Below are 72,089 nucleotides of genomic sequence, written 5' to 3' on the forward strand. Positions count from 1 at the left end.
CCTTTTTACATTATTATTAATAATAATAATAATTATTATTATTACTATTGCTGTTATTTAGGGGGACTGTCAAGGCACACATGTGAAGGTCATAGCACAACTTGGTGGATGAATCTGTTCTTTCCTTCTGCTACATAGGTGGGTTCCTAGGACTGAACTCAGGTTGTCTGTCAGGTTTGGCAACAGCTTTACTCAGAGATTCATCTCTCTGCCCACCTTCTTTATCTTATCTGGGGCACAGTGGAGCCCTCATACACAGTGACTAACAGCTGGACAACCTGTGTTTCCAGCTTCCTGCACACACACCATTTCTTTGATCTGGAGGTTTTGAATTCCTCTCTCCCAGTTCTTCAGAAGATATATAACAAATCACTGTAAACTGTTGTCACTTCAGCATGTCGCAGAACACTAGAACCTGCTTCTTTCTAGCTGCATTTTGGTGCTAAGCCCCTCCACCTCCAGCACCATCCTCCTCCACTCTGTCCTTGGATCACTCTGTTGATGTGATAAAACCTCTGGCAAAAAGCAACTTGGGGAGCAAAGGGTTTATATGGATTACACCCCTCAGTTATAAATATTCATGAGGCAAATAAAATATTTATCTCCCCTTGACCTAACTATAGTCCAACATAAAAATATTTTCCATTCAGTGTTTTTTAAAATATAAACTTTATACACATTTATGTAGAGCCTGTGTTGTTTTAATACACATAGTCATTATGAATGTCCAAGTCCACCTACACAAACCTGTCTGTCTACGTGTTTATCTTTCCCTTGTGGTAAAAACGCTCAGATTCTTTTTTGTAGATTCTTTTAAATACTCCATAGAGTATTATTAACCACAGTCATACTAGTGTGCATACCACGGCCACAGTAACACTAGTGTGCACACCACAGTCACACTCACACTAGTGTGCACACTACAGCCATACTAGTGTGCACACTATAGTCATACTATGTGCACACAATAGTCATTCCACTGTGCAGACCAGTCACACTACTGTGCATAACACAGTCACTCTACTGTGCACACCATAATCACACTACTGTGCATCCCATAGTCACACTAGTGTGCATTCAACAATCACTCCACTGTGCACACCACTATAAAGATCATAATCACTATACTGTGCACACCACAGTCACACTGCTGTGCACAGCATAGTCACACTATGTGCATACCAGTCACTCCACTGTGTGCACACCACAGTCACACACTGTGCCCACCATATCATACTATGTGCACACTACATGTGCTCAGTACCATGCAGCAGCCTTTGTCCATGCCAGCTCCGCCCCATTCCAGCTTCTGATAACTGTCACTCTACCCTTATCCTTGAGCACGAGCGAGTGTCAAATTCCACACATGAAGTGATTGAGGTCATATGGAGAAATAGTTCCTATATAAGCTCATAACCATGGCAGGAGAAACATGTTTGACTGTCCACAGTGTGAGTTTTCTGTTGTTTTCTGTTGTACAGTGTGTAGAATGGAAAGTTCAACAAAGTCCATAATAGTGGGAAGCTATGTGTATCATATTTAATTTATTTCCTAGAACAAGTGCATAAGTGCATGTGGCCAAGTCTGAGAGCTTCCAGGAACCCTAGGCATTGCCTCTGTGTCTCTATGAGGAATAAAAATCTCCAAACAGATGCATAGTGGAGAAGAAACTCAGGGAGAGAAATAACAACCCATGAGCATCCCAAGTCAGAATGAGCCCTACATTGGCCCAGACGGGGAGCTGTGGGCAAGAGCCTTGACTTCCCAGAAGTGCGGCTTTTGATGTCCGTCCACATGCCTATGTTTGCACTTACTGTTCTCCTACAGGGCAAAGATGCACCAATTTCAAGATATAAGGAGTCCAACTCAAAGCAAAAAGAGAACAACCACAAATATCCTATTGCCTACAGGCCAGGCTCATGGCAACCTTTCTCATAGGAAAGTGTCTTTAATATGTCTCCATACATCACTGGAGATGATGTATGCATGGGTGCATATTTTCCAAGATTATTGATAGAAACCAGAAGAATCAATCTCATGATTCATTGCAGAAATATTTTTGGTGTAAAAGAAAGTGTTGGGCTGGCGAGATGGCTCAGCAGGTAAGATTACCGACTGCTCATCCAAAGGTCCTGAGTTCGAATCTCCGCAACCACATGGTGGCTCACAACCACCCATAATGAGATCTGAGACCCTCTTCTGGTGCATCTGAAGACAGCTACAGTGTACTTAGATATAATAATAAATAAATTTTTAAAAAAAGAAAGTGTTAAGTGCTCGATGGTTGGATACAGAGAAGAAGGCATGGTGTGTGTGGTATTGCAAGAAGTGAGTGCTGTCCTGGCTGTCCTGAGTCCTGGAATGACAAGGAAGCGTGGATGGAAGGGACATGAGGCCCATGGGTTTATAGGTCAGACTGTGATAGGTGATCTTACTAGCCTTTAGAACATCGAAAGTTGAAATGTCAAGGGGAATGGGCTTTCAATTGGACATGTTGTTCGTAGGACTCACCACAGGTCTTACAGTCCTCAATGGAAGCACAAAAGAATTAATTATGGTATGCAATCTGACCGTGGGCTGCAAACATTAATTTGGGTCATTCCTAAGGATGTGACCCACTATGGAGGTGGCTACACAAGCCACTGTTAATTACCAAACAAAGTCGTAAGCCAAGGCATTTATAAACCAAGGCATATGCCACATGCAGGCAGGGACCACGGGTGGCAGAGCAGCTACAAAGAGGGGGAAGTGCTGTAGGTTTCAGATGCTGTCTGACATATCCTTAGCTTGTTGCTGGTGGAAGTCCGTACTCTTCAATGAATGCATATTTAAGGTTTTAGTAGTCACAAAAGGTTTGGTCAGACATGAGAGTGAGCAATGAGTTTTTCTCTGTGACCGAAATAGCTGAAGATAATTTGGCCCTGGTCTACACAGTGTTAAACGTCAACACTCACAATGTTTAGTCTCTTAGCCTTATAGACTCTTCAGCAAAACAGAGTGGCTTTTGTTTCTGGAAGCTTTAGCTAGACTTCTTTGGCACTGGGGGCTATGGTTGTGCAAGGTCTTGTTGTTGTAAGTGGTTTGATATGGAACTTCACGCAAAGATGGACAGTAGATGTGGCGACATCTTGGATTTACAGTGCCCGGGGAATATACCTTAAGGGAACATTCATGGCGTATGTCTGGTAGCTTATTGTTCCTTTTCATAGTCTTACAATTTTTACCATTTGCTTAATTGTCGTTAATAAAGCAGACGGTTTCATTAGCTGTTCGCGTGCTTCCCTCTAGTGGTTGCATGTGTGAGCAACAGGACAAAGGAAGGCACTTGTATGACATGGCTACACTAATTACACACACATACAGGAATGCACGTGCATACACACATTCACTCATACACACACACAGAGGAAAAGAAAAAAAATACCAGATTCACCTCACCCACTCTACAAAACATCCGAGCATCCCTCCTTAGCATTGTCAAGCTGCAAAAACTAAAGAGAAACAGAAGTACTGTTATTATCTTCCTCTCCAATCATACCTATCCTGGACTCTCAAGTTCTGAGTATTTTACAGCAATTATATGACACTACAAGTAACACTGTATCTATATTAAAATTACATATAAAATTAAGATGTACCAAATGTAATGGGATTTCTATCATATCCCAACAAATAGTCTAAAAAGAAAAGAAGAAGAAAAATCCAAAAGGTCTGCCTTCTCCTGCTAATTGTACATTCAATCCTATTTCGCTCTTTAAATACTGAAAATGCTGTTTCTTGCTCCCGTCCTCTCTCCTCCCATCTTCTCTTTTGATGTCTTTATCTGGACATGAGTACTGTGATGAGAGTATAAAGTGCCTTTAGTCTCATGTTTTGAACACTGGCCACAGCTTGCAATACTATTTTGAACTATATTAAAGGGACTTCAGGAAGTTCAACATGGCTGACCGGACCAGATCACTAGGGAAATGTTTACAGGCTACATGTCACGGCTGTGACCAGGCTCTCTGCTCCCAGACCTGTGCTATGTGAGCACCAGTCGCCTTTCTCAGTCTCCTCCTGCAACACAGTTAGCAGGATGGGCTGAACTCTCTCCTCAACCAGGAGTCAAGATGAAACCTCGGTCATACATCTTGCCACAATGATAACACAAGTAACTAATACAGACGATTAATAAAAAGAAAATTGAGGTTATTGATAAATTAAGCCTGACCAAGAGATGTTTGAACGCTGGGAGATGATTTTTAGGAGGGATTTGAAAGAGGTTGGAGCTGAGGACTACAGATGTCCTAGGATACACTAGTCTTCACTTAGTGGGGGGATTCTGCTGGGAGTCTGGAATCCCAGAATGCCTGAAGAATGGTGGGCCACAAAGACAGCACCTGTGAGGTTTCAATGGGAACCGAACTCTGTTGAAGACTGGACTCTAGACTGTGTAAGTCACATTTGTGCAGAGAACCAAGCTACGTTTTCCCCTGTGTCCTCAAAGCTGAGTGAGGGTGAACTCTATGGCATTGTTTTGTAGAGGAAGTTTTGACACAGCATAGCATGTAGGCTTCAGTATTGTCACTTCCCGGAGCTTTAAGCCAAACTGACACCAAGACTCAGGACTAAAGATCAGAAAAAGATTTGAGCGCACGCCTTTAATCCCAGCTCTCGGGAGGCAGAGGCAGGCGGATTTCTGAGTTCGAGGACAGCCTGGTCTACAAAGTGAGTTCCAGGATAGCCAGGACTGTCCCATACAGAGAAATCCTGTCTCGAAAAACCAAAAGAAAAAAAAAAAAAGAAAGAAAAAAGATTTGAAAATGTACAGTGTGAAAGGAGAGTGTCATTGTGGACAAAGCAGATGCAGATTAAATGGCTTTAACTGGCAAAGAGATCAGCACCATTAAACAGAAGATACACAAGGTACTCAGAGACCGATACAGCCATGGTCCAAGGGACCAGTCACATCTTGGGGTGGCTGCGGAGGCTGGCATTTTCTGTGCGCTGACACCATAGAAGTACTGGGTCAAGATAAAGGCCAGTGTGGATGGAGCACAAGTGGAGTCTGCATATCAGGGGTCCCTTGCAGCATATTCATGGGGCTCTGCATAAAATCTATGTTTGCAATATGGATAGGAGGATGTTGAAAACTGGAATACCTGCCATGGAAAGCTGCAGATACCATGTAGAGCTAGCCCAAGGCATGGAGTGTACTGAACAAAGCAAGGCTCCTCAAGCCTGTGGTGGATCGCATTGTGGTAACTTGTGCCACAGAACCACACCCAGGGCTACAAGATTTAACATTTGTCCTGTTTTGACTTTGTGTGGTCCAATATTTCCTTGCTACCTCCAAGCCCTCCCTTTGGGAATGATACCACCTGCTCTGTGCTACTGTATACTAGAAGATCATTTTATGAAGCCAAGTAGCTCAGGTATTGTCTTGAGACTCAGTAGAGACTTTGAACATTGGATATTTGGGTGAGCTGGAGTTTTTATTAATATAATGGGAACTCTCAGATTTGGATTAGTGAAACTTCTCATTATTAGACAATCATGAGCCTTCAGGGACAAGAGACAGAAGACTGATTTGAGTCTGAAATGTGCCCTACCAAACTCATATTTGGAATGCTAAATTCCCAGCTCCCAGTGCCATTTTTGAAAGCTGTGAAATCACTAAGTGGAGCCTTCAGGATCAGCAGAAGTCATCAGAGCCTTTGATGATTCTGGATGAGACCAGTTCTTTGTTCCTGCTGGACCACACATCAATAGGGAGTAGAACCTACCTGTCCTGCTCGCCATGATAAACGCAAATCCCTCTGAAACCAAGAGCCCGATTCAAGTTAAAGTCTTTGCTTGTACACACTAGAAAGGGATGTGCCCTTCTGAAGTTTCTGCCACCCTACCTCCCCTGCCATATGGGATGAAAGTTCTCTGACGCTGTCCCCAGAATAAACTTGACCTGTCTTGTTTTTCTCTTGTATTTCACCACAGCAACGTGAAAGCAACGCCAGCACAAGTGGTGGCCCAAGGTCCTCCTCCTCTCTCTCTCTCTCCACACACTGGCTTTCCAGGCACTCTCTATTCTGTCACTGGACATTTACAAGTTTTTCACTGTCACATAATTATCTCTTAGACAACTCTGAGAACTTGATAAAACTCTGCATCCCAGAGCTGAAGCCCTTTCATTTCTAATAATATGAAAGGAAGCCATGGCTGCCTCTTGATAAGGAATGGCTGTAATATGATAGGGAAGCTGACCTTAAACTTGGGACACAGAATCCAAACATGTACTTGTTATGTGATTTTGCATTTCTGCCTGTCTGGCATCTTGGGTTGGGACTTTTCAGAACACTCCCTTAGCATGAGGGAGAGCCTGGGTTTGATCTTCAGCAGCTTTCACCACTGCCAAGGGACTTCTCACCTGGCTTGCCTCCTTTCTGGCCTTAGTCTCAACTCTGTTTCTGGCTGGACCATCCACTTTCTCAGAAGAAATGTAGGGTCAGCAAATGTCTTTCCAATCATCAAGACAAGTTACACATTTGAGATTTTTCAGTAAAAGTTGCCCTGTCCTCGGTGTGAGGTGTCTGTAACTCCACTGTGTACACTCAGCATGTACACACACATGCACATACATGTACAACACACTCACGTGTGTGTGTGTATATATATATATATATATATATATATATATATAGTAAGAAGCACATAGACACAGCAGGATCTGGGATGTGGTGAGATGAAACTCCAAAGATGCCAATCATGATTGAGTTCCCACCAGAAGATAAGGGTTTCCCTTGCTGCGTGAACAGATTGACTTCTATGGGTCTCCACTCTCACCCTTGACTTCTGTGCCTGGCCAAGCAGATTCCTTGATTGATTCATTTTAGAAATGCTTTGTTTGTTTTTGCTGTGACATTTGGAAATGAGTCTGGAAGCCCTCTTAAGTTTGCGGCTTATACTTGGCAAAAAAACCGATCCACTTCTCTTTAATTTCCAGGGTCACACTGAACACGTTGTGCAATAACTTTATTGGAAATGAGAAATTTATGTGGATGAGCTGACTTTCCCACCCTCTTTGCTGTGTTGCTCACACTGAGTGTGTCCCCCACTCCACTGGTGAGCTGGGCCCCAACACCGACTCCCTCCCTAGGGAGAGTCCACAGGAAGACTCAAGGGATTCCTCTTATCGGCCGAAAAGACTGGAGAGGGGTTACACACAGTCACCCAGGGCCTGTCCATACTCACATGGTGATCTAATATAGACATTCTTTAGTCTCCAGAAGACCCTTTATCTGGATGCTTGGTCCCCATCCAGCCCCTGATATATAGAACCTACTTGTGCTGTCTCATAATACCAAAATCCTGGATCCTTTCTCATAGACTATGTTAAATGCCAAGCAACCTTTGACCTACACATGAAGTTTTTGACACATCTGGACAATCACAGGAAGTGAAGTGTCTTCAGGTGACTAGTTGTACATTTATTTGGAACCATAAGGATACTTTACTTCAGTTCCTTCCTTTCTGCCATCGTTCCCTCCTTCTCCCATCATTCCCTCCTTCTCCCATCATTCTCTCCTTCTCCCCATGATTCCCTCCTCCCCACATTCCCTCCTTCTCCCATCATTCCCTGCTTCTCTCATCACTCCCTCTTTCTCCCATCATTCTCTTTCTCCCCCCATCTTTCTCTTCTCCTCCCATCATTCTCTCCTTCTCCCCATCCTTCCTTCCTTCTCCCCATCCTTCCTTCTCCCCATGATTCCCTCATCATCATCATTCCCTCCTCCCATCATTGTCTTCTTCTCCCCCATCATAACTTCCTTCCTTCTACCCCCATATTTCCCTCCTCCCCAGACCCCTTTCTTACTCAAGGTGCCTAAGGACAATATATTTATTTATTGCTTACTTTTCTGGTATCTATAACTGAATTCCTGACAGGAGCTATTAGGGGAGGGAGCGAGGACACAGTTAGACTCATGTTTGAGAGGGTACAGTCCATAACTGACATGTGGAAGAGTTCTTAGAAGCTAGAGTGACTACAGATCCTCACATCTCAGCAGAGGATATTCAGGCCAGAATCAGTGTAGGACCAGACACCATGACCCACTTCCTATAACTAAACTCTACGTTAGTGATCTCACAATTTCCCCAAAGAGCACTACCAGTTGAGACCAAGTATCCAGACACAGGGTCTTGGGAGGGATCAGCTCACAGTCAAACCATAAGCTTCTAATTTCTGCAAATTTTACTTCCAGATCTCTTACTAACATAAAACCAGACAATTCATTTCTTTGGCATTATAGTTTAATTTTTTCTGTGTTCATGAGTATAGATATGAACATGCTGTCTTTTTGATTATGTATACAGCATGCAAGGCATTATTCCAATAATTTGTACATACTCATTAAGTTTTCCAAAAAAATGATAAGCTTTGGTAGTACTGAAATCTGAGAACCCCTGTTATAGGTTACTTAATAAGAAACTAGAATTAGAACAAAAACAAATCATTTTTTCTCTACAACAAAAAGCCTTTGTGGAGGAGAGGAAGAAGGGATGAGAGAGAGGATTCCCTACTCCCACCATTTAAAAAGGTGTGTTTGTATCCATGTGCCCCATGCACACACATTCCATGTGGGTGGATTTATACATTGTCACATGTGGAAATTTTCACCTCTGACATCCTTGTGTTAATTTTTTTTTACTTTAAAACATTTTAGATTTTAAAGGTTTCAACTTTTATATTGAGGTCTTTGATCCATTTAATGGATTTGCTGTATAAGGTGGACAACGGATGTCTGGTTCATTCTTTTATATGTGGATATCTAGTTCTAATTAAGAGGCTATATTTCTTCCTATGTATACTTTGGAACCTTTGTAAAAAATTAAGATGCTATTACTGTGGATTTGTATCTGTGCTCTCTTTCTGTTCCACTGAATACCATGTGATACCATGGTTCATTTCGCTCTGGCTTGGTTTGTTTATCTAGGGTCGTTTGTGTTTCCATATGATTTGTGTTTTACTTTATTTCTGTGAATAAGATCATTGTCTATGAACCTGTAGCTAGAAGGATCAAAGGCTCTAGGAGGGAACCTACAACTGTTACTCTGCTCCATGGATGTCATTAGGAGTTAGACCCATTCTCAATGACTTGTCATGGCATCCATAGATTAAGGCACCTCTCTAGGCCCTTGCCAGAAAAGCCTCTATCTGCAGTGAATGGTGATTAGCCTAGAGGCCCATACTGGCCAAGGTGAGGGAAATAAGAGACTAAGGAAGGCTCAGACATAAAATGAATTTAAGAAAACACTGGATTCTGAATAGGTTGGCATCATATCTGTAGACTGCTTTGAGTGGGTTAACCATTTCTCAACACCAGTTCATTCAATCCATAACTGGGGGATCTTCTCCTGTCTCTGTTTCTACAGTGTTTCACAGGTATTCTTGCAGAGCTCTCCTCTGCTTGGCTGTGCATATTCTTGGGCTTTGATTGTTCTTGTTCTTTTTGTTTGTTTTTGTTTTTTTTGGGTTTTTTTTTTTTTTTTTTTTTTGGCAGTTGAGAATAGAATCGTTTTTCTGATGTTGTTGTTGTTCTCAGTGTGTTTGCCATTGGTCTACAGGAAGTCTACTGAGTTTTTGCCTGATAATTCTGTTTCCTGACCCTTTCCTGAAGGAATGCATGAGCCCCAGAAATGGTTGAAAATTTATGGCTTTGTGTAGAGAAGCATGCCATCTGCAAACAGGTATACTCTGCCTTCTTCCTTTCCTATGTGAATCCCCTTTATTCACTGTTCTGGTTCAGAATTCAAGTACAATATTAAGTAGGTGTGGATGAAGTGAGCCTACTTTTTTAACCCTGATTTTAGTGGAAATGCTTTTAGTTTTTTTCCCATTTAGCTTGGTGTTAACCGTAGGCTTATTAAGTACAGTCTTTATTATGTTGAGACCTAAAATTCAAGCTGATAGAGGAAAATTGGAAGAAACACCTCAAAATACCAGCACGGGCAAGCACTTTCTGAACAGGACTCCAGTTGCTCAGGAAATAGCCCACCAGCTGAAAACAGGATTATGTGAAATTAAATGATTTCTTCATAGCAATGAAATCAATGTATCTAGTGAATGAACAGCCTACAGAATAGGAGAAAAAACTGCTAACTAAATATCTGACAGAGGTTTATACCCACAATATATAAGAACTCATGTGTCAATATCGCTAGTAGTTAAAGGCATCACACTTAGAATACACTATAAGAACTCAAACAAAATAAATGCATAAGTACTGATAAACCAAACAGTCCAATAAATAAATGGGCTAATGAAATGAACAGGCCCTTCTCAAAAGATGAAGCTGGCTCGGCCAATAAACACATGAAACATATTCAACATTCCCAGTCACCAGAGAAATGCAAATAGAACCACAGTGAGATTCCATTTCACTCTAGTCAAATTAATCTGTCATCAAAACAAGGGGTAACAGCCAGTGGTATCAGGGCTGTGGGCAGAGGGGAACTCTTACTGCCGGTGGCGGAAGTGGTCTACAAACTGATCTAGAGACTATGGAAATCAGTGTGCAGGTTACAGAGAAAACTAAAGATGGGTCTTACATCTCACACTATTGCTGGGTAATTTCCCCAAAACACTCCTGTTCAAACCCAGTGGTCTTAGTTGACCTTTACTCTCTGAGTAGTAGTGATAACTCGTAGACATTAAAAGATTCCTTGGAGATGTACAAAATATCCAGACTTTACAATTAGTGCCCCAACACTTGTTATTTCATCTGAAATGCTTCTCAAAGTTAGAGTTGTATAGAGAAATATCAAAAGTGGATGTTGGCAGACCAAACGGTGTTGGCAATGGTCAGAAGGCATGGTGCTTTTGTTTGGCAATCAACCTTAGCAGTAGAGCTAGGGAGGTCACTAGCCACTCTTCTGAGGCAATGCTTCCCCTCCCCCCCAGCCCTACTGATTCTGAGACAGGATCCTCACGTGGGGCACACATTTGCTTCATCTCGATGTCAGATGCTACGAAGCTTGCTTAAACCTCACCTGTTATGGAGCAAATAGGGCAGATGCTTCCTTCTGGAATCTAACCCCTAATCTGCAATGGCGGCAGCAGCCACATACTGAACAGGGAGGAAATCTCTGCTCTGCCACAAACACACGCTCAAAGCAGAGCTTATGTGAGTGGTGGGACTACAGCTTCTCGTTAGGGACCTCTGTGCAGATCAGCTGTATCTACAATACTGTTTTATAAAACCACCGGAAGTTACCACAAAATACACCTTTGATCCAAAAAAATGAGTGAATTCTTTCCTTCTGTGAAAAATACCTTGACATCAGAATCAATTGCCAGCTCGACCTAAATCAAGAAAACTTCAACAGTCAGCTCTTTTATCCAATTATTTAACACTTAAACCTTTTTAATTAAGTTTATTTTACACTTGAATTTATAAGGATTTTTGTCTATTGCCAGTTCAAGACTTCTAGATTTAAAAACAACCGTTCCATAGTATCCCATAGTATTACCTGGAAAAGAGGAGTGTGTGTAGTTAGCATGAGAAGGGAGAGTAAATCCTGAGACTTAGCGTGAATGCTTCAGTGATCTGCAGTTGTGGGCCCTCTTCTCATGGCAAATCACAAAACAAGGAAATCTCCCTGCATTCTGAACATGTATCACCCAAGGCAAAAAGCAAGGTTGCAGTGCGTGTTGGCAAAGGACTGGAGAAAACGGCCTCCCTCATCCTGTCTTTCTGAGTGTGGGCTCCGTTTCTCATAACTCACATGGCACACTTTGGTTGTGGCTGTCTGTTATATTTCCTGTTTTGGATCAGATTCAACAGGTCACGAGAAAACTTTCGGTGACGGCTTTCCCCATCTTTTAGTATTTCCAGTCGTCTGTTTCTCCCTCGGAGGTACAGAGAAGACGAGGGAAGGGGGGTCATGCACTCCAGCGCACGTGAGTTACAGCAGTTTTAGGGCACCAAAGAAGGTGTCGTCTCCGTTGCGTGAAATCTGGGCATTCTCCCGAGGTATTGCAAGCTGAATCTCATCTCCTTCTTCCAGCCTCGCGATGCCTGGGAGAGAGGGGGCAACAAGAGTTTTCCATAGTTGCTGTTCCCCAGGGAGCCCATCAGAAGAAGCTACTGTATCACGTCAACACAGCATTCACGCTTCACTCAATAACTGCTCATAACCCTGTTAGCTTTAAAAGTAGATGGGTACATTAAGAGCAGAACCGACAGGGTTCAGCAGATGTGTGTCTGCTGTACATAGACTGGGATCCCAGTGGCAAATATCACCGTCAGGTAGATCAAACCTTGTTCTTTGAGAGGATATTGTAGAGTCACTGAGAGAAGCCCAGCATTATGGTAATCTTTTTTATTTATTTATTGGTATTTGTGTGTGTGTGTGTGTGTGTGTGTGTGCGCGCGCGCGATATGTATGGGCACACATCACAGCACATGTGTGGAAGTCTGTGGTGGTTTGAATATGCTTGGCCAAGGGAGTGGCGCTATGAGGAGGTGTGACCTTCTTGGATTAGGTATGACCTTGCTGGCAGAAGTGTGTCACTGTGGGGGGTGGGCAACAGAACCCTCCTCCTAACTAGGTGGAAGCCAGTCTTCTCCTAGCAGCCTTCAGATAAAGATGTAGAACTGCCAGCTCCTCCTGCACCATGCCTGCCTGGATGCTACCATGTTCTTGCCTTGATGATAATAGACTGAAACTCTGAACCTGTAAGCCATTCTAATGAAATGTTATCCTTGCTAGAGTTGGTCATAGTATCTGTTCATGGCAGTAAAACCCTAACTAAGACAAGGTCAGAGGACAACGTTGTAGAGTTGGTTTTCCTTCCCTCCTCTATACAGGTTCTGTGATCAAACTCAGATTGCCCAGCTTGCATGGCAAGTACCTCCACTCAGTGAGTCATCTCACCAGTCCGTGCTCATACCTTAAAATATGCATTTAGCCTGTAAATAGTTCTGAAGGTTTAAAAGATAAGCTCAGCACGGTGGCCACATGCCAATATTCCCAACCTCGGAATTCAAGTCCAGCCTGGGCTATACATGCAATGAAAATTCAGCCCAGGCTACAGAATAAGATCCTGTCTCAAAAAAGCCAAAAATAGATATCTAAAAATAAAAGGCTTTTTTATCGACAAGCCACACTGTTTAGCAGATTTTCTTTGAGTCCAGGCTCCTGTTTTTCATCATTTGGGGTTCTTCTCCCAGTTGTCTATATTATGGGCTTCAAACAAAGTAATAAACTCCATGAAATGCTAGTTTGTGCCTAATTTATAATGATATATCTCATGGCTTAGGAGCATGAAGTTCTGTTCAGGAGCCACATTCAATCTATGAGGTTAGCAATGCAGACAAGCAATGCTGACAAGCAATGCTCCAGACGTGCTGTGCAGCTGCGCCTTGAAGTTGACAAAGCATTAAGGATTAGTTACCTTATGTAGTTAAAGAAGAGATGCCACAGCATATGTGCTGAACAGATTTGTGGCGGCCCCGGACACTAAGCATGATGTAATAGCAAGGCCAGCACTGTGGTGAACACTTCAAGCTCAAGAAATGGGTGGGAACCACTGTCGCAGAGGCTCTCGACCTTCCTAAGGCGGAAACCCTCCAATACATCAGCTCCTCGTGTTGTGCGGACCTTGGTACCATGCTCCTTCGTGTTTCAAGCTAACCATGTGGGTTTGGATGGATTAGTGTGGGGTCATAAAACAAATTCAAATTGAAAGTAGCAAGCCTGACATTTCTTAGAGCTGGTTCTCTGTCCAGTCCTGACCTACTGATCCTGAAACATACCTTGAACATCAAAGGAGTCAACCTTTAAAAAGAACGGCTTTAAAAAGATGTGGGAATCTACCCTCGGGAGGGAGTGGTGGGAAAACCCAGTGAGTGGAAATGTCTAAGGAGTAACAGCTGTGACGCTGTGACATCCTATACCAAATGTGAGCTGTGGAGTGGAGAGGCTTTGCCATAGATAAATATTTCACAATATCAAAATGCTGATCAGCACTGGGTACAGAGGCAGACTCCTTTATGAAAATTAGGGACTTTCAACACAACAGAATTTCTCCTGGCTACGGAAGTAACTTGCACTGCAGACCCAGTGTGTCATGGCCTCTGCAGTGGAACTGTGTTCTTCCCTGAGCATTTGTGTATAATGAATGGCCTTTGAAATGCTGAAGGGGTGATTCACAGACCTGGGGTACACGTCACTGTTGGTGACAGCTGTAGCTGAGACTAGGACAGTTATTTGGGTTCTGAATAGATCTGTCAAAGGCACCAGAGATACACATACATGTGTAAAGGAAATAGTTTTTTTTTTTTTAAACCAGTGCTGATAAATTTGAAATGAAATGAGGAAAATGTTGGGGATTCCAGTGTGGACAGGCTGGAACAGATGCAGTGTCTTCTCTTATGTTTCTGTGTCTTCGTGCTTGATACTGCTGCTGCCATTCTGAGCTCCCAATTAGTCAGGTATCTGAGGCTACCTGTTTAACCATGAGACCTAACCCAGCCATTCTGCAGTATGCCCTTCCTTGCACTCAGGACCAACAGGAGCTAATTTTTCCCATCACATGCTCATATTGTGGGGCCAGGCATGCTATAGCTTGAGGCTGAGGAGCTGAGGAACTTCTGTGTTGTGTTGTATTGTGTTACACTATGATGTCGTGTCCTGTCATGTCATTTCTGTAGCTCAGATTCTCCGGAGATGAGGAGGTCACAAGAGTAAGGAATCATGACTGCTAGACGGTGAAGCTGACAGAGAATGGATAAGAGAAGAAACCCCAGAAGACTCTCAGGTTTCTGCATCTGGCAGCGAGCAGACATTGTTCCTGCTGCTGTTCTTAAAATGGGTGGAAGGGCATCTACCTTAGACTTGGCCTTTTCTTGGACATTCCCAGCTGTGGTTACAAGCACAGGTCCAGCACAAGATTGGGACCCTCAGCTTTCCTTCATGGATCATAAAGCCACCTCCCTCCATGAAACACTACTGATGGTTAATGGCTTCTGGGAGGAGTGCCATTTTCTCGAGTGGTGTAACCACTAACACTTGTCCAGGCTCCAGCAAATAACCTTCCTCCCATGCTCTTGAAGCAACCCAAATTAAACTCAGTGAGGCTAACAGAGAAAATGACAGGAAAGCAGGAGGGGCCATGTTCAGATGAAGAAGGGATACGGCAGAAGCGGAAGTTAGTTAAAGAGTGCAGCTGCAGTAGAAAGCACTATAATCAGTTATGGATGTGTCCGAGAAAGAGTAGGAGATCAAAATCACTACAATCACCTATGAATGTGTCCGAGAAAGAGTAGGAGAGAAATAAGGTATGCTCCAATGTCAAATTCTGTGACCCTCATTCTTAACTTTTATTAAAAGCACATTTATTTAATGTAATTATTTTTATGTGTATTGGTATTATTCCTGCGTGTCTTTATGTGCACTATGTATGTGCAGAGCCCAAGGAGGCCATAAGAGAATGCCAGGTCTCCTGGGACTAGAGGTACAGAGAGTTGTGCGCTGCCATGTGGGTGCTGGAAATGAAGCTGAGGTTCTCTGGAAGAGCAGCCAGTGTTCTTCATTATGAAACTGCCTCTCCTTCCCCATCTCTGTCTTAATTTTTATAAAAATGGTATGACCATTAGTAATGATATCAGTTTTCTCCGTCAACACAAATTATTGCAAAATAAACAGCACAGTCTATGGCAGAAGGTCTTTCCATTAAGATCCCAAAGCAGAACTTTTGGGGGGAATCAGATTCCCCAGCACACCTTGCTAAGCAGGTCTTAGGACAGCTACATACCGGCCGAGTAGCAGGAATTGTTGGGCAGTGTTTTGGGCATATTCTGAATACATCGGAACAGGGTCACCAGGCTCAGCTCGTCCCCAAAGACGTGTACTTTCTTCCTCTGGATGACATGACCCATAGCAAAGATGGGGTCCGTGTATAGAACCTGAGAAACAAGCCGGGATATGTGACCAGACGTGAAGGACAGTGAAAAGGTTGGACCAGGGGTAGGGGAGAGTCTGACGCTACCTGGCTGTAGATGAAGAAATAGCCTGTTTGCCTCACCACTATTTTGTTCTCTTTCTCCTCCAAGGCATTTCCTCTTTTAAAGCTGAGAAGCCATGGAACAAATGTGTAAGTTCCTGTAGCAGAGAGAGAGAAAATTACTCATGAGACAGTAAACCGTGAAAAGCACTTTTCTTCCCACTAAATTTAAAAGAGCACATTGTATATTCTAAAATGCAAAAGGAGGGAGAGGAGGAGGAGGAGGACTATCCTCCATTGGACTATCTGCCAAACACGTTTTAGCATGGGGAACCTGGGTGCAGGTGCTAAGAGACCTCATTCCACAGGTCTGCTTACATTTTCTTTTCTTGTTCTGCACACTGGCTATTTCCTGATAAAGGCTGGGTTTGGGGGAGGATCTAAAGAGAGAATACCTGTTCCTCTGCACAGCACACTGGGAGATTGTCTTCTTCCATCTCCTGGGGGATTCAGTGAAGAACTTAACAAAATGTATCTGGAGGAAGTAAGGCCACCACCAACTTGGCCGTAAAACACAACCAGGAAATGACAGACAGCAACGAGGATATGCCCTGCACTGAAAACTGCTCAGAACCTGTGTGCTAAGACCACAGTGTTCAGAAGCTGAAAGGGCTTTCAGTACAGTGACATTTCCTTAATTCTATGCTGAGTGACAGGAAGACACTGTGCTCAGGGTTGACAGGAAGAGCAGAAAGGGTGACAGGCAAGGGAATCAAGCCACCAGACCAGACTGGAGCAAGGTGCTTCCTAGAGCTCGCACCCAGGAAAAGAGAAAAACATGGATTTCATGGGAGTGGGCACAGATGCTGTCTGCAAACAGTGGCATCAGGCTGAGCCTCAAGGCTAGACAATGAGGGGAGCCACACACTAAATGAAGGGAAGCAGCTGGCAGAAGATTAGGGCCCCTGCACAGTGAGCACAGAATAGCAACCAATGGTGTGGAAAGTCTAAATACACCAGACCATTCTTGTACAGTGGGAAACACTAAGCCAGTCTAAAAATGTCACCTCAATAAGCAAAAAGGGGGTATGGGTTCCAAGACCAATCAAATGAGTCCAAAAGCAATACTGTAGTGACATTTATATTTCTGTGTCTGTCTCACAGGTTCATCCAGTGCCCAGTGCCGCATGCCACTATTACCCATTCCTCTGGCGACAGACACCAGTTGATTTTTTTGGCTGTTGTGATCTTGGATACACTGAACTTGGGAGTCTAGGTGTCTCTATTTGTTATTGATTTGTTATTGATTTAGTTTTCTTTATAAACTCAGAAGTGCACCATTGCATACACTAGCAAGATTTTGCTGAAAGGACCCTGATATAGCTGTCTCTAGTGAGACTACGCCGGGGCCTAGCAAACTCATAAGTGGAAGCTCACAGTCAGCTATTGGATGGATCACAGGGCCCCCAATGGAGAAGCTAGAGAAAATACCCAAGGAGCTAAAGGGATCTGCAACCCTATAGGTGGAACAACCATATGAACTAACCAGTACCCCGGAGCTCTTGACTCTAGCTGCATATGTATCAAAAGATGGCCTAGTTGGCCATCACTGGAAAGAGAGGCCCATTGGACTTGCAAACTTTATATGCCCCAGTACAGGGGAACACCAGGGTCAAAAAGTGGGAATGGGTGGGTAGGGGAGTTGGGGGGAGGGTATGGGGGACTTTTGGGATAGCATTGGAAATGTAATTGAGGAAAATACGTAATAAAAAATATTAAAAAAAATAAACTCAGAAGTGGAATTGCTAAATCATACTGCAGTTCTACTTTTAATTTCTTGGTTGTGGGAGGGGCTTTATATTTTTCTACAATGTAGAATTTATTAGAAATGTACTAATTTATATTCCGGAATCTAATAAGGTTCTTACCAGAACACTAATTAAGAAGCTCATGTTTTCTGAAAATTTGAAGGAGTTAAAAATGTCCACAGTAAGCCGGGCATGGTGGCACATGCCTTTGATCCCAGCACTTGGGAGGCAGAGGCAGGCGAATTTCTGAGTTCAAGGCCAGCCTGGTCTACAGAGTGAATTCCAGGGCAGCCAGGGCAACACAGAGAAACCCTGTCTCAAGAAACAAACAAAAAAAAAAAGAGAAAGAGAGAAAGAAAGAAAGAAAGAAAGAAAGAAAGAAAGAAAGAAAGAAAGAAAGAAAGAAAGAAAGAAAGAAAGAGAAAGAAAGGAAGGAAGGAAGGAAGGAAGGAAGGAAGGAAGAAAGGAAGGAAGGAAGGAAGGAAGGAAGGAAGGAAGGAAGGAAGGAAGGAAGGAAGGAAGGAAGGGGGAGAGAGAGAGAGAGAGAGAGAGAGAGAGAGAAAGAAAGAAAGAAAGAAAGAAAGAAAGAAAGAAAGAAAGAAAGAAAGAAAGAAAAAATGTCCATAGTAAAACAAAGCAAAGACCACTGTGAATTCAGGTCATAGTAAGGATCGTTAAGCTGGCTCCTCAAGGAAGCATTATCATAGATGGATGGGGGTTGGGAGAGATCCTGGGGGAAAGGGCATGTGAGCTGGCAGTGCTGGAGATGGGCAGACAGACACAGAAGCATCATGGAATCATGGGTGATCTTTCTCTTCAGCCTATACCTTGTGCGAATTCATTTCCTGGAGCTACTTCCATTGCATGTGTTCCAGAGCGGAGTGGCCCTGAGGTGCCACGTGGATGGTCACCACACTTTTCTTCTCAAGTAGGAAGTCAAAGCATTTTCTTAAATAAAAATTCCCCTATTGCTCATCAGGATAACAGGCTCAGAGAAGCAGGTCACATCAAACACGAATATCAAAACCAAGCCCTCTTTACTCTCTAGCGAGACGTCTCCAACAAGCCAGTGTTTATTTTGTTTAAATGGAATTTTGTGCCCAAGGTGTGTTAGATCATTGAGTACTGAACAACCTGAGAAAGAACTAATGTAAAGACTGTAACAACTCGGGCATTGTAAAATAAAGATTGTTACAAGTCTAGACCCCAAGTTGGGAGTTCAAGGCCAGCCTGGTCTACAGAGTGAAGCAAGTTCCAGAACAGTCAGTCAGGGTTACATAGAGTCAGGGTTACATGTTTTGTTTGTCAAGTTAAAAACAATGATTAAATCAAAGTTTGATTATGCTTATGGTTTATTAAAAATGAGTTGATAGTTTGAACATAGAGGACATCTTCCCCCACCTTGGGGTTCTAATTCCTCTGGGGTCAGGCCAGCTTATTTGTCTACCTGCCATTTCCCTGGCCTTTTTATCCCACATTTTTCCCCCAGCATTTTTTATCCCACAGCAGATATGCATCTAATAATCACTGAATTAGTAAGTTCTACATTAAGTAAAACATAATTCAAACGGATGATTGCTGTGGTAATCAGCCACAGGCAATTTCCTGTCTTTGTAAAACATTTGGCAAAACATGTTATTGAAATTCTGGAAAATGAAACACCACCCATTACGGAATTGGCAGAGATACCAAAGTGAAGTAAAACATAGATTTCTAAAAGTACTTTTTAAATATTCTAGGCCAAAGTATTTACTTACTGAATTTTGTTCTGCAGTAATTTAAATTTATTTACTGGCTCTTTACATTGTAGCTACTTTTTTGTCAAATGCTCTTATTAAGAAGGTAGAGCTAATGCATGTTTGTTTTCATTCGCTCTACATGTTCTTCTTCTATTGTGTACATGAGCACAGGTGCACACAACATGGGTACACATAGCACAGTACACACAACACAGGTGCACACAATACTGAACACAACACAGGTGCACACAACACAGGTGCACACAACATAATGCATACAACACTGAACACAACACAGGTGCGCATGACACAGGTACACACAACACAGGTGTATACAACACAGGTGCACACAACACAGTGCACACAACACAGGTGCATGCAACACAGGTGTACACAACACAGGTGCACACAACACAGTGCACACAACACAGGTGCACACAACACAGGTGCATGCAACACAGGTGTACACAACACAGGTGCACACAACACAGTGCACACAACACAGGTGCACACAACACTGTTCATACAACACAGTGTACACAACACAGGTGCACACAACACAGGTATACACAAAACTTAATACAATACATAGGCACACACAATCACAGGTTATACATAACCTCCCATATTATAATTGATTAAAGTTAACTGTGCTTTCAAATGCCACCAGAAAATCCTCTACGAGAGCAAACCAAGTGACATGTTAACAGCTCCGGGAATTGAAAACTTAAGTATAAATATCATGGCCCACTTAAAATGTTCTTAGAACTTCAGGATATTAGTTAAACTACAGATAAACAAAAGTACTACCTTTTGGGTTTTATTGATGTCCCCCTGTTGAGAGACATTCTAAGATGACATGCCTCACTCTGTGTGTGAACTAGGTTTTAGGTCACTGATACATTGAAGTGTCTGAAAATATTTTTTTTAACATGTAGTAATGTGAATGGAATAAAGACTTTGGTATTGATATGTAAAGATAATTCACATGCATTGTGTAAGCACATGCCCTAAAGTATACATATGCACTCTTTAGAGTCTCACAAAAAGCAATTTAAGGGAGAAAGTGTTTATGTTAGCTTATAATTCCAAGTCCATCACTGGCAGGATCTTGAAGCAACTAGTCACATTATATTCCCAGGCAAGAGAAGAGGGCAAAACATACATTCACAGTTGGATGCTTCAGTTTCTTCATTCTTATTCAGTTCAAAACCCCTTGTTTAGGGAATGGTGCTGCCCACACTGGACTGTGTCTTTCCATATCAGTTAAGCTAACCTCCCACAGACATGCTGTCCTTCAAAGGTAGGCAATACCTCACTGACTCTGTTCCCAAGTGATTCTAAGTGTTTCAAGTTGACAATTAAAGCTAATTACCCCACACCTCTAGCTGACCTTTGGGTTCTGTGCCAGCAGGAGGTGACAGCTAAGGCCAAATGATTAGCATACAAGGAACGCACAGAGCTAACTGGTAAAGATCTGAGGGAATAGGCTTCTACTTTACCTTAGGCTTCTGGTGTTTATGATTAATAACTATGGAGGTTAGGACTACAAAGAGGGAGGAACTTACCAGGCTGACTGCAGAGACAGCAGAGCAGACTCCATGGATGTAATGTGTATAAAGATGTGTAGGTAGATGCATAGATAGATACATGGATGAAAGGGAGGGAGGGACGGATGGATGGATAAATGAAAGGATGGATGGATGATGGATGGATAAATGGATACATGGATAGATGGATGAAAAGCAATGGAATAAGTAAATAACTATGCTGACGATATCATAGCAACCCACAGAAGACTCTGGGATAGGTGGGGTACCTGATTTCCAAACTGTCTAATTGTCAAGAAAAGGTTAAAAGCCAAACAAAACTATAAGCAAATCATGGACCAACCTCAAGAGAAAATAAAACCTTAACAGGAAACATCCCCCCAAAATGCCAGACATGGAACTATTAAACATGTTTATGCAACTGAAGGGAACCAGGATGGTGACATATAAACAAGACACTTCCAATAACTTTCTCAAATTCTTCTAGAAACCAGAATAGTTATTAACTCATGACGTGAAGCTAGAATCACCCTGGTCCTGAAGCCAGAAACCACAAGAAACTCCATAACAAACATTAATCATGTAAGTAGATGCAATGCTGCTTGATGGGTGCAGGACAGGATTTTTTATTACTGCTGCCCAGTACTGCAATGGAATTCCAGCTACAGCAGCCAGCATACAAAGTGAACCAGAGGAAAGGCAGCCAACTGAAATTAGTAAAGTAGAACCATTTGTTGTCACACAAAGCAGTCATCTACAGAACAGGTATTCAACCCAGCAAAACTAACAAAAGGATGCAGCTAAGCGGCTTCACAAAGGGTCAACTCCCCAAACTCATTTTCATTTCAGCCAAGAAGGAAAAATGTAGAACTGACGTAGACAACTCCATCTTTGGATATCATTTGTTATGCAACAAGCTTATGTCTTCCTAGAACCTATACGCTAAGTTCTATGTCCCAGTGATGCTCTTCAGAGGTAGAGCCTCCAGAAAGAATTATGACACATACATACATACATACATACATACATACATACATACATACTATTTATTTAGGTTTTTAGAGACAGGGTTTTCTTGTGATGCCCTGGCTGTCCTAGAACTCACTCTGTAGACCAGGATAGCCTAAAACTCACAAAAATCCCCTGCCTCTGCCTCCTGAGTGCTGGAATTAAAGGAATGTGCCACCACTGCCTTGCTTGGTACGAGTATCTTTTAAAGAAGAGATGTGAGATACTCTTGGCACTGTTATCCATTGTTCAAGGTAATAATGAAAAGAAAACCACCACAAAATACAAATGTATGCTTAACAGACCTCCTGTCAACTGGCCTTGGACTTTTCTAGACTTCACTATTGTAGCTTAAAGCTTATAGCTTAAACAATCCAGTCTACAGTAATTTATTATAGCTACCTAAACTAAGACTGAATTCAAATGAACAAAATGGCTAGGAATAAATTTATTCAATGTATTGAAAGATGCACATGACAGAAGTTGTAATATATTGCGAAAATTAACACAGGAGAGATATGTACTTGTGAAGATGCCTCATCTATTAAGATGGCAATATTACTTGATGCTATCTACAGTCAGTACAGCTTCTTTACAAATGCACTGGATCTTTTCCTAAATGGAAAAGACAACCTTAAGTTCATTTATTATTGACAAGGATACTTGAGGCTCCAAAACAGTCTTTGCAATGAACAACACACAATGATGAAGAGTTAACTCTCCCGACTTTAAACGTTTACCAAGCTACACTTGAAGTATTCCTGTGTCACAAATGCCTATAACCCAACAGAACACTGAGCACAGAAATAAAGCCATGCTTCTCATGCTAACTGGGTCTTCACAAGTGTCCCAGGACCATGCAATCCTCCCCAACAAATGATGTTAGAATAACAAGGTATCTACATGTTATGGGTGATGGCATGCCACCTTACAGAAAACTGGCAAAGATGACCCAGTGACTTATATATAGATACAAATGGCTTGAATAAAAAATGCAATCATTGGGAAAAAGCATAGGCATCAATTTGCTCCTGAGCTTGTTGATATGTTTGTCAACAGTTGTAACTGAAGTGTGAGGAACAAAAGGGAATCAATAAAGAAATTTGATGTCCTTAAATTAAATACTTGTGAACAACAAGGTAATACCATGGCTGTAATCCCAGCACTCAGGAGTTAGCTTGAGGCTTCATGAGTAGACCCTATCTATAAAATAACATAAAATAAAATAAAATGCAGACAATCCTTGAAGTAAGGGAAAATATTTACAAATCAAGCATTTTTGTAAGGGTTTTGTCATCTACGCTATAGTTTCATATCTCAACAGAAAAGAGAGAAATAGCTCAATTAAGAAGTATAGAGTAGTCAAGGGTTATAATAGAAAAATGTCCCTAAAAAGACACCCCCAAATTCAATAAAATTTGGAGTGATGCTTAAGATCACTCCTAAGAGGGGAATGTAAATCAGTAGCCAGTGAGGCCGTTCACACTGGACAGGAAAACAACAGCAACAAGCAAACTGCACTTTACTTAGCTTCCTTTTATCTATTCATTGCCCCACTTCTGTGTTTAAACTCCATCCTTGTGGCTATCCAGCAAAACCTTTAGAATGTGTTAGCAAATGACTCTTTGCACCAACCCAAAAGTTAAAAATGTCAACAGCTAATTCTCCCCTTTTTGCCACCTGATACTCATAGCAAGGCATCTGAAAAATGCTTTGATGTACTACTGACTGTCTTTTGTTCTGCTGCTATAAAAACGTCATGGAGCTTTCTGCATTAGAATGTTTCCCGGGGCAACCTGGGCCTGTGGTCCAGAACCATCACCACCCATATTTGAGATAAGAATAAATGTGAGCTCCTTTTGAGGTGTTTGGATCAGCAGGAAGTGGTCATCACTGAGTGAGCATATTGCATACCAAATGACAGTCATCCCTGTCTTTGTGCTCTGGAGAACGTAGGACACTTCCCTAGGACTCCAGGTAATAGGCAAAGCAGTAAGATGAAAGCATAAAAACATGTTATCTGTTTGGGAAAGGCTCTGTCTTTTGCAAGGGGCAGTGGTTCCTGGCACGTAAACTTTCTTCACATGTAGGTCTGCTCAACTCCTCCTAGAATAGCAATGCATGTATGTCACAGTTAGATACTGTTCAAGCATGTGTTCCTGTCCTCGGCTGGCCCAAACTAGCCCATACAGGCAAATCGCCATGGAGTTCTGACCTTTTGTAGCCCAGGCCCAGAAGCCTACACAGAAACAAAGAGGATGCCGTGTTTTGTGTGGATCTAGGCTTGCTTTCCCTTTTAACAAATGTAACTAGTGAATCTTTCCCAAGCATCGTTTCAAATGTTGTCTTCAGTCCTTAGGCAGTTCTTCTGGCTTGAGTTCTACTCTTAGAAAATCAGTTGCTGATGTCTAAATACTGCAAATGTGGTTTTTGGAAACAGAAAGCTATAAGCAATCATGGCTTTTCAGATGGCCTGGTACTTGTTTGGCATTTAACACCATTAAAATTACCTATAAAAGTATAAATGCAAAATAGAACCCGAGACTCACTGCAAAGGCCAGCCTGCACATGTTATCTATCCTAACGTGCTTCTCCATCCCTGGCCACCAAGTGTGGTCTAAACTCCAGCTGGGGGCCAAGGACTCAGAAATCCCTGTGCCCTGGCTAACTCTGCTTCCACGCAGTCCCAGTTGTCCTTGTACAGTGCTTGCTTGTCAATCCATGGGCTTTCTTCTTTTTTCTTTTCTTCCCATTAGTCATTAGTGGTCAAACTCCATCGAAATAAAACCCACATACATTTTCTTCAATACAAACACTCCAATATTCTCAGTGATTCAGTCACTGTATGTAAACTGAATAAATATGTCAACAGATAAGTGGGCAGTGTAGTATGTATACAGTTTGATTGTGATCCAGCTGTAAGATGAAGGAAATTATTTACACTCACAAGAAAGAAAGGACTGGAGGTCCTTGTTTTGAATGAGACACAGACCTAGAAAGACAAATATGGCATGATTCTGGTGTGTGTGTGTGTGTGTATTCACAAGTATGTGTGTGTGCATGCATGCCAAATGTAGCAGACTATGAATAATGAGGGGGTCTGTAGGAAGTGAGATGAAAACCTGTGGAAACACGTGTGGTTCTGTGGTAAGAAAATCGAAGGAAGGAAACAGATCCTTAAGCAGGAGATGGAGGGTTGGCATGGCAGGCTGTCCTGACAGGAGAGTGAAAACAACAAAGTACAATGATACACTCATAAGAAAAAGTCACTGTGATACAGCAACATACAGTGTTACACTCATGAAAAAGTCACAGCAATGCTGCTCATGTCTGTGTGCCCCAGGGAAAACACAACTGCAGAGAAAATATGCAGATCAGCTGGATCATTCCTTCCTTGAACATTTTTGTTCAACAACTATTTTATCTTGTCAGGGACTGCAGTGCATCGATGTTTCCCAAATATTTATTTTTTCAGGGTGCCGCTGCGTGCAAGAGTGGTGTGCACAGATCTATGAGAAACTGGACTAAATTAGGGGGAGAAGAGGTTGTTCTGGAGTAGGACATCAAGGGTAGCAAGGTGATAAAGAGCCCCAGGAGAGACCCTGCAGGAGCAGCAAACTGCTCAGGGGTCTGTCAACAGAGCCCCTGTGCTCTGTCCTTCCTCTGGCTCAAAATTGTGGGTGGTGTTATTTGGGAAATGGGGTGAAAAGTGTATTTTTGTGTCTGGCTACTATTAGAGAAACGACTCTTTTTTTCTTTCTAAAATTAAAACTAGCAAAGCTTCAAGAAAGCAAAATCAAATTGAAAGCATCCCACTCTGACAAAGAGGAAATGATCCATCATTAAGCTCTCACGGCACATTAAAAACTGATAAAATTACAACTTTTAGGACAAGGCAGCCTCACTTCCATTCCCCGAGGAGATCTCCAGCCAAGGAGTAGAGGCAGACACATGAAGACAGCCACGTGTCTCTGTAGTAGCCAACACTTCCCCGAACAATAAAAGCTAAACTCAACGTGTTCTGATTATCTAAAATTTAATCTGAGGTCATATGTTGACTGTGTTATTATACTAGTCTGTGTGCTTGCTCCCTAGTCAGTTTGAAAAGGCTCATGTTATAAGAACTCTGGAGGGTGGCTGATGGGAGCTACAGTTCAAACTCTACCTTAGATTTGAGACTTACAAGCATCAGCCACGCTGGACTGAATCCTAATCAGACACAGAGGATGGCCGGTCATTACCTTTTCGTATAGTCGGCGTGTCGCTGTCTGCAATCAGCTGCAGACAGTCTTGAATGACTGAAAAGTAAACAAACAAAAAACAAAAAACCACAGTGTTTTAGTTATTGGCAGAAGCAAGAAGGCCACGAAGAAGAGAGAAGCTATAGCTAACCCTGTGTCCCTAGGAGCTCTAACAGCTTCACACTACTTGCAGAATGGTGTCTTCACGGGGTCTTTGTGAAATTGCCCCCTTTAAACACACAGAGTTCTTGACACCCAAGGCTGGGCTTCAGTGTTTTGGAAACACAGTGAGAGGCTATCTGTACCATCCAGTCTCAGCTCCAAATATTTTTAAAGCAGATTTATTCGTTTTTATTTTTTATATTATTATTATTTAAAATAAAACAATTAATAAATTTAAATACATGTTGATAATATTCATTCCCTCCCCTAAATCCTTCTCTCCCTCCCTCCCCACCAAACTTTAATATCTTTCTGAAGAGAAAAACAAAACAAAACAAAACAAAAACCCAAACCAAAAACCAAGAAATGCAAACTCGATATAATAAAACCCTCTAAAAACCAATAAAAATAGAACACTGAAGAGAAAACAACAAAAAACAAACAAAAAAGCAAAAACCCCAGCAAGCTGTAACCAAACAAAAAAACACAGAAAAGCTGTGGTGTTCACGATGTGTTCATCAACTACTCCTGAACTTGAAGCCTACACTGAGTGTTGATATACCCAGTGTCACTTCTTTGGAGAAAACGGACCTTCCCTCTCCCAGCAGGTAGGAATGACAGCTCAGTTGTTAACCTTTACCCTAGTGCCTAGGCTTTCTTTCTTTCTTTCTTTCTTTCTTTCTTTCTTTCTTTCTTTCTTTCTTTCTTTCTTTCTTCCCTTCTTTCTTTCTTTCAAATAACAAAATAAAATATAATAATATGAAACAAAATCTATAACATTGAACTTGGACAGGATAAATCAACAGAAGTAAAAGAGCCCAAGAGAGGGCACAGGAATCAGACCCACTCATTTACACACTCAGAAATCCCATGGAAACGATAAACTGGAAACCATAACATACACTGGAGAGCTGGTGTAGACCCAGGCAGGTCCTTTGGTTTTTACATACACCATATATTTGAAGAGTTACGTTTATAAGGATTTTCTAAAATAATTTTCCTTTAATTAAAATCTAACATAAATCGTGACTTGCAACAAAAAAGTATGATTTTGCCACGTCTAGAAATGAAAGTTACTGCCATGATTTACTGACAGACAGAAGTGATAAATACCACCCCAAGGCTTGCTGTGAATTCTGTCTTGATATTGACGAGAACTCTAAAAATCAGGTGCTGGAAGGCTGGCTTTAGGGAGTATAGATAGCTTTTTCAGAGCCTGAGATGCCAGGATAAGACCAGAGTTCTAATTCTATTTTGCTCTACAGCCAAAGTCAAGCTTTTTCAGTAGAATAATTTTGGATGAAAGAGAAAACAAGCCCCCCAAAGGAACAAACAAACAAACAAACAAAACATTTAAAATATGACGTAAGGTTTTCTGAGGCTGCACAGTCAACAAGACCTCCTGGAATCATCAGATCAAAGCACACATATCGAGGGAACCAAGAACAACTGTTAATGAGAGAAAACGGCCCAACACAAATGCAGGGCCTCTCTGCTGATGTGTAAGGAGAAGCACAAGAAGCAGTAAATGCCTTTGCAAATGCAAATCATAAATCTAAGCATGCATGGAAAAAATAAAAGTTAAAAAGTAGTCAGGAAGCAGAGGATCTCTACGCACTCAAGGGCAGTCTGGCCTACACCGTGCACTCCAGACCATCCAAGTCTACACCCCCTCCTCCCATCTACCTTTGTAAAAAAACTAATAATCAAGCTTTGAATTAGTATATATTCATTGTACAAAGTAATGACTGTCATAAAGTAATTTTTCAATATACTATGTGTTCTGACTCTGACCACATTCACTCGCTACCCTCTTCTGCCCTCTTTTATGGGACCATCTCCTCTTTGAAATTAATCCCCCTTCTTCTTGTGTGTGTGCCTGATGATTAAGTGTAATCTTAGAATCTATCCCCCTGTAGGAACCCACAAAGTAACACTGTAAGTAGTGTTAGCGCTGTTGGTTTTAACACAGTGCAGTCGTATAGCTGGGAACGTATAGCTGGGAACATGCTAAGAGGGCACTGGTAGAGAATGTTATACTAACTGAAGGTAATAAAGGCAAGATGGAAGAACTTCCTACTGGAATTCCTCTCTGACTGTTTCTTTAGGCTCAGCAGGACACTGCCACAACCCTTATATCTGTGTCCTACCAAACATATCTGTTCAAACCCACCACCAAGCTGGTAAGAAAATATTATACTTTAATTTTTTCTGAACTAAAACTTAGCTCTAGCCTGAACATTGAAAAATAATAGTTTCACATGTATCATGAGAAATATAACCCTTAGAAGAGGAATTTTGTTGTAAGAAGTGCTCCTCAGAGATGGAAACAGGCTATCCAACTGGCTGCTGAGTGCCAGGATCTCAGGCATACTCACCAAATGGGCTAGTTCATCAGCAGCACTGAGTCAAGAAGGTCTCGGGGCATTTTGGATACAGTTCTTTTTTTCTTTTAAGAAATTTGAAATCTACCATTAACCTTTTTCCAGTTTCTATTATGAGGGTCATTCAATACAGATCTTATTTTATAATATCTATAGCAGTGCAACAAAAGATTTGCTTCACCGTGAACCAAACTCAGACAACTGTAACATTTCCCAATAGTATAGATATGTAGCCACACCAGTCTAGAGATCCAAAGTCTAATGAAAGAAGCAGCTACTGATAACAACCGTGAAATTCATTAATAGTGCTTAGTATTTCATGGGTTTAAAAATAACTCTCCCTCTCCCACAACTGAAATTATATAAAATGTTTAACAAAGTTTTCTTCTCAGCTAAGTTGGCAGGAGAACCCATAAAAGACTGAGCCGCAGAAGGTGTTTCTAAAAGTCATGACACAGTGATACAGAAAACCATGATGAATAATCTGAGAATGGTCACATTTTAGATCTCAAGAATATTCACTCATATTAAACTGCATAATATAACTAAAAGAAAAAGATTGGCTCAGTGAAGTACGTAGTTTATCAAGTGAAATTCCTGAGGGATGAACACAGCTGCCCTCACTCAGGACTGATGTGAGGAAAGCCAGCAGTCTTCACAGTGTTCGCTGGGGCTCTTAACTGTTACTCATATGGAAAGAGTGTCTCCCTATCTAAAAGCTGTAACTTGCAATATAACATCCATATACTTTTTAATCGAGAAAATTTCAAGCACATGATTTGAAACAGGAAAAGAAGCCACTAATGTTTCACTTTATGTATCAGAATCAAAATCCTTCAAGCTGAATCTGGTTGGCTGTATAATATTTCAACCAATCAAAGTCCAATATAAACAAAATAACCATTATGTAATTGTGTGTGGTTATGACTGGTTCATGAGAAAAGAATGTCACACACAGAGCTTTTCTCCTGAAACAGTTTCCCAGTGTGCCCTGACAAGTATTTTGGTAATCATGTCAAGGACAGAGAAAAGCCAGACTTGAAAAGACACTGGGACAGATGAGCACCCACATAACTCCCTCTTTACAAGATTGAGGAGTGGGTCTCCATGCCTGTAAACATTAGACAGCTCAGAACATCTTTTCTGCTTCCTGTTTCTTTCTAGTTCCCATAACCTGGGATCCTGGGTACATTTTTTCAAATCTATAATCCATCCTCAAACCCAACTAAACTATTCCTGTCCATGGTGGGGACAAGTACAGAAGCAGTCTGTTCCTGCTTGGGAAGTAAAAGTCTATATTTGAAAATAATTACTGGTTCCCCAAATAACTAACTGGTCCTGTTATTGTTGCTATTGCCAAGGAGACAGACATCACACAGGAGAATCATGGCACACTGTCAATCATGGAGAACACATAGCTTCTGTAAGCTGAAATGGACAACAGATGAAAATGAAGTCAGACCATACTTCTGCTTATTATCTAGTATGTATTTTGTAGTGTTATAAAAGCCAGATTATATTGAAATTTGCAGGTATTATGTAGTAAATGGAAGGAGTTTGTTTATTTGCTAATTGGTTGATATATATATATGCTGAATTGCTAATTTATTATTGTAACCTTTATGATAACTTTGTTCTGTTCCGCCACATGACCCTGGGCTTCCCTTGGTTCATTCAAAATGTGTTATCACCCTGGGAATATTCACAAAGAAGTCTCCTGCAGCATGCAATACAGAAATATGCATTTTCATGTTTATTGTACATCTATTTATAACAGCTAAGCTATGGAATACTGCCTACACTGCCCATCGAATTAGCATTTAAAAAGTGGGATGTATATACGATAGAGTTTTATTCAAGCATAAAATAAATTATGCCGTTTTCAGAAAAATGGATGGATGGTAGATCGCCAAATTAAGTGAAATATGACAGAATCAGGAAGATAAATATGTATATTTGCTAATATAATAGATTTGTATATGTGAAATCTACATCTATATATATGATATGATGTTATGATGTATACAACACATATGTATTACAACACAATAGTCACACAAACACATATAACACAAAAGTAAAGAGGGGGTTGTTTGGACAGAGGAAAAAGCCCACATGCTGTTGTTCTGGGGAGATGTAACCCACACATCTAGTCACCCCAGGTCAGAGACCCATGACAGACCAAAGTATGGATACCATCAAAATCCAACTTGGTGAAGCCTGAGTCATTTTTATTGGGGTTACTTATAAAGCAGAAATGACTCAAAGACAGCTGCATCACCAAAGCCTACACCCAGCATGGGTGACACTCACAAAGCCGGGAACCTGGAGCTCAGCCCACAGCATGCAGCCTGCCTCTTGCAGGCAGCTCAGTTGGTTTCTGCTTCTTTTAGGCAGGTGATGTGGTCTCAGAATCTTCTCTGCTGGCTTTCTCCCCTGAGAATCTTCTTTGCAGCTCAGCTTCTGTCTTAGTTAGGGTTTGCATTGCTCTAAAGAGACACCACGAGCAAAGCAACTCTTCTAAAGGACAACCTTTAATTAGGGCTGGTTCAGAGGTTCGGTCCATAATCATCACGGTGAGAAGCATGCCGGCATCCAGGCAGGGATGGCACTGGAGGAGCTGAGAGGTTTACATCTTATTCTGAAGGCAAACAGGAGAAGACTGGCTTCCAGGCAGCTAGGAGGAGGGTCTAAAAGCCCACTCCCACAGTAACACACTTCCTCTAACAAGGCCACACCTTCTAAGAGTGCCATTCCCTGTGCCAAGCATATTCAAACTACCTCATTCCACTCCCTGGCCCTCTTGGGCTTGTTCAAATACATGAGTCTATTAAACACAGCATAATGCAAAATTCATTTAGTCCAGTGTCTGGGATCAATACTTCTGGGCTCCTCCAAAGGGTGTCATTTCACCTCCAGCTCTGCCCTTTGTAGTACTCTAGGCTCTGGTTGACTCCACTCCACTGTTGCTGCTGTTCTTGGTGGCCATCCCATGTTACTGGCATCTTCAATATTCTGGACTTACCCACAGCAACTAGGCTTCACCAATAGCCTCTCATAGGTGCCAATAGGCTCTCTTCATGGTGCTAAGCCTCAACTTCTTTGCATGATTCCTTCAGTCTTTGGCCATCAACTGCACCTGAGGCTGCACCTTCATCAGTGGCCTTCCCTGGCCTCTCACAGTGCCAAGCCTCAGCTGTTCTCCTTGGCCTCTTCATACCTTCAACACCAGTAACACCTGGGTGATTCTTAAACATTACCAAATTCAGCTGCAGCATGAGATAGCATGGCTATCTCCGGAACACAGCTTCTTTGCATGCTCAGAAAACACTTCCCCGGTTTACCTCACTGATATCATCTCTTCTTAATCACTGCTCATTTCTGAGCTCTAGCTAGCCAGCATCAGTTGTCCCAGTAGTCCCTTCTATTCTTGACATTAAAGCCAGAGCCACATAGTTAAAGGTGCTGATTTTGGCTGCTTACTGGGGCTGAGATATGGCCCTCTTGCTCTATTACATTACCACCAGCTTTCTGTTTTCCAACTCCTTCCTTGCCTAAGCTTGACTGTCTTTGAACTTCCTCTGTAAACTGACCTTAAACTCAGAGATCTGCATGCCTCTGTCTCCAGAGTTCTGGGATTAAAGGCATGTACCAGGCTGGCCTTGAACTCAGCGATCTGCTTGCTTCTGTCTCCTGGGATTAAAGGTATGCACCACCTTGCCTTGGAACTAAGCTTTTCATGGCCACTGTTCTTCATTTCTAGATTGTAGTTTATTCCAGACTAAAATCCCAGATGAAAACAATCACCAAGTCCCCGTTCAATTACAAAAGCACAATAAACTTAGCAGGGTGGGATCTTTCCTCAAGAACACAGTCCCTAAATCTATTTATCTCCTTGAGCACAGGCTTCAGCTCCATTCTGCTTCCTGGCTCCCCTTTAATACTTGATCCATACATTTTTTATTTTTCCTTTCTCAACTTGTTCCTTTTCATCCAAATGCTCTTAGTAAGAGTAAACTAGTAACCACATAACAAAATTTATACCAGGCTGTTTTGAGACTTCCTTTGTCAAAGCAATTAATCTAAATCTCTTCACCTTAGCCACAGGTAGACTTTTCAGACAAGGGTGAAAAGCAGCCACATTCTTCATCAAAATATCACAAGGACAGTCAATGGGCCACATACTAAAATTCTTTTCCATTATAACAACTTGAGTCAGGCCTGCACAGTTCAAATCACCCTCTGCACTAATGTCTTCCATGTTCCTACTAGGATGGTCCATTAAGCCTTACTTAAAGCATCCTGCTACTTTCCAAGGCCCAAATCCACATTCCTCCAAACAAAAGCACAGTCAGGACTACAACAGCAATACCCCAATCCCCAGTACCAACTTCTGTCTTAGTTACCGTTTGCATTGCTATAAAGAGTCACTATGACCAAGGCAACTCTTATAAAGGACAACATTTAATTGGCGTTGGCTTACTGTTTCTGAGGTTCATTCCATTATCATCATGTTGAGAATGGCGGCACCCAGGCAGGCATGGTGCAGGAGGAGCTGAGAGGTCTACATCTTGTTCTGAAGACAAACAGAAGACTGGCTTTTTAGGCAGCTAGGAGGAGAGTCTAAAAGCCCACTCCCACAGTGACACACTTCCTTCAACAAGGCCACACCTGCTCCAACAGGTCCATACCTCCTAGTAGTGCCATTTCCCGTACCAAAAATATTCAAACCAAGATAGCTTCCTTTGGTCTGATAAGGGCTCTCAGCTTTTATTGCTTACTTTAGTGGGGAGGGGCTACTGAATCTAGTCTGTTTCTGGGACTTCCTGAAGTTATTTTGAATGTTTAGCTTCCTGTTTAGGTAGCTTCCTGCAGGATGGAATGTTTCAATCTTAGAGGAAACTGTTACATGATGTATAAGAAGGATGATAAAAGGCAGCAGGGCTAGGTATGTATAGGATCAAAGTGTATATTATAATGTATGAAACTATTATAATGGAACCTCTACTTTTTATATGTAATATACATCAATTCTTAATTTAAAATAAAAACCATGTTTTTGCCTAATGAAAACCTTTATTGCAGGGTAAAGGTCACCATCCAGAGGTCCATAGGGAGCACACTCTGCCACGCTGGCTCCTCTCCCTCCCTTTCTCATTCACTTCAGAGTGACAACACAATGCCATACAATGGCTGTCTGCCCAATTGGACAGGGTTTAGCTCTTTAGAGACAGGTGTGTCCTTTAAAGGACACCACCACTGGGATGAACTTGCACCTGTCCAGAGGAGCTCACCTATAAAAGCAACAACTGAATAGAAGACAGGTGTTACCAGCTTTCCTGGGTTCACTGATGGTGCTGTGTCAAATGCTCTGACAGAGGAGGCTTACAATTACATGGAACAGGCCATTGTTTAAAAGAAATTGTTTAAAGGAAATCCAAGTAGGGACTCCAGCAGCTATTACATCCTAAGCTATTACATCAGATCATACATTACATCACAGTCAAGAGCAAAGAGAGAGGGAGGGGGAGGGGGAGGGGGAGGGGGAGGGAGAGACTTCCTCCTCCCTTGCTGGCTTGTGGTTGGCTATCTTTTTTTCATTCTCCCATAGTTCAGAGCCTTCCATGGAATAGTGACCCTCAAAATGGTCTGAGTCTTCTACATAACTTAACAGCCAAAGCACTCTCCCAGAGATACATCCACAGGCCAACCTGATTTAGATAATCCCTCAAAAGTTTCTCTTCTCAGGTGATTCCAGGGCATGCTGATTTGACTTAAAACTCACCTACATGTTGGCCATCTGGAATTATTAATATGAACAGCATATCACTTGAAATTATAAAATCATTTTGAAAATATTCATGTCTGAGAAGTACAAAAGCTAAAGTTATGAAGAAATATTGATGTTTCAGGAAGAGCTAGAAAGATTTCCCCCCGGCATCCTGCATAGTTCTGATACTCAGAAAGCCGACTTATCTACCTTTTTCAACCTAAGATTTTCCAGTATTATATCAACTTGCATGTATCATTCATTGTTTTCTCTGTGTGTCTCACCACGATGGATGACTCCAGAGAACAGACTTGCTTGGCTGCACCGACTGGCTTGGCTTCCTGACTCTCATTTCCCAAAACTTCTAGCTCAACCAGAACAGGGTGCAGAGGTTTGGTTATCAGATCAGTATTTCCAATTTTAAAGACATTTTAGAAATTGAACAAATGCCAGCTCTTGCAACACACACACACACACACACACACACACACACACAGAGAGAGAGAGAGAGAGAGAGAGAGAGAGAGAGAGAGAGAGAGAGAGCAGGGTTCAGGGGAGCCTTTCCACTGAAAAAGAGAAGAAAAAAAATGAGTGAAGACTGGGTCAAAGATCACCTAGAACAGCCAGCTGTTCTAGGAAGGGGCCCACCCATGCCTGGTAGGAGGCTCAAGTTCACCTAAATGGTTAAGTTCTACACTGCATTCCTTTAGACATGGTGCAGCCTGTAGGCCAAGCTATCCTGGAAAGGCTAAGCCAACATTTCCAACTTGGAAAACAACACGGCTTTTCCTTCCTTGCATTGGATTATGGAGATTAAGAAAGGCCACTCAAAAATAGCATTGGCACTTCTCTTTATCCAAGAAAAGACTTGTGTTACAATATAAGGTATTATGTTTGCATGATATCCTCTAATTTCTAAATTTTACAGTTGTTAAATGCAGTAGAGCATTCTGGATGGAACCTAAACTCCCAAGTTGCAGCTGGTGTTGAGTTCCTAGGTGACCATTAGTTTGGATTTCTTCTTTTGGCCTGGAGCCACATAGTTAAGGGAGGCTGGGCAGAGGTATTCCCAAAGGCTCTGAACTATCTTTGCAACCCTGTATAATTCAAAACCCGATTCCAAACTGAGAAGTCTGTGTGGATAAATGGGTGAAAACAAGGGAGAGTGACCCAAGTTGTCCAATAATTATTTTTTTAAAGATTTATTTATTATTGTAGATTAAGTACACCGTTGCTGTCTTCAGACACACCAGAAGAGGGTGTCAGATTTCATTACGGGTGATTGTGAGCCACCATGTGGTTGCTGGGATTTGAACTCAGGACCTTCGGAAGAACAGTTGGTGCTCTTACCCGCTGAGCCATCTCAACATCCCTGTCCAATAATTATTATTTGGAGATAAAATACAGATAGTTCTTGCATGGTTGTGAATCTTAAATGATCCTGGTCCTTGCTCTTGTGATCTCTGGGTCCCTCTGCCCTCCTTTATATCTCCTAACTGTCCCTGTTTCCACCTCTGCTTTGCCACTGCTACTGCTGCAGGAGCTTTGATAAATGTTATCCACAGAATAATCAATACAACGTTTTTTAAAAAGAGTTTTGTCTTTCTATAATCAAAGTATTAGACAATCCTAAACAGAGAATGGGTGTGAGCTAACCTGCATTAGGAACACAGAACATCACATAGAATAGTAACTTTGTCCATGGAAGTAGAACAACACAATGGATATGAAATGGTGAGGTCAGTACTACAAAGTACAGACGTACAGAACCTAGTTACTCAGCTCCATTAGAACCCAGATTTTCTGAGCTAACCAAGGGATACCTGTCCTAATAATTGATGTTTTGATACTGCACAACGCCAGAGGCTTGGTTGTCTTCAAGGGGCGGACACTCATTTGACTTGCGGTTCTAAAGGCTGGGATTCCAATGTCAAGAAGCTGTCCTATCTGCTCTCCCTCTGGAGGTATCATCCTAAGTCCGAAAGCAAAGGTACGTGAAACAAAATAAGAATGGAAATTCCCAGCCTCCTGCCCATTTATAATCTACTTTCCCTGTTGACTAACAAGTGGGGAGATGCTGAAGCTCGGTCCTGGGGCCCTGTGCATTCGAGGCAGAAGCTGGGCCACTGAGCTGCCTCCTCCTCCCTCGTTTCAATTAAATTTGAGGCAGGAATCTTTTTTTTTTTTTTTTTTTTTTCCGAGACAGGGTTTCTCTGTGTAGCCCTGGCTGTCCTGGAACTCACTCTGTAGACCAGGCTGGTCTTGAACTCAGAAATCTGCCTGCCTCTGCCTCCTGATTCACTAAGCTGCCTCAGGCAGGCACTGAACTCATCATGTGATCCTCCTTCCTTGGCTCCAGAGTAGCTGGGATGACAGGCTAATGTTGTTTGCCAGTAAGCTCTAAAGAAGTCACCTTCTCAGGCTCTAAAGATGTTCTTCTTTAGATTGTGAAATGAATAAAGATGTATCTGGTGAAGGCTCAAAGCACAGTCCTGTGTGATGGCAGTTTTAAGGAAACTAGATTATGTAATATTTTCAGATCATGTTGCTTTAGTTTTCTTTATTATTATTAAGAATCTTTCCAAACACATTTAAAGGATTAAGAGTGAATTGTTGGTTATGATAAGCTATTTGGCAATTCTTTATTCCTGGATTTCCCCACATTTCTGTTTATTATACTATAATAAAATGACCTTATAAAATGCACTAAGCTTAATAAAATATAATTCCAATTGAAATTAACTAAAAAAAAAAAAGTATGCCAAAATGCTAAGTTTTAAAATTAAGCAAAAGTACTAATTGTCCCCGGGGGCCTCAAGAATTGGCAGGGATCTGTGTTTCCCCTCTGCTGCTGTCAGATGAGATAGGATGGAGATACCCACAGCTCAGAAACAGATATAAGCAGCTCCCAGATAAAAGCCTTAGTGGACACCTTGAAAGTAAAAGGAACACCCCAGGTTATTTTAAGTCCAAGAAAACAATCAGAACAACCAGATGTGTAACACAAATTCACAAAAACAAATACATTTTTCTCAATTGAAAAATAAGACTCGATTAAACCACAATAGAAAATCCTTGAGTTTCATATAACTTTTGTGGGTTAGTAGGTAATCACAATGGTCACTGAAAACAAAATAAAATTTCCCGATTCAAAGGGATAATATATAAAACAAGAGCCAATACTTTAATTGTCTAGGAATAGGAAATATTTCCTTTCCTTGAGTCTCATATCTGAAACTTTCTCATCTTCGGTTTATGAGTATTAGGGAAATATATGTAAAGAAAAAAAAACAAAATACGTATATCATACATTGTTCTTTAAATTTTACAAATTATTAATTATTTTCCCTCTCCCAGTTGCATCAGTCTGAAATATTTGGATGCATAAAATCACAAATCTATAAAATATACAAATGGGAAAAAATTTTAAATTATATCATTACAGGATATTTAACCCTAGTATTCCTCTCTCTCTTTCTTTCTGTTTCTGTCTCTCTTTCTGTCTCTCTTTGTCTCTTTTCCTTCTTTTTCTTCCTATGTAGCCCTGTTGGTCCAGAACTTTCTATATAGATCAGGCTGAAATCTTTAATTCCATCTACCTCCAACGTTCTAGAATTAACGACATACATTATAATTCTCTGCTCTTCTTTACTCTTAAAGCTCTTAAAATAAGTCTATGTTCTTTTTAGAATGGCGAAGTTGTGGTTTCTTTTTGAAACCAGTCGTTAGAAGCCTGGAAGTGTAGCAGACATGACTTAAGACCTCTGTGGCATCTCGCCTGACTATGTATTGATGTTCACTAAAATGTAAAACTACTTAGACCCTCCGAAGCAGATGGGCAGAGAAAGAGGCCAGTGATAGCACTGTCTCACATCAATCCAGTCCTGCATAAAGAACTCGACTCCACAAGCTCACCAGCACAGAATTAGGGAAAGGAGTTGCATACTTTTGTTTGAGACAACAGCCTGAAGGGGGATGGAGAAAGGAGGAAGTCATACAAGTGTGAGAGGCTTTACCACAACAAAAGACACAGGGATTAATAGGTTAGGAGCAAAGGAACGCTTGGTCAGAACAAGAGACAAGTAAAGGGGATTGCAGCTTGGTAGTTAGGAAGCCAGGGGCAAATGTGCTTTAACTGGATAAACCAGAGGAAACAGAAATCCCTTTACTAGCCATACAATCACAACGGCTCTATATAGGTTTGAAGAAAATACAAGGTGAAGTGCAAGTAATTACATCAATGTCAAATTGTTAAAAAAAATAAATAGCCGGGCGTGGTGGCGCACGCCTTTAATCCCAGCACTCGGGAGGCAGAGGCAGGCGGATTTCTGAGTTCGAGGCCAGCCTGGTCTACAAAGTGAGTTCCAGGGCAGCCAGGGCTATAAAGAGAAACCCTGTCTCAAAATAAATAAATAAATAAATAAATAAATAAATAAATAAATAAATAAATAAATAAATAGGATAGATAACTAACCAATTAATTTAAAAATATAAAATTGAAAATAAGATAAAAACATGTGAACAGTATTTATAATTAGTGGATGGGGTTCACACTCAAACTTGAGGAGCTATCTGATGCTGCATAAGTATCGAAATGAAGGTACAACGATGAAATTCTAATGTGCATATAGAAACCTGTCACCCCAAAGAGTTCACAATAAGAAACTTGAATAATAAACTATGGTTCTATTGAATGCATAATTCCTCAGACACAAGAGATACACACAAGAAAAATTGTGTATCCTGTATCAGTCACAGTAATAATAAAATCATTATTTAAAGCACAAGCAACAAATTAGACAAAGGGAATTACTAAGAAATCGGTGAGATACTTATTGTAAAATAAGAAATAAAATACAGCAGAGTGTACTGCTTGTACTATTATGTGCACTGTGATTATGCGCTGTTATTACACACACCGTGACATACAGGGTGCTTATTACATGCTCTGTAATTATGTGCTATTATTCTATCCATTATGGTATATGTGCTGTTATTACATATGCACCATGGCATATGTTCTATTATTGTGTACACTGCACTATACATGCTGTAATTATTTCAGCAAAAAGGGTAGAAGGTAGCTAACACTACATACAGTAAATTTCAGATTTGCGAAAACATTTTGGTACTGCGGTGCATGTAATATTTTCATACTCTTTCGGCATGTAACTTAGAGAGTCAAGAATTTTTGTTGTTCATATAGCTTTTAAGCTGTTTTTCACTCAGACTATCAGGTAAAAAAAATTTTTTATAAGAATAAAAAAGCAGACCACAGCAGGAGTGTGCTGAATTGTATTGTTAACAAACAAGTATTGCTTCTTTTTTACCTCATGAAGCAAGAAGAAAGTCCATCTCAGTAACTCCCAACTCTGCAAAACGCTAGGGAATGGACAACAGCCACTGAAGCCACAACAGGCTGATTACAAGGAAATTACGTTGCATATGGAAAGGGTGCATTACGGTCTTTGCCATTTCTGTGTGTTTTGCAACTGCCCCCACAATGTGTGTGTGTGTGCGCGCGCGCATGTTTAAAAAAAAAAATTAGTAAACCCTCATAATGCAGGGTTTGTCCACATCTGAACTTAGCCAGAACATGGGAAATCTGAAAATGCTAGGGAATGGCTTCTTGACTGGAATGCAGGTGGTCACGTGACTGCGGTGACAGGAAGAGCTCTTTTGCTAAGTCCTTGAGCACACATCAGTGCGAGAGATCCGTGTACCCTAGTCCTCTTGTCACCTCCCACAGGGATCCTCCTAGCCATACACCCTGCTCAGTGTAGGGCAAGGCACACCACGCAGCTTATTGCAATTTCTACAAAGCTACACAAAGTGCTTCGTTCACCGCGGTCTGGCGGCTGCAGGTGTGCACAGCACAGCCCCAGCTCTTAACTGCTGTGCCCCAGCCGTACCTGTTTCCTCTGGTCCCTGGAAAGCGCGTCTGTTCCTGTGGCCGCGGCTGGAGTTGTGGGGTTGAGGAGCTGCCGGTGTCAGGAGCTAGGAAAAGAGACAACCAGTCAGTTACTGGACAGCTGTGGAGTGGCATACCTGGGGCTCCTGCACAGGCAGAGGAGGGGTGAACTCACTTTGACTCCAGCAGTCAACTCTGGAGCACCCGGGGCGGCTGGTGTTGCTGAACCTCGGTAGCTCTGCAGCTCCATGCGCAGGCTCATCAGGTCTGCTTGCAAGGCAGCCAACTGGTACAAGGACATCGCTGTGAAACTGCTGGACAACAGGGCCAGCAGGAGGGTAGCAGCCAGCAGCCTTCCATCCCTGCAGATCCCAACCCAGGCACCCTCCTCCTTCTGCGGAGTGATGGGATCATATCCCACTTTCATATCTTCTCCTTTCTCGGAGCAAAAACAGAGGCGCGGTGGTGGCAGGGTCTTTGCAGACTCATCCATTCCACAAGGAGCACTTTGAAGGTCTAGGCCTTTGGAGTAAGTGACCACAGGGGTGGGTCATTTCCTGTCATCTGTGTCCTGGGAGGCTGCCCTCAGAGCATGGCAGGGCTGGGCTCCCCCAGGAGCGCTCTCCTGACTTTCTCTCTTCTGCATCTTTTGCTACCCTGAAGTAGGTTCTCTGGCTCTGGCCTTCCATGGATTGCTCAATCTGCCTTCCGCATTTCACTTTCAGTTTTTGTAAGATGTTTCATTCTATCTCAATGCAGTCCTGTTTGTGAGAGATGCGAGGCCTCTGACACGGCGGCTGGGGGGGGGGGCAGCTTGGGGTTCAGACTGATTCACTCCAGACAAGTTTATCGAAGGTGCTTTCCCTTCAGTGTGCTCTTAAGAACTGTCTACTTGGAGCCACATGGCTTCTAAGGAAGGGGAAAAGGGACACCGAAGGCCTAGTGGTGTAATAAATGATAATTAATGTACAAGTCAGATAAGCTCAGTGCTTGAGTCTGAACTGCATTTGGCTGCCGGACAAGGAAGCCAACAGCTCCCCAGTGGAAGATGAAATGGAGCGCCATAAAGCTGAGTGACTGAACTCCATCTGAACTTCTCTGCTCTCGTCTTGGTGGGGCAACGAAGAGAACATGCTACAGCTCTATTTAAGGCCACACGGGGGTGGGGGTGGGGCTTTAATGTGGGGTCGATTACGGGGGAAGCATGGCTTCCTCTTGCCTTTGAGACTCAGTCCCCACCCCCACCCTGCCCCTACCCCGTGATCTGAGCTAGTCTCTGCATTGATGGCACTCGTTTCACAGGCATGGACACAGGATGTCTTCAGTCTGTGCCTGGTCTTGGTGACATGAAGGTACTGCTCCATTCATTTTAGTCTTTCCTGATCTGGTAGGCTGGCTGGGAGCCTGGTACCTCAACATCCGTTTATCTTCAGTCAGCACAGGCCATTGAGCACTTAGCCTAGACGCCATTTGTCTAAACCTGGGGCAGCTGAGCAATGTTTTTGCCTCATGCTGCCTTCCCTCAGAAGCTTAGGAAGAAAATCTCAGAAACAGGGACACACAGCAGCAAGGATTCCAGAGGGAGGCTTCCCAACCACCCATCCAGCTTCTGCCCCTGGCCCTCCTTCATGAGACTTAATGGTAGGATTAGAATCCCAAAACATGATAAGCTGAGACAGGAGGATTGTGGGTTCAAGGTTAGCCTGGTCTCCAGAGCAAAACCCTGCTTCAAAATCAAGCACATATCTCAGGTATGTGTTATTACCAAATCACAGAAATTAAATGACTCGAAGGAGTGCAAGACCAAGAGACGGCACCTTCCTCCAGTTCTTCTGTATAATTATCCAGAGGGAATTATCTAGCTGGGCTATAGGATGCCCTTTGCCTTCTCTGCTCTATAAGGCAACGAAGGTCATGGCCAAACTCCTCAACTTAAAGCCCAGACCAATCTGAGTCCAGGTCATTTTAGAATAAGTGTCCAATGTTGGTTCAGGTAGTGGTTGTCACTGTGCATCAATGGCCACTGCTTCTTCCAAAAAAGTTTGCCAAGAAGCCTCCTTCTGGCTAGTAGGCACCCTGTACAATGTCCACAGAGTTCACACAAAACAGCTCCTTTACACTGACGGCTCTTAGATTTCTTAGGAGATGAACGTTATCTCTCCCTAACTCAAAGGTTTGCTTCCTGCAGAGGAAGTGGTTTGATGATCTTGGCGAGTGCACTCTTTATTGCTTGACCACCACACAGCACTGGTGTACTCACTGCCCTTAGGCAGTTTGTGGGTGGCCACCACTTAACGGCACATCTCTTGGAACACTGGATAGTTAGATCTTGTTTTGATGCAGTAAGTTGGTCTGCATCTTGGGGCTGAAGAAGTTTGCATTAGGGTTTTTGAGAAGGGATTGCTGTTTCCTGTGGGTTTGTTGGTTGTGGGGGATGCTAGGATATTGCTAATTATTTCTCCCTCTCCTATTAGTATTATTTTTTGTTTTTTTTTTTTTGTTTTTTTTTTCTGACTTGCTGTGTTGGCCATGCCGTATCCCAGCTCTCCTTTGTTTCTGCACTACTCTTATGTATTTATACTTTCCTGGGCTTCTCTGAGTGAGACTTTTCCCCCTCCCCTAGATAGTATTCAGACAGATCATTTCTGCAGCATAGATCCACTGTCATGCGCTGCATAAAGTGTTTTTATTTCTATCAATCCTGACTGGCAATCACTTACTTTAAGGTCTTAAAATACAATATTCCCTACTTTCCTGGCTGTTATTCTGGTGTTTCTGCCCACGGAGAGAACTGGTGTTTTTCCTTTACAGGTTTTAATATTGTTTCTTTGCTATGCATTTTTTGACTGAAACATGAGATGGAAATGTTCTTCTCTGGTGACTTATAGTTGGGGACTCTCAATTCCTCGTAAGGTGCCTGTTTTCCTTTGGTTTGAGGAAACCTCTGCTCCAGTTCCGTTGACTGGCACTCCCCGGCTGCTTGGGCTTGTGGCTGTGCTCATTCCCAGTTGGAGGTGTTACTGTCTCAGCTTTGGCTGCTGTCCTGTAATGTCTTCTTTTGCTTGGTTGTATCCGTCATCATCCTTCCCACCACATTCTGATTTCATGAACTGACTCTTTACTTCTAGCACTGCTACCTGCTTTTTATTTTCAGCCTCAATTTCCGCGATTTTGGCTATTTTACCCATATGCTCACTTTTCGATAGTGCTTTTTTTTTCCTACATGAATAAACTTGTAGAATGAATAAAGATTATAAGTGGAATCTTATAAGATTGGACTACATGAGTGGCTGGGTAGTCCTAGTATGACTATGTGTGCAGGACAGGCTAAGAACCCGGTACCTGCTTAGTCCAGGAAACCAGATGCCTCACAGGGCTCAATCTGTGACTGAAACTCTGGAAGATTCCAGTGCATCAAGTCCACAGTGGAAGGGTGAAGACATTGGGCCCTGGGAAAATTGAAAGGCAGCAACAGCAGCAACAGGAGGAGATGCACTCGTCAGCAAGAAGCAAAGGTGGGCAGGCAATACTGTCTCCCCGCCTCCATCCCAGGGGCCATTTATCTGTGGCTCACTCCTCAGGGGTCACCTACTCTGGAGGAAGGCCTTCTCTCCTCAGTTCATCCTTCCTGAGGATGCCCTAACACCCATCCAGGTAGATCTCTTCAGCTATGCACGCATCTTTATGGCTTGTTCCATTCTAATTCTCTTGTTGATTTTGTCCTTTATTAGGAATCTTCAGCAGGGATTCTTGGTTAGCCTTTTCTTATTTATTGATAGGAACACATTTAACTGACACAAACTGCTTGAGAAAATTCAGTTCTGTCTGATATCTTATTATTGATGTTTTATATAAAAATATGAAAATGTAGTTTGGATTTTCATTTCGACTAAGATTCTATCTCAAGGACATGGGGGGGGTGTTTTAGATTTTAGGAATATTTATGACCTGACTCATTGATTTATAGTTCCCTGAATTTCATTAATGTAATTCCTCATACTGCTCCCTTGTGAGGGTTAGGCTGTAGACATTTGAAGATAAGACATATCCTTGATATTTTTCTTATTCTAATCTAAAATGTCTCATTTACTTAATTTTTTTTTTTTTTTTTTTTTTTTTGGTTTTTTTGAGACAGGGTTTCTCTGTATAGCCCTGGCTGTCCTGGAACTCACTTTGTAGGCCAGGCTGGCCTCGAACTCAGAAATCTGCCTGCTTCTGCCTCCCAAGTGCTGGGATTAAAGGCGTGTGCCACCATGCCTGGCATCATTTACTTAATTAATTAAATAATTTTGGTTTGTATGATTAGTCAGACTAGCCAATAGAAAAAGTTTCCTATAAGTAATTATTTTTCTGCATAGCTATATAGCTATTTTGTGTTTCCTTGTGATTACTTGTTGTGTCTGGCCAGCGGCTCACATATCTGGGTTCTGTTCTGGGAAGGCATCCTGGAATCTGGAAGAGAAGAGGGAGCTAGGCGAACAAGAGAAAGACGTAGCTAAGACAAAATTCTGATCAAAGTTCAATTTTATTAATTCGTACACCGAGTTATGAAGGAGGAGAAGGGGCCCAATTCCTGCCAAATCATCTTGGAGTAAGGATGCAGGTGAACACGTGATGGCTCTAGAACAGCTAGGAGGCAGGCAGTGGGAGTGGCAGGACGATAGGGCGGCAAGCTCTGCACCGATGCTCTCTAACACTGAAACCTGAGCAAACAGGTTACAGGCTGGGGAGGGGAGGTTACAATTACTGAGGGTATTTTATGTTGTGGTATATTATTATTGATTATATATGACTACATATAATATTCAATATATTATATATACTGAATGCAAAGCTATTCAAAATTAAAGCTGTAATAACTTATGTCTATGAGAACAATAATTATTTTCCAAATGTGTAAATATAAAAATGCAAATGGTGATAACAACTTTAAAGAGTTGATTTAAAGAGTTAAGTGACTTACTGTGTTTTTTGAGGGATAATTTGTAAAATTCTGGTGGCACATCCTTTGGCAATGTATAAACCTACAGCTTATGTGAGTCTCTGAATCTGAAATGAGTTTCTAAGACACTTTGAACAGAGAAATATTGCATGGAAAACAAAATTATAGTGGAGAAAAAATGTCTAAAAGAATTAAACACAGATGCTGGCCAATTCTTCATCACTGCAATCACAACACGGGATGAAAAAGACTTAAGAGAGTCAGGGCCTACTTTGCCACAGGACTTCAGAAGAATCAGCCCACCATTTCACGTGCACAAAAAGGAGTATGGTCAGGCTGGACACACAGGCAGGAAGTCCAGCCTCTCATCTGGCCTCTACATTTCTCTTTGTATTCTGTCCCTGTATCCTGACCCCATGGATAGTTTTGCTACACACAAGATGTGTCTTATCTCTCAGTCAATGTTTGCTGCCTGGACATATCACACCAATGGTTAATCATCACAAATTATATATATACATATACATTAACCATTATTGTCAAGTTGAATTGTATAGGAGCCAGCCACAATTCCACAATTCTGGTGTTGACTTGGGAGGTGACCCCCAGGTCCTATGCCTTACTAGGGAGGTACTGGCTGTTACTGGTGGATGGAGAATCATTCTCATGTGGGGGGTGTGGCCACTGATAGGATTCCCATGCTCTGCTTTCATGTTTTGTGTACCTATGAGCATTACTAATTAGACTTAGCACGTTATAAAATCATAGCCTGAAGGAGGACATGCTGAGAGGACAGAGAAGTTGCAGGGGAAATTAGAGGTAGATATAATCATATTTCACTGTACACGTGTGTCCAATTCTCAAGAATTAAAAAAGGTTTTTAAAAGAAAAATAAAAGAAGTATAGGCTGCTAATAATTACAACCTTTCTTTTGGTAGCAAGTTCTTGTTGGGGGGAGGGCTGGATTGGTTACACCAGAGTATATTGTATAGGGTGATACCTCCCCACTGTCCTAACACATAAACACCTGATCACAACTATGCATCTACTTCCTACCATCTAATCCTCATCAGAATCCAATCCTATGCCAGTGATGTTCCTGAATTTCTGAAACTGAGAGGCAAAACAGGCTTCATTCCTTCAGATTATACAACTGTATATCCTTGGACATTTTGTTATAAAATGAGAACGGCTTGGAAAGCTATCATTATCACCTGGGATCTGAATGTGTCTCTCCAAAGGTTGCTTTGGAAAATCACTCCCCAGTCTAACATTGGCATCTGATAGACTGATGGAGACAGCCCGTTCTGACAGTGAGAAAAGAAATAGTGAACAGACCATAGCCCAGGTTCTATACATCTGTACTTTGTAGTACCAACCTCACCATTTCATGGACATGTGCACAATAGGACTCCCATGGAGTGGAGAGGAATGAACAGGGAAATATAGAGAAATAATGACTTGGAAATAACGACGTGGAGTGCCCGTTCCCTTGAAGACAACCAAGCCTCTGGCATTGTGTATTATCAAACATCAATTATTAGGACAGGTATCCGTTGGTTAGCTCAGAAAAACTGGGTTCTAATGGAGCTGAGTAACTAGGTTCTGTACGTCTGTACTTTGTAGTACTGACCTCACCATTTCATATCCATTGTGTTGTTCTACTTCCGTGGACAAAGTTACTATTCTATGTGATGTTCTGTGTTCCTAATGCAGGTTAGCTCACACCCATTCTCTGTTTAGGATTGTCTAATACTTTGCATAAGCATGCTATTATTCCCAAACCGCCATCACATGTTCATGTACTTTTCAGTGGCCTTTCGCATGATTTAAGGGAAGAGAAAGATGGCCAATGCATTTCGCCAATGTTCTAATTCCATAACTGTTTAAACAGATTTTTTTTAAAAAAAGATTTACTTAATATAATGAATTTATTCAATGCTTTGTCTGCTTGTACATTAGAGTGCCAGAAGAGGGCATCAGATCCCATAAAAGATAGTCGTGAGCCACCATGTGGTTGCTGGGAATTGAACACAGGACCTCTGGAAGACCAGCCAGTGCTGTTAACCACAGAGCCATCTATCTCTCCAGCCCCCCAGTTACATAACTGTGTTCATGCGTGCATCATCTGATTATCTGAACTACTGTATATTACTCCCTTCCAGTGCAAAGACCACCTGCATCTCCTGAGTGGTGGGTCCCATGGCAACGGACTCAGCTTTCATCGTCAGGGATGACCTCCTCCTCTTTTGTGCGTGAGCTTGCTCAAGTGTAGCTTGCCCAATTGTAAACATTCTGGAGGTCCGTTGACACTAGCACTTGAGCCTGCAGTCCTCTTGCCTTCTGTTCTCCATGGTTCCCAATGACCAGTGGGTCCTTGGTCTCAATGGAGTTTCCTTGACATGATTTGTTGGTGTCTCTTGATACTATCTTAGCTTTTTCTATCAGGATTTCTCAGAAATATTTCTATGAGGTGGTCACCATATGCTCACTCTTTTTGGGGTTCTTTGACCTTTAATATGGATATTGCTACTTTTCATCAAAATTTTGACGTTTTCAGCCATCATTTTGTTGCTTTTCTGCCCCTCCCCACTCCTATTGTGCTCAGATAGTGACAGCTCTCAATCTCTGTTCACCGTTTCCCTTTTCTTTCTGTGTGCTTCAGACTGCATTTGTCTACCAACCTAGCTTCAGGTTTGCCCTAGTTGCCTTCTGCCAGAATGAAACGCTGTTAAAATGTGTAGAACGTACTTGAGTTCAGTTACATATTTGAATTCTAGAATTCCTATCTGACTCATTAACAAATTCCTATCGTTTTTGTAATTTTCCATTTGATGAGGAAAAGATGGGTTTTATTTTTTTTAATGGTAAACTACTGATTGTGATAGCCACCATGCAGGTGTTTATTCTGGTGAACAATCTGATGTCTGCATAAATCCAGAAGAGGCTTGCTAAGCAATATTCAAAGCAGATATAAGATATTTTAGCTTAAGCAGTATAAATACTGACTTTTTTCTTAAAAACTTATGTGTTCATCCTTTTTGGAGAACAAATAGTTATAGATTGGGTAAAAAAAATGTACACATAAAATTATTCTAAAATTTTGTAGCCCATGACTTGGATGGTTATGATTATTTTTAGTTGTTAGTTTAAAATTAATTGGCCCACCTCATGGTGGAATTTTCAGAGGGGTATAACTGAGGTGGGAGAAAACGCCAGGGTTGGAAACTACTAGCTTTGGGGCCATTATCCATTCAACTGAAAAAACCAAGGATCATCTGCCAATTTAAATGTATCATAGATTCTTTTTCTATAAAAGGCATTACTCCGATTAATAAAGGAGACTTGAAGAGGCAGCTGAAAATTCAATGGCTATAATGCATTTTTTATTTCTTGGTTTTAAAGGCTGAATTCAGAGTCTATGGAAGGATATTTCGTAAACATGCACTGCTTGTGGGCAACTGATCACTAAGTAGACGACAGCTTAGGTATGACTTAGGAGAAGTTCCTTCTGTTTGTTGTGGTTTGCAGTGTCTCTCACAAAGGGTCCTCTGTAGAAGGCTTGTTGGTACTGTTGAAAGGTGATGGATCATGAGGGTGCCAACCTCGTCAATGCGTAAGCCTCTGAACTTAGAGATGAACTGATCACCAGGAGACAACGCCTAGTAGCGGAGCATGCTTTTAGGATCTTTCTTTTCCCAGGATGCAGCTGTTTCCCAGTGCTGGGAGGTAAGCAACCATGGACTGAGGCTTTCAAACCATGGAACAAAGAAAACTGTCAATCCTTAGTTTTTCTCCACTTCTTTGTCAAAGAGATAAACAAACACATAGTATTTCCCCCTTTTCTAAAAGTTTATGAAAGTCCAAAGAATGAAAGAACATAGTAAAAAGCTGTGTAGAGAAGGAAGTGGTGGAGGACCTATGGACTCCCCAGACAGCCTGATAATTTGAGGCTCAGCGTCACATGCCAACATCTTACTTCCTTGCTCTCAGTAGAACATACTTGGCTGACATCAGCTTCTTAATGAACCTGGTAAGATTTGTTCTCAGAAGTACATGGTAGAAGGCAGTGAGTTTCCCAGTGATCTGTTTTCGTAAGTTTGAAGATATAAGCAAGAGTAATTATCCAAGAAAGGGAAATAAATTATGCTATCACAGTGGAAACTACTCTCCTTAGAAGACAAAACACATGAGTGTATATGCAATTTACACATGAGTAAATTCGCATAGGAAGTCTGAATCTGAGACTTCTCCTTTAAAAGTATGGAGCACAGAAGCCACTGCCCATCTTGTATTCTAGTAAAACTGTTACGGGAGTTGAGCACTAGTGATTTGTATTTGTAACCATGTTTCCTTGAACGACTCTGCTTTATTAAGCGTAACCACTGTTTACACTGGGCTATGACCTTTATGATCTTCTTTACTCTTATACCTAGATTAGCTCTGACCTGTACACTGTGGTATTCATGAGCTTTGGAACAAGATGGTGACTCAAAGACCACTGAGTTGAAGAACTTTGTCCCTGGTGAATGTGCTGGGAGATGCAGACATTCACATCTCCTATGACTGATCTATGCAGCAGGGCACTTCCTATAGGAGGGTTCAGTTACTGTTTATGGAATCTTACCTATTTGAGAAAAGAGAACCTTTTCTACATTTATAAACCTTATAATATAGGTTTTATGAACCAAATATACACTTGGTGTCTGAAACTCAAGATGCTAGTGACTAATTCACAAGAAACTCAAATGTTAAGCCATGGTACAGGGTTGAAATAGAAATGGGCTTCATGGCCTAGTTGGCCATCACTGGGAAGGGAGGCCCCTTGATCTTGAAAACTTTATATGCTCCAGTACAGGGGAACAGCAGGGCCAAGAAGTGGGAGTGTGTGGGTAGGGAAACAGGGCAGGGGGAGGGTATAGGGGACTTTCAGGATAGCATTTGAAATGTAAATGAAGAAAATGTATAATAAAAATTTGAAGAAAAAAAAAAAGAAAGAAATGGGCTTCAACGGGAACTCAGTTCTCACTGATCTGCAGTCCACTCAGTGAAAATCCCGATGTTTAATTAGTTTTACCACTTTGGGCTCCTGGAATAGGACCACAGACCTGGAGGCAAAGGAAAGAGTATTTCATTCCTCACCATTCTGGAAGCCTGGAAGTCCAAGGTCAAGGTGAAAGATCATCTACTGAGGGTGCTGCTGGGCTTGAAGACCGCTGGCCCTCCTCCTTTCTAAGCTTTCAGAAGACAGAGGAGTAACCAACTCTTTTTCATTGTACATCAAGCCCAGCTGTCAGCTCCTCCTTGTCCTAATTGCCTCCTAAAGTTCCTTTCGAATACCACATACTGAAAACCGAGGTGTCAACTGCACCCCCAGAACAGCCCAATTTGTCAAGGGCGACAGTTCTGAGGATGAAGACTACAAAACCTTGTCCCCACCCTTGCTGGCCCAGTTTGTTTCTTGTTCTTATGCATTTTTATATTGTCATGCCCAAACTCACCTCAGGAAAATGCCAGCAAGTGACATTTACATGTGTTTTAAAATTAATGGTCATAATGTTAAGAGAACTACAGGTACAGTGAAAAAAAATCCAAGTTGGGACATAATGACTAGCACTTGTATATACATATCACCTTCCTCCTGTGGCCACTTTTCTGATCAATATTGTCTACTAGGCTGACATCTGGTGTCACTTTCCAGCCCACCCACTCTTCTGTCTATAAACTTCCTCCAGTGTGCCCTCTTTTCTGGTTTTGTCTCTTGCTTACTAACATCCACTTACCACTGCCCATCTCACAACCTCTGCCTTTTCCTTGTTATATTCCACTTTTGTCTTCCTCATCTGTAAGATGGATCTCTCAAGATTTCCTGAAACTTTAATCTCATGAGTAATTTCCAACATTTCTATGTAAAATGTATGTGCACTTAGCTTCCAGATTTGTTGGTTGTTAGCTGTTGCTCTAGGTTTCAACCACTATGAAATGAATTTTTATACTAATTGCTTCTTTGTGCTTCCTTCCTTGTGATGTTTGGGGCTGGCTTAGTAACAGGTGAGGACAAGGTATCTAAGACCCACTGGGTGCCATAAATAGGAAGCAGCTGTTGCAGGAGGAAAGGGAAAACAAGAGTGTGTAACAGAGACCTGAGTATAGCCAACATTAGGTTGAATGTGACGGATATTCAAAGAAAGAAAAGACATGCCCTGGGCTTCCACAACACCGTCAGGGTCTCAGAGACACTTACAGACACAAGCACCAGGCTTCCATCAGAAAAGAATGAGTCCAGTTTATGAATAAAAGGTGTGGTTTGAAACAGCTTTATGAAGGAGCCAACAGACAGGAAAGGCAAACTTCAATCTGAGATGCAGCCACCGAACACCCACGATAGAGGGTGGAGGGATAGCCTTCAAGGCTAGGATTGAGTTAGTAGACCCTTCAATTATAAGAATGGCAAAACAGCGGTCGAAGACACATCTAAATGACTAAGGACACTTGCTGCTTCTTTGGAAAACCTGGATTTGATTTCCAGCACCAACTTGCCAGCTCACAAACACCTACAGTTCTAGTTTCAAGGGATCGGATGCCCTCCTTTGTCCTCAGACAGCACAATACATATGGTCCATAGAAAGACATACTTGCAGGTAATACATCCATACACGTGAAATAAAGAACTTTTAAAAATGACAGAATGGAAATACTGATCACAAGGTCTCAATAAACGTCAGGTCCAACTTCTGCACTGCTATTGCAGAATCGTGGAGAGGACGACACAGCAACTTGGTTCTCAATTCATCAGGAAGCATTTTAGGACTTCTCAGCCACTCCTCCAGTCTCAGTCATTATAAGAGAACTAAGAAAGCATGAGGTTTGAGTGTGCTGGGCCTCTGCAAGAAGCCACACATGCAACTTAAGTAAATTCAGTTTGTCACATACAAACTTCTAAATCCCAGTTCTTGGCAATTCCTTGGAGTGCTCTAGTGAGTCCATTTTGGATTCAAATTTCAGCAATTCTAATCTATTCCAACATGGATATTATTTTTCAAGGCGATTCATTGAGTAAATTAGCAAAGATATTCTAGATTGACTGAGTGCTGTGGGATGTGGTGGAGGGAAAAATTCTGTGAGTACCCCAAGCCAAGTTACTCACCTGCTATAAAAGCTTATGATGAAGGCTTGGTGACAAGAGCCCATTAACACCTAGGCCTTGTTTCTAGGCACTTAAGTACCATCTTCTCCATCCCTATCAACTTCCTAACTTTTTAGAATGTTGCAGGAAGTTAAGGACAAGTTGAAGACTAAATATGAAATGCTCAAAGCAGCAATCCAAAGTCTTCTACTTCCTAAGTCCAGGCTGGGTATCTTTAACAGCACAGGAGTGCTGGTTTCCTGGCATCTTCTCACAGCAGGACAGTCTGCAGAAGTGATTCATCCTGACACTTCGTTAGGATGCATTAAGACATGCCATGTACTTCCAACCATCCATCTTGGGTGGACACTACACAAATACAAAAGTGTCCTTTTAGGGAAAGCAAGTTACAGACCCTAATAGCTAGCTGTAAGAACATTTTCATCATCTGGAGTCATCAACTAAAACACAAGGGAGGAAAACAACTATCAATATTTCTTAGAAAAGTACTTTGTGAAGTCTGAAGACAAGGAGACAGTCCAACAACACCCATGTGGCTGAAGAGATGTTTGGGGCTTAGGAACTCAACAACAGCACATATGTAGAAATCGTTTTTGCCATCAGCCTAAATTAGATGCACGAAGGACTGCCATATTCTTGGGAAAAGGAAATGCAAACATTTTCATCCACACGGTTAGAATAAGATTCACTACTTTCAGTGAAACTCATGGTTTTATTGAGCCATTAGATAACTTAATGACCTACGATAGACTGTACATGGATAGAATTTTTTAAAAGACTGAGTACAAACTATCTGACAATAATCAAGCTGTTCATGTATCAATTTATTGCATGTCAGTACAGAAAAATAGAAAGTATACCTTAAGAGAAATGTGGGAAAGAAAAAAAAGTCTGGACTAAATACCAACCACAAAACCCCACAATGTTTCCTTGCCATGGGTAGCGCATAGTTAAGAGGACATTAAATTTTGAGTTATAAAATTTTATTACTATTTCAAAGAAAGTATGGCAATAACAAAATTATGGCTCAGATTATGAAACTGGACTAATTTACTTCATACTGAATGCTCCTATATGGAAGATGAACTTTAGTACACCTTGTACCAACAGAAATTGTTATGATGTTGCACACACACCCGCTATATGTTTATATTGCACTTTTTGTCAAAAAGTGTGGGTTATACAGTCCTATCTTTAATCTACTTTCTTAAAATACAAAATATAAATGGAGGTATCTCTGTATCATTGGCAAATGTTGACTAGAATAAGATGACTGCCTGCCTAACACACAAGGCAGCAGTGCTTCCGATGAGGGGGAGGGAGGTACATATGCAATGAGAATATAGTTTTGCATTTTCTACTCTAGCAAGCTAAAAAATAGACCCCTGTTCTGTGTCAATTCTAACTTTACCTGAGTCACATGACAATACCTAAATTTAAGTAAACATTCCAAAAGAGTTACTTATGACTAATTTTTCTTTGTAGTTCTCTTTAAAATATATAATTGTCAAACACAATAGGAAAAAGGCTTGAGGGAGTATCAGAGGGCTCAAGTATGTCAATGATGGCCTAGAGCAATGGTTCTTAACCTTGCCAATGTTGTGACCCTTCAATACAGTTCCCTCATGCTGTTGTGACTCTCCAATCATAAAATTATTTGTTGCTACTTCATAAATATAATTTTTCTGTTATGAATTATAATGTAAATATCTGATATGCAAGCTATCTGATATGTGACCCATGTGAAAGCTATCTAAGATAGCTTTAATCATCTCTATCAGGTCTACTCCCAACCAAGCCAAGCCTAACAGAAGGGCAAGCCTCAGTAGGTGTTAACTTCAGGGACACCCATGCCATCCCTCCAGTGATGTTACTAGAACCATGATCTGTCTCAACATTTAAGTGTCTCTAGTCCTTCCATAAGTGTATCCGGCCAACTTAAGTTGTTGCATGACCCATTTTAAAGCAACGTTTAATGGATGTGTCATCACAGTCAAAACCTTAAGACAGTTACATGAGGCTGACAAGGGTCATCTTATGTTAGGGCTCTGATCTAAAATTGTGTTCTGAAGTTTTCTGTCCATCCACCTCATGAACTGCTGTCAAGTGGTTTCTAGTCTATTCCTTTAGTCTGTAACAAATACATTCTTCTTTTAGTATGCAGTATTCTCTGTACAATTCTTTTTTCTTAAGTTTCACTCTATTATTCTTTAAAATATGGAATTTAAGACTTTTCTAAGCTTATCCATTTCTCTCATTTCTCAATGAGTTAGAGATTGACAGACCATGACCATTCCCACCAATGAGGAGTCTGAAGTGAAGGAGTGACTCCTGCAGTAGTCATGTTTCAGAGACCAAATGAGAGCTTGCAGAAATGATGCCCGGGTCTATCACGGCCCTCGAAAGTTTGAGTTTGTTTTCTATCCTACTCATCTAAGGAAATCATATCAAACACATAGCTGGTAATGAGAGATGTTCTACATCCTTAAACATAGCTGTCTCTGCGGAAGTGAAGTACTCTCTCTAGGAGAGCAAGGTAGTATAACTGAATGCTGTTCTTCCACCCCACAAGTCCCAGTCAGCAAAAGCTGAACAGAAAACAGCAAACAGCAAGGAAGGAGCAACTGTTCCATTTCAGTGGATGATACAACACATTGGTAAACTCCTCCAGGCCGAGGGAGTAATGAAAACAGGACTCCAACACAGTACTCTGTAAGTGTAAAAACTAACTGAGGAAGCCATGGCAGCTCAAGTCTACATCCTGTCCGTTGCTACGTATTGCCCTTTCAGCAGATTACTATTCAGCAGTCATTCTACATAGCAAAGATTGACAAGATGAAAAGCAGCCTTTAATTGTGGTGAATTTACACATACAAAATACACCCTCCACGACGAGTTACCAACTCTTTAAAAAACAAGACTCTTTACAATTAATAATTTATAGAAAAGCATTATTCTTTAGAAATTATACTTGCTATACATTATTGTTTTCTAAACATTGGCATAAAATGAAGGCTAAGAATGCTACTTGGCAAAAAGTACTTCTAGCCCTATGTTCCTGGAAAGTTGTAAATTAAGGTCGAGACGACTGACTCATTATCACTGTGCTCTAGCTGCTGTGGAAGGTCAATAATACAGCCAAGCTATCTGCAGTCATGGGTGGGAGCTGACTTAGTGTGCAAGGGCTCAAGCACAGCTACCTGGTGAGGACTGTGGGAAAGGAGCTGGCAGGTTCCACCTCCTGCCTGGAAGGTTACTAAATGCTTCCAGGCTTAAAGGGCTCACAACTTCCCACCTACAGCTCCTTAATTGCTCCATGTGTAATAGGCTGGGACAAAAAACCTGACAAATTCCCCTAAGACGTTATATAGCCCATTACACAGAACTGCAATATTAAGCCATACTTGGTTATTTGCTTTTTTGTTTTTCTTTCATTCTGAAATTTACTTCCAAAAAGTTCAATAAATGATGCTTGCCTCTGTCAGGTCAGGCACATTCTAGGTACTGGGACTTCATTCCGATGAAAGCATTGCATAAGGCTGTTGCACACGTGTTGAGTTATCCTCACTCAACCATCAGCTAGTTCTATCCCTTGCTGTGGCTGTTACTGTTTAGCTGAAGATTCACAAACTGACAGAGGCTAAAATTTCGTCTGCAACCAAAATCATTAATGTTAAAAAGTTCAATATACAAAGAAAGCTGTAGTAAGATGCTAGCCTCCTATCTCACTAGCCACGATCCAGACAGCTCCTAACAAAAACACAGTACATCTATATTGGAAAAAGGTCCTGTTTATTATTAGGAAAAAGCCGGATCTCAGTAGCAGCAGAACATGGAATCTGCCCACAGGCCTCACACTCATTCCTAACCGAAACAAAATAGAGTTTACATAAAAATAGATATAACCCAGGAAACCATATACATTGGCATGTGACCAGTGTTATTTACATTAAAAACACCGCATTGCATAAGTCAAGAATAAAACACCACCATGCACTTCATCTTAATGTTTAAGGTGAAAACGCAGCAGCACTTGCTTGCTAACCGTGATTGTCCCAATAATCACTAAAGGAAAGACAGACACCTGAAGGTTTCTTGTTTGTACCTCCATCTGAGTACAACTTAGATTATACCACTTAACCAGCAAGAACCTTTTGGATGACATCTATCAAACCAGCGTGTTAAACTAAAGTTAAGGGTATTTCACTAGGCTGGAGTTCTGATGAGAATATCAAGCACTCTTAAGAAGCCCAGTTTGAAAATTTGGAAAGTTACAGATCATCAGAATGGAGTGCTGAGGCCTTTCAAAGCTCAGAGTCACTGTGCAGACCAGTATGAACACACACCCAGAAAAGACATCATTCTCCACACACTGAAACCCAAGGCATCCATCAAGAGGATGGCATCAGATGATGGTGACATTGGATGATGTTTTTGTCATGTCTTCGGGAGAATGACTCTTGATCACTTCCTTGATAAATTGTTCTAGTGCAGTGAAGTAGCCTTGGCACTGCCATGTGTCGTTGTGCGTCCCATCTGGGAAAATGGCTAATCTCTTAGTCCGAGATGGAGAGAGCTCGTAGAGCTGTTTCATCATCACGGGTGGAATCAACTGGTCAGAGAGGCCAGAGATGAAGAGAGAAGGCATCCTGCACTGGGAGATCTTTCTGTAGGACAGAAACTTATTTTTATAGCACCATAAAGGAAGGTAACGCATTGGGAAGAATGAAAATAGAGTGCTGGCCATGTGTGGTATGCTTAGGAATGTGTTCTCCACCATGATGGCTGAAATCCTGTGAGAATTCTCAGAAGCCAAGTGAATGGCCACTGCTCCTCCCAGGGAGCGGCCAAAAAGGAAAACCTTTGTCTTATCGAGGTCAGGTCTCGTCATTACATAGTCTAGTACAGCTTCAGAATCCAAATACAGTCCTTCTTCACTGGCTTCTCCTTCACTTTTCCCATACCCCCGGTAATCAACAAGCACAAGATTCACTTTGAGGTTCACCAGCATAAGCAGTGCGTTTGGTAACCTGTGGCCTATGTTGCCGGCATTTCCATGAAAATAAATTATGGTCGGGCAATAGGGGGAATTGTCTCCAGTGTATCTCACCAAGATCAGATTCAGGCGCACTCCATCTTTGGTTCTGATGAAAATGTTTTCATGGGGAATACCCGTGGGCATGGGAACATAAAGGCGGGAAGAAGATGGCTGTTCTGGAAAGTAGAGCAAGACATCTTGGAATTTATATAAGATACCTGCAATTGACACGAATATTAACAAAAGTAAGACAATGCCGCCATACAGATGAAAAGTCACTATCAAAGGTAACAGAGAGATGCGGCAGAGAGCCCAAGACCAGGACGCCAAGGCCAGTAGCCATCTTTCAATGAAGCTCCACAGCATCCAGGATTTTTCCATGGTAGCTCCACGTAGGTATCCTAGAAGACACAGAGAGAAACAGTGACTCAGCAAGCACCTCTACTTCAAGGTCAGGTCCACCATGAAAAGCACTTGGTTCTCTAGGAGCTACCTCACTCTGGGTCATTACAACTCCCTGTCAGCCCCATTCTACATCTTCCCAACCTGTAGTCCGAACCAATTCACCAAACCCATCCACTGTGAAATGGTGCTTACCAGCTTCCAGGTTTTCATTCGTGTATTCTCAGTGATTTGACAAAACAAAACAACAGCAAACAAAGCTTTTAAATGCCATTCCCAGCTTCACACATGACGAGATGAAGGCTTGGCTCTCTGGTTGCCGTCCTAGTTCTACAAGAAGTCAGGAGGTAGCATGCTACTTCTTGGAGTCCCTCCTACCCTTCCTTCTTTCAAACCCCTTTCTTTAACAAAAAAAAAAAACAAAACAAAACAAAACAAAAAAAAGGAACAGTCAGGGCCAAAGAAACAAATTCATGGAATATGGATGGTTAAGAGACAAATACTTGTCCTGGGCAAACTGTACTTATAAAGAGAGGACTAACAAGTTTTAACCTACCAAAACCAACCCAAGGTAAGTTACTCTAATATTGTATTACTTCCAGAAAAACCTTAATCTTCTATATCAGACTGAATACACATCCGATTGCGAGTGCTGTGAGAAATTCACTGCAGCACATAACACACTTCTATGCTCCTCCATGAGATCAGTCATGGGTCAGCAAAAGAGCTTGTGCTAACAAAGTCAAGTTGTTATGAATGCACACAGATCCTGAGAACCAGAGATAGTGGACGCAAGAAGATGTGCTAGACACAACAGTGATACAGAGCCCTGAAACAGTAACTACCATAAGTGAAGAGACACCCCCCACCCCCCAGACGGCAGTAAGGAGTAACGACCAGAGTGAAGATTACGCTCTGCCAGGCAGTTTTGTGTTACAGTTCCCCAGGTGAGCTCCCTGAGATGAGGAGGAACCTGAGCTTGAGGCCAGTGTAGCTTAGACTGTAGCTCAGAGATAACGTTTATGCATATTATCATACACAAGAAAGAACCTGAGACAATTTGTAAGTTTCCTTAAATGCTTTTAAAAGTGCTAATAAGCTACCAAGAGTATTTAATGGCTTACTGCCAAAAATAAACTTATAGATTGGTCGAAAGAGTCTGCTATTTCGTAGATGAGTTTTTATTATTGTTTCATACTGTCAAGAATGGTCTTGAACTTCTGTTCCTCCTGCCTCGAAGTCTCAAGTGCAGGATTACAGGCTTCTACCATAATGTTCGGTTATATGTGGTGCTGGGAGCTAAACCCAGCCAGGCATGCTAGGCAATGAACCCCTCCCACCCTCTTAGTCCTCATGCTTGAATTTTATTCAAATGAATCATTTTGAACATGAAACAACAGCATAATCCTTTTTCTTAGATTCCCAGAAATAACACTGCCATCCAGTTGTAGCAAACTTTATTACAGGAAAAGAAGCATTGAAGGTCAAATAAAAACAAAAGTTAAAAAAAAAATACCCAAGCACAGTAGTTATTAAATCTGGCTTGGCCAAAGTGGACCAACAGGGTGCAGTGCAAAGCCCACACAGCAGACCAGTGTACTGGGTGGCTGGGTTATTTTATGCTCTCCTGTCTCCTGTCAACAGCTCACATGCAGCAGTGGAGTCTGAAGACACATGTGAGGACACATGGTCACGTGAGCTTAGGTCATTGGTTTCAACTTTATATGAAATATAAAATATGTGGAGGAAGCACATACAGGTCAATGAGAAACCACCTAGCACATGGAAAGCCTAGGACTTGATCCCCAGCTCTGCAAAGTAAGAGAAAAAGTGATGGTAACAAATTTAACTAGACCCAAAACTTGTTTTAAAGGTTTGGAATGACACACACATGCACATTAGAGTACTGCAAAATTTGGTAAGATACCATTAAAGATTTCAGTTTTAAAAAGTCAAAATCTTTATTGTTATTTTATTAAATAAAATAGCCACCTATTCATCTGATAGAGTTGTCATTGATAAGTGGCCAACAATAAAAGACTCAAGGCTCATTTTAGGGATCTAGCAGGCAAAAGCACGCTGTAACCTACTGCCCTTACGCCTTTGAATAAACTCCCAATCTGTCATCTAATTCCACTCTACCTTAGTAGGAAAAAGCAACCTTACTGAAACCCTACTGTCCCACTCAGTCCTACTGAGTGCCTCCTGATTTGTCACCTAGTTCTTGTCTGAATACTCTCAATAAAATGAGATTTAAAATAATTCCTACTTAAGACTGGTCAGCAATAAAATGAATAAAAACACTTATAATGCCATAGATATGATAATTCCATTTGCCCCTATAATGGATATTTTGGCTCTACAGTTTTCTGGTTTTGGTTGAAGCTAATTGTCAATATAAGAATTTACTTAGTATGTGTAAGACAATAAAAATCTAGAAACACATGACTATAAAAAGTGTTCTTGCAACTGAATAATTAGCAATAAGATGACTTACTTTTCAAGTCAAAGTTCTTATTAAAGAAAAGAGAGAAACTTGTAAGGGGAAACAGAAAGGCCAACATACAGACGAAGCACATAGTGAAGCTCAAACCCATATTTACAACTGATTAAGCTACTCTACGGTTATGATCCTCAGCTACCACAGCTCTGAGCCCCTTCTCTTGTCTAAATACTCTATCCCGCATGGCTATGCCCTCAAGACTAAAATGCCTACCAATAATTAGTAATGTTTTAAAATCATCAGTCTGCTATAAAACTGAGGCCTACTCTGAGCAGTGAGTCTTAGGCCATTTGTCTGAGTGTATAACTGATTAACTGTAATAAACTTTCCTCCACCAAACCTTCCTTATTCATGTCACCTTAGAGGATAACATAATTATGATAACAAAATACGATAAACATAACTATGAGCCCATTTTGAAGAAGACAAAGAGAACTTCAGTTTTTTAGAGCAGATTAACAGAATGAGCATGCATGGCTATTTCCTTTGAGCTGACAGACTATGGATCAAAATGATACCACATGACACAGCCAATTGGCAATCTCTCTCTGCCTTATTATTCCACCATCTATCTTAAAGATACTCTTAAAGGAACTCCATCATGTGAATGTAATTTCGAGAAGGGTTTGTAGTCTTCTAAATTCGGAGAAACTGTCATTAAGCAGTTACTCTGAGCTTCCATTGAGATGCACTATCAATACATAAAGCCCAGGTGCTCTGACGGTGGAAATGAATGCTGCCAGGACTCAGTCAACTGCATTAGGTGAGTGCCCTGCTTCTAGCTGTTAACCAGATTCGGAGTTAACCCAAGCTCCCTGTTTAGCATTTAACCTCCAGGCTTATTTCCCTGGAAACCAGAGAAGGGCAGGCTACTGGCTGAGCTTCTGTGGAGCACTGTGACTGGCTGAGCTTCTGTGGAGCACTGTGACTGGCTGAGCTTCTGTGGAGCACTGTGACTGGCTGAGCTTCTGTGGAGCACTGTGACTGGCTGAGCTTCTGTGGAGCACTATGACTAGCTGAGCTTCTGTGGAGCACTGTGACTGGCTGAGCTTCTGTGGAGCACTATGACTAGCTGTGCAAAGCATCCTGTTGATGAGGTCTTTCCTGGTTACGAGGACAGTGAAAGGCTACAGACAAGCCAAGTTTAAGTGAGGGCTTCTCTGAGCTGGATGCCTTGATTGCCAAAATGTAATAGCCAGTCCTCTGCTGGGAGCTGGGTCCTACACCATGGACTTTTAACATGACAGAGAACAACTACACTGTGTGGGACCTACTCCCTCTCAGGTATCGTGTCATCTTTCCACTATACCTGAGCTATACCAATGGGAAAGATACACTTGGTGCCAACATGGCATTCTAGTCAACACCACTAAATAATGCAGAGCTTGGCTCATGCCTTGTGTAGTATTTAGGTCTGCCAGAGTGTAAAACACCCAGCTAACCCAAGACTCTCATGGAAAATGGCTGAGGTCAGCAACTGTCCCTCAAAGTATGTATGCACCAAGGCAAATCATTTATGAGGTGTCAGCAGAGAAGAGTCAGCATCTATGAAGGTGTTTTGCATGCTGGGATGCATTCAGACGGGATGGCTTGCTCATCCTTGGGATCTTTACCAACAGTGGAGGTTGTCCACTGGAAGCACTGACCTCTTCCATGCCATTCTTGTACATCGCTTCTGTGTGATGTCAGCTTGGGTCTAAGAGAATATCTCATCTCATCTCTCTCAATACTATCCTTGCCATGTTGTCAGACATGACCTGACAGTATCACGTGTCTCTGAAAAGCATCACTATGTGGACTTAGTTAACCTTCAGGCTTATTTCTCTGGAAACCAGAGAAGGGCAGGCTAATTCCATGAAACTCCTGAGAATCTGAGTGAGCTCTTAAGACTCAAGAACAAACCTCACTGGCCATCATATCCAGTTGATTAAAGTGGCAACCACCGTCGACAACTCCAATATCCACCATCCTCAGACCCTTTCCTCACTATCAGGCTCCATGTAATGTCTGCTCACTTACTGCTAATACAGTCTGGATGTGGCTGTCCCCAACATCCCTCGGAATGACACAGGGCTTCAGAAAGTGGGCCTGCTACAAGGAAATTAGGACATTACGAGTACACAGTCTTCTTTATTAGTCAGGCCCTTCCACAGCATATTGCCCTGTATGGCAAAAACAAGGAGCAGAGTGAACTTTTATAACTATGAGCCACAAGATTTCTCTGCCTTTTAACACTAATTTTCTCAGGTATTGTTATTACAAAACAGAAGCAAGCACTTCTGTTCTGTTTCCCCCAAGTGGTTTCATTCTCAAGACTGTAGCCCACTCCAGAATGAATTTGTCCTTACTAGCCTAGCATGTCTGTTCTTTACATTTTCCATCTGTTCTCCTATACCTGATGCCTCACTGACAGCTCAAACATCATATTAACAATGCTCAAAAAAGTATGGCATGCTAGGATTTGCGTATTACATTACCAATGCCACCAACCATACATGACACAATCAAGAGTATACATCCAGCTGTAATATGTGTGACATGTGTGAGGATGAGAAAACAGCAATTACACTAACTCCTGCTTTATGTAGAGCATTCTGGGGTACATACGGCACTGCGGTTAGCAAGCACTTCTTAGGAAACAAAACACGTGGAATATATTATAATGCAAAGCCTGGGTAGACAGGATTGTTTTCTTGTAAGAGAACTGTTCCTGAGATACAAACATGAACTATCAACTATGTCTTACACTGCATCAGAATTGTGATCAGGATGCATCAAATACTAACAGTAGTCACTTGGTGAGTTCCTTCAAGCCACATACCTGTCCTCAGCATCTCCAGTGCTCTGGATGCTTCCTGTCTTTATGTCTAAGATGGGCACACTCAGCTATGATTTAGCTGTGCAATGTTCCCACAGCCTCACAGGTTTCAGCACTTGCTCCACAGATGGTGGCACTGTTTTAGGAGACTTCTGGACCTGGGGCTTGGCTGGTGGATGTAGGCCTACTAGGTGTGGACCTTGAAAGTTACAGTTCAGCATGACTTCTGCCCCAAGAAGCTCTGTGCTTTCTGGTGAGTGCCACATAAGAAGCTACTATATAGCCTACCCCTGCCATCAGGGCTTCTGCTACTGCCATGCAATCTCTGTCCCTTAGTTAAGGTGCTTCAGTGAGGTATAAGGAAAGCTACATAATATACTAAGCACACTGGTCATGCTTATCTGACCTCATCACCCCGTGCTACCTTACTGATGTATGTCCTTGAAAGATACAAATGGTGTTATTTCTAAGAAATATACCTAGGGGCTGGAGAGAGGGCTCAATGATTATACTGTTCATTCAACTCCCAACACCCACATGGTTGCTCCAAACTACTCTAGTCCTAGGGAACCCAATTCCTCTTCTGGCCTCCACAGGTTCCTGCACACATAAAGGAAGAAACAAAACATTTAACCATCTTAGAAACTGGTGCTTCAAAAAGAGCTCAGTATCAAAGTTAAGCCTACCGTTTAGAATACCGCTGTGGCCCGGGGGGTGCTGTCAAACCCATCTGACCCACTGGAGATTACCACAAGTTGTTAGGGTTAGTCTTGTGCTTTGTGTACTCAGAAGCCAGACTGCAACCCAGACTTGAGGCAAGTGTTAACCCATGTGCTGTAAAGAATGGTCCTCAGTAATCCCTGACTGGTTAATAAAAGGCTGAACTCTATGACTGTCTGGAGAAGACAGAAAGGCAGGACTTAGGATCCAGTGAGAGGTCTCAGAGAGAGACCATGAGGGAGAAGAAAAGACAAGTCAGAGGGAGGAAGAGGTTGCCATTAGGCAAGATTGACAATGAGCATGTGGCCAAGAGAAGCTTGCCCTGAGGACACATGGAATAGAGCAAGTCTCATGGGTGAGACTTAAGCAGCAAGTAACAAGTGGCCCATGGCTGGGATTAAGTTTGAAAAGCTCAGAACCTGCCCACTCTAGGCTTACAGCTTATAAATAAAAATACCAGGTTTCTGTGTCTCTTATTTGGAAGGTAGATGGCCAGAAAGCCCTAATAAAATACTATTACAGCAGGTAGCTTCCCAGCTGTCTCTAAGCAGTGATTATTAGACGCCAACACATCTTACTGTTACACCACTTAAAGACCCAGGACAACGCCATATGATGCCACTCTGAATCCTGCTGCTTAAAATTTGTAAGCTGAACAATGATCAATGTGCCACTGTTTCTCTGTTGTATGGCTCATGATCTGCTGAGTACACCGCAAACAACTTTTGAGGTGTATGCATGGCAGACATACACTTATGACCACCCCAGCCTAACACAAATTCACGCAATTACAGGGCAGAGTAAGGAAATCAAAGACCACAACCATCCATAATACAGCAAAACAACTCAAACTTTGACTACCTGTCCATCACAAAATATATCACGGAAAATTTGAGCAAATATTTTAAAACAGGACAAAGCTAACTGCAGGGCTAGGATTCTTTACTTTCCATTAAGCAGCTGTCTGTACCACTTAGTTATAACCACTTAGCACAATTATTCATAGAAACATAAAGGACTCAGAATAATCTAAATACACACTTGGCAAGGCCAGCAGAAAGGAAATTAGAGCAGTTAAGTCCTATGAGGTTCTTTATCCTGTAACATTTCACCCTAAAGAGTAACAATTATATGAGTAACTGAAGCTCAAATGGAGGAGTGTATAGATTTTAACTGTCAATGTGGTATCAACTAGATAGGAAACTTGACAGATCTATTTCTTTACCACAGTCAAGTTTATAAAGTTTAAAACTATCCCACAAATAAAATTACTCTCTACTTAATCCATTTTAAAGTGGAAAAGGTGCAGTTTGCATTTGTTAACTGACTCTCTACCAACATCAAGAGATCTCTGAAATCTCCCTCTGTGAATTACAAAGCTGAGTTGTCTGAAGACTGGAATAGAGAGCACAGATCACTGCTGATAACTACATCATAAGGGGACAACCTCAAGATGCTCATTGATCACTCCACAGGGAATCCACACATTCCAACCACATTTCATGGAACCCAGAACTCCATTCTCACATCCACTTTTCTCCTTTGCTGCTCAGCACTGGGGAGGAGGTTCTGACCTTTGCCAGACGCACAGCTGAAATGCAAACACAAATAGCTGCTCTTGCTGTGCTGGCAAAGCCACAGAAGGAGCTATCCAGCTCCCTGATGGTACCCACATGCCATCAATAATGAGTAAGTGTGTCTTAATAGGCCTAGGGGACAGATGGACAGGATCTGTCTGGGAAGATGGCTGGAGGGTCCAGGGTGCATGGGAACCTGTGAAGGGGACATTTTAAAACTACACCAGGTAGAAGTTAGTAACATTTTCGTGCTTTCCCTCTTGAAACCCCAAAGGCTGTGCAAATGCAGTCATCTTAGGCAAAAATTTGGATGACAAGTGACTGCCACCAGGGAAGTCAATGACAAATTGTTCTGTGATCATAAAGATCTGTAAGTAATAAAATGGTAAACATCAAAAAGAAACTCAAGCCGGAAAATGTAAACACTCATGTTAGACTGTAGAGTGATAGGCTACTGCAAACAGGACACGTTTTAGATGTTACCATAAGTTGGTATTTATTGCCTTTTATTAAGCAGACTTCATAGGCGGCCTTGAGCTCCCAGGCTCACTCTGAATGTAGGTTGCTCTTGCTGTGGGAAACACTGCACCTCTAGCAAGCTGACGCTTGGAATACACATTACTTTACGATCTAAGACTTGTAAGACTAAGTGGCATGTACTATATAATAAGGTATTAGGAAGCCTGCCACTCACCAAACATTTTAATTACAAGAACTGGTGCTTGCCCTAGATCTAAAGTGGGGTGTTTTAGGGGCCTCAGGTTCTCCTGAGGCAAATCAACAATTATAAGAAACTGGAATCTTGGGAGGATGAACGAACTAGAGAAACAAAGACTGACAGCCCAGTGTCTGAGTTTCTGAACTGTCTGGGAGAGCATCCAACGTTTCGGAGAAAGGCAGCAGGCCAAGTGCTACCTGTGGCTGTACACGTAGAAGTCAGCTAGCCTTCTGCTTGCCCGGTCTTTCTAATAACCTATTTCCAGGATGTGGTGATAAAATGCTGCCACCTCTGAGTCAAAATTCAAGCATTTTATTATCTATCACAGCAAAGCAAGTCTCAGTAAGCACTGCAAATCCCAGTTAAATCACGGCAGTGACTCAAGTTATTAGAGTGAAGCTTTATTTTTCTATGGAGACCCAGCTCAGACTACAGGTTCTCCAGCAAGCTTTCCTCGGACCTTGTCCCCAGTGTCACCAGTTCCATCCTGTAGTCTGGGCCGACTCATGTGGCACTATTTACTAAGGGGTTGATGAGCCTGCTTATATAGGCTGGGAGTTCCCTGATGGCAGTGACCTTATGTTACTCCATCGTACGCTTTTCAACGCATAGCAAGGCGGAAGGTCCAGAGCAAGTCCAACTCAATCCCAGCTCAACTGAGTCAAGTCTTTGGTAGCATCGTTGTGACATAACTCTGCACTGCCAATCATTAATTCTCAGTGAGATAAAACAGTGCTTTAGAGAAGAACATGTCTAAGCACGCACACACATAAGGACTAATTTATGCCAGAAGACAGAGCAGATCGACAAAAAACAAAACAAAACCCAACGTTCAAACTGAAAGCCAGTGTGCCACTTGGTTCCTGCTGCCTGGTAGACAAGTGCACAACTGAAGGTTTACTTTAGGTTGCCAGCTCAGCCAAGCACAACTCCCTGATGCATTCTCGCTTCACACCAATGGAAAAAAGAAAAAAAAAGAGGCCCAGTGACTTCAAGTGTGCGACAACTCTCTGGATTTTATGGCCCCGTCACCCGCAGCTGCGAGGTTAGCAGGTCTGCACCTGTTATAGACAAACGCGCCCAGTCCCTCCGACCCAAGCCCGGGGTTTGCTGGCAGACAGTTCTGGGAGGAGACACGGGCTCCCGAATCTGGGCTGCCGGGTGAGGAGGTCGGGGAGGCCGCCCGCCCGCCCGCGTCCCCGCCGCACTTACTCAGGCTCGCGGGCGGGCTGCGCAGTCGGCCGCGGGCTCGGAACCCGGTTCCCCGCTGCAGCGAGGCCCCGCGCCGCCCCCGCCGCTCCTCATCGTCCTCCTCCCGCCGAGGGGCCGCCGTCGCCACCGTCTAGCCCGGAGCTCCTGCGGCGCGGCGGGCGCAGCTGGCGCAGCCTCCACTTCCGGCTCGCGCGCGGTGTCCCTGGCAAATGCCCCCGCCGGCCCCCACATAACCTGTTCTCCGGCTTCCTCCCGGGAGCGCGAAGCCAACCTGTGCATCCCTCTGCGCATGCGCGGGACACTAGGCTCCGCCTTCACGCTACGGTAGCTCGTAGGGACAAGATACATCTCCGCGTTTCCAGTCAGCTGCTGCCTGGAGCACATTCCGGAGAACAAGGAGTTTCTCTTATTTTCTCTCCTCTCCTCTTTTCCCCTCCTCTCCCAAATGTGCCTGCTCTTGGCTATGCTCTTTCTCTTATCTGCACTAAACTTTCTCTTCCACCATGCCTAACTTTCAGGTAGTTATGCCCTTCCTTTTTACTTTTTTTTTTCCCCACTCACTGAGGATAAAACAAATTTGGTTCTCCATTAACCATGCAGCTAAAAAACACATAAGAGCAAGATCTTTGAATTAACTAATAGCTTTTCTTGGCTCATAATTTGCGGTTCTCTCGTATCAGTAAAGCAGAGCCCGACCTGTGCCTGACGTCGGAGCGCAGGAGCAGTTGAATAAGACACGGATGTATAAGAGTTGTACAAGCTGTAGGACCACCGCTGATGTTCCTGTACAGTAACGTGTGGCTTTGCAACACCACAGGGAAACAATCGTGAGACTAAGGGAAACTACAGAGAAAATAATTGGCCACATGGAGCCGTAGGATTTGGCTCCACTTTAAACTAGCCCTGAACTGTCAGCCTTGTGAAATGCACTGTAAACACATTAGACAACCCCTGAAAGCAATTGACACTCTAGTGTCTCACCAGGACTGCAAAGTTTCACCTTCAAAGAAAGTGTTCCCCACACTTTGCCTATAATTTCTGAACTCTTATTGGTGGAGTAGGGCAGGTCATATCCACCATTGCCAGTGGAAAGTAAGAGTTCCTGAGACGTGGGGCGTACGTTTATACTTCTATTTTGAGTATCTAGTATAGTTATTGAGTGACAGTAAGGTGTTCAATAACACTATCAGCTAGCTTTATTCCAAACCACCGAGCACCATTGAGAAGCCTTTAGTCCATGTAAGTATGTTTCTGCGCCAAGAATTATTTATTACTATGTAATACATAATTATTTTTATTATTATGTATTATTTCTGCACAGTGCAAAGGCCATCAAGAACACAGAACGTGAATTAATTTTGCAAAAGTCTTTCTGGAGCCCTAGACTTTTTAGGTGGGATGATTCTCTTCTGTCCTGGAAGGCTTCAGAAATCAGTCATGTCCGGGCAGCTTCCCAGGCTCCAAGTTCCTCAAGTTCGGCTCAACGATGACATCCAGCGGCAAGGGACCGAACATCCTTTGCTACAGGCAGAGACAGCGGAGGCGCGCTGCGCAGGCGCTCTGAGCCGCCGCGCCGGCCCGCCCCTGCCTTGCCTGCGCCTTTAAATGCCGCCAGGCTCGCCTGTTCCCACTGCGCCTGCGCGGAAAGCAGCTGGCGGAAACGCCGGGCCGGCTTCTTGTGGCGGCAGCTTCCGGTCGGAGTGAGGCGGGGCGACCTCTGCTAAGTAAGTGGTGTGGCTGGTTGGAGGAGGCAGAGAGGTTCTTGGTCCTAGGGAGACTGCGTCCTTCCCGTGCCTCGTCCCAGCGTCACCACCCGCCTTCCACGGTGCAGCCGGCTCGCGGGGGACTGATTTCAGGTGGCAGCCACCGGGTGAAGAAATCGCGTCCTGATGCTTAGTTGTATCTGCACGCTGCCCTGCCACCTAGCTACCTGGGACCTGCGCGCTCCCCCAGCTCCTCCTACATTCGGCAGGGTTGGGGTTCACAGGCTGCTTAGGTAAGCAAAGCACTAATGCAACAGGTATGGAGGCACCTTCCAAAGCCTGTGGTCATCGACTTTACCACGAGTTAAAATGTTTGAGTGCGTTTGAGCTTCAGCACCTGAAGCCTGCCAACGAACTTAATTGTTTTATTGGGGATGGAAAGCGTAATATCAAACCTCCGAGTGATAAAACAGTAGAAATTCAAATAGTTTACTCCTGTAGTTGGTGTTGAACAAAATGTGTGTGTTTGATAGCAATTTGAATTCTTGGTTTTCTGTGTTTTAAGATGCACGTGTATTCACACCATTGCCTACAATACACTATTATTATAAACGCAACTTGAATCGTTTGCTCCAGCTCGTTGAGAAAAAGTTCGAGACTATATGTATTCTCCAGATATACCTATAGAAGTGCACCTGTATTGGGACATTCAGGAAGTATTTAATACACGTCATCTTACATGCGTTGTACAGAAATTATAACTGTAGTATTATGCACCACCATGTACACACGTAAAGGAACCAGGTGGCTGGTGCAGTCAGTTATGCAAACCAGCTTCAACAAGGGAAGCAGTTAACCAAAATTGTAGTTACAGATGCCAGAAGATACAGTCCCAGGTGGGCTTATCTTGATCTGACCTGCTGAGTTAGTTGTGTTTCCTCTGTGAAGAATAAGACTTAGAAGTGATGTTTGTTTTGTCCTCTGTAAGCTCCTAACGCTGTGAATAGTTTCCAGGGCAGGCTGCACTATGTTTGATGTCTATTGAACCAGCCCAGCCCTGATCCCCTCCTCCTTTGTCCATAAAGCATTTAATAATTAGTTCCACAAACAAATCTGAGCTATATGATATTCATCACTGGGAGCACAAATTGCCACTTGATGTGAGACTTTTCTTTGAGGAGTAGGGAAGTAGAGTATGACGAATTTCATAATCTCCACTGCCTGGCCAGATACTGTTGTCTGAAGTCACATAATAAGGCATTAGCTGTTTTTCCTGGAACATGCATTTTACTTGAAATTATTTTTAGGATACTTGTTTGACTATCATATAGTTTAAGTTGCATTAAAGTAACTGACATACATTCCTGTAGAACATGTAGGGATATTTAAAACTTCACAAAATTTCACACTTGTGTTAACATATGTTAGGGAACATTCTAAGTCCTATTCATTCATTTCCTTGATTTCCAAAACCTTTGGCGAAAAGGCAGTGATTAATAGGGTTGGGATTTTGATTTTATTTTTGGTAAAGCACTGTGTTAGCATAATTTGACCTCTGTGCCTTTTGTTCTTTACAGTATATATGCTGTCGTCATAAAGCAGGAGCCAACCTATCATACTGCCTGGCTCATGTGTAGTCACTGAATATTTGGGAAATAGCAGGCAGAAAAATATGAACAAAAATTATAAATTAGGGCAGTGGTGGCACACACCTTTAATCCCAGCACTTGGAAGGCAGAGGCAGGCGGATTTCTGAGTTCGAGGCCAGCCTGTTCTATAGAGTAAGTTCCAGGACAGCCAGGGCTACACAGAGAAACCCTGTCTCGAAAAACCAAAAATTAATTAATTAATATTTGTATATCTATGGTAAAAATAGGTAAAAATGATGCTGTCTTGGGATGTGATTTCCAGTTGAGGTTTGAATGGCAGAGGGGTTTGTGACAGCTGTCAGTGAAGGAATGAAGGTAAATGGAGACATAAACCTTTTGGACTGGAAGAGAAGGATAGCTGCTGTTTTTGTCAACTGTGGTTCAGATTTCAGAATGCCCAGGAAATAGGACTCCAGTTCAGTGAGCAAGTGATTTGTTAGAATCACTGATGGCAATTAGTTTGTCTTAGGTGCTGTATAATTACCCAAGAAACAAGAAACATAAACAGACTTTACTTTTAAACATAGAAATAAAATTTGCCACAACTGATTTGACTTCCATTACTAAAAATAATACTTTTGTATTCGGTGCTAAATAGTCAGTAGCTAGGATACCATTGAATGTTGACATTATGATCTAAGTCACCTCTATAAGCACATTGTTTTAAATATTTAGAAATTGCAACTGCCACTTAAAGTTACTCTTCCTTTTGCTTTATCAGTTAAAACCGGAGGATTTGTTGTCGCTTCTATGGCTTCCTCACAAACTTCACAAACTGTTGCAGCTCATGTCCCCTTTGCAGACTTATGTTCCACATTAGAACGAATACAGAAAGGTAAAGACCGTGCAGAAAAAATCAGGCACTTCAAGGAGTTTTTGGATTCTTGGAGAAAATTTCATGATGCCCTTCATAAGAACAGAAAGGACGTTACAGACTCTTTTTACCCTGCAATGAGACTCATTCTCCCTCAGTTAGAAAGAGAGAGGATGGCTTATGGAATCAAAGAAACCATGCTCGCTAAGCTCTACATCGAATTGCTGAATTTACCACGAGAAGGCAAGGATGCCCAGAAGCTCCTGAATTACCGAACCCCCAGTGGAG

At 42.1% G+C, this 72,089-nt stretch overlaps 3 protein-coding genes across 7 annotated transcripts in view; 1 reads left to right on the forward strand and 2 right to left on the reverse strand.

Annotated features, from left to right (window-relative positions):
- Nucleotides 1-9,528: 9,528 nt before the first annotated feature.
- Tnfsf13b (TNF superfamily member 13b) lies at nt 9,529-41,219 on the reverse strand. Of its 3 annotated transcripts, XM_021170776.3 has the most exons (7): nt 40,734-41,219; nt 40,560-40,644; nt 33,361-33,453; nt 26,332-26,388; nt 16,031-16,143; nt 15,797-15,947; nt 9,529-12,056 (listed from the first exon to the last, which is right to left on the reverse strand). In XM_021170776.3, exons 1-7 carry the CDS (start codon nt 41,049-41,051, stop codon nt 11,944-11,946), a joined length of 930 nt encoding a protein of 309 aa, XP_021026435.1. In that variant the 5' UTR covers nt 41,052-41,219; the 3' UTR covers nt 9,529-11,943. The 3 variants fall into 3 exon arrangements, with proteins under 3 accessions (XP_021026435.1, XP_021026437.1, XP_085700346.1); XM_021170778.3 differs by lacking the exon at nt 33,361-33,453; XM_085844220.1 differs by lacking the exon at nt 26,332-26,388.
- Nucleotides 41,220-53,450: 12,231 nt separating this feature from the next.
- Nucleotides 53,451-67,910, reverse strand: Abhd13 (abhydrolase domain containing 13). Its single transcript, XM_021170963.2, has 2 exons — nt 67,636-67,910; nt 53,451-58,086 (listed from the first exon to the last, which is right to left on the reverse strand). The coding sequence occupies exon 2, from the start codon at nt 58,064-58,066 to the stop codon at nt 57,053-57,055; it is 1,014 nt and encodes a 337-aa protein (XP_021026622.2). The 5' UTR covers nt 58,067-58,086; nt 67,636-67,910; the 3' UTR covers nt 53,451-57,052.
- A 71-nt stretch (nt 67,911-67,981) lies between these two features.
- Nucleotides 67,982-72,089, forward strand: part of Lig4 (DNA ligase 4) — a 7,478-nt gene continuing 3,370 nt past the window's right edge. Inside the window, exons 1-3 of one of the 3 annotated variants that reach the window (XM_029480935.2) lie at nt 67,982-68,153; nt 68,957-69,631; nt 71,709-72,089. The exon at nt 71,709-72,089 is cut by the window's right edge and continues 3,370 nt beyond it. In XM_029480935.2, coding sequence (XP_029336795.1) covers nt 71,738-72,089 — 352 coding nt within the window. In that variant the 5' untranslated portion in view covers nt 67,982-68,153; nt 68,957-69,631; nt 71,709-71,737. Of the gene's footprint in view, nt 68,154-68,241; nt 69,632-71,708 lie in introns of those variants that run through there. The other 2 variants (XM_021170273.3, XM_085844221.1) reach the window with 2 other exon arrangements.

Source organism: Mus caroli, unplaced genomic scaffold (genome assembly GCF_978045245.1).
Source record: "Mus caroli unplaced genomic scaffold, Mus_caroli_1 scaffold_10, whole genome shotgun sequence".
NCBI lineage: Eukaryota > Metazoa > Chordata > Mammalia > Rodentia > Muridae > Mus > Mus caroli.

Bases quoted from the DNA above. Each gene is read 5' to 3' on its own strand.
- Tnfsf13b (XM_021170776.3), bottom strand. From the start codon at position 41,051: ATGGATGAGTCTGCAAAGACCCTGCCACCACCGCGCCTCTGTTTTTGC. The intron at 26,389-33,360 runs GTAAGCCAACGC...TTTACTTTTCAG, and splicing joins TGGAATGAACCTCAGAAACA to TCATTCAAGACTGTCTGCAG. The intron at 16,144-26,331 runs GTAATGACCGGC...TCTCTGCTACAG, and splicing joins CACGCCGACTATACGAAAAG to GAACTTACACATTTGTTCCA.
- Abhd13 (XM_021170963.2), bottom strand. From the start codon at position 58,066: ATGGAAAAATCCTGGATGCTGTGGAGCTTCATTGAAAGATGGCTACTG.